Source organism: Apodemus sylvaticus, chromosome 3 (genome assembly GCF_947179515.1).
Source record: "Apodemus sylvaticus chromosome 3, mApoSyl1.1, whole genome shotgun sequence".
NCBI lineage: Eukaryota > Metazoa > Chordata > Mammalia > Rodentia > Muridae > Apodemus > Apodemus sylvaticus.
This window is the reverse complement of record NC_067474.1, coordinates 63,494,864-63,566,952: the sequence shown is the minus strand read 5'-3', so window position 1 is coordinate 63,566,952 and position 72,089 is coordinate 63,494,864.

The following is a 72,089-nucleotide window of genomic DNA, read 5'->3' as shown; positions in this document are numbered from 1 at the left end:
GTTTAGTGGCAGGTGGTTGGTTCAGAAAGCTAAGAGACAGTTTGCACAAAGACAGTATTACAGAGACAGGTAGCAAAGAGCACAAACTAGACACAAGTGAAAATGAAAACGGAAATAGTCAGACATTGAGAAGGAGTTAAGTTAGATTGAGGCTAAGCAGAGCAATTCAGTGAGAAGATGAGAGAAACCAAATTGAATCACTCAGCTTGGAGAGGCATTTGAGCTAGAACAGCTGAATTAAACCAGCCAACCAGAGTTTAGAAAGAACCAAAAAGGGTGAGCTTATTCAGCAGTAAACATCCTATTCAGCAGTAAACATCCTAAAGAGAAATTACTTTTACAAAGGGTGAATGGGAGAAGGGGAAAGGGAGGGCTTGAGATGTGGAGGGAGGATAAGCTATGATGGGGATATGAAATAAATGAGTAACTTAATCAACTAAGAAAGAAAGAAATTAGAGAGATATCATACTACCAACTTAACTGCACACGTAAAAGTTCTAGACAAAAAGAAGTAAACACATCAAGTAGACTGCAGGAAATAATCAAATACAGGGCTATAATTAATAAACTGTGAACAAAGAAAATGATACAAAAAAATCAAGGGAAAAAAGAGCCCGTTCTTTGAGCACATCAACAAGATAGACAAACCTTTGGCCAAACTAAACAAAAGGCAGAGAAAGAATACCCAAATTAACAAAACAAGAAAAGCAGATATAACTATTGAGGTCCAGGAATAACCCCCTAAATCAAATGAACACAGATCTCAGTTAAACAGGGATGGTTATTGAATGCACACCTCAAGACCGATTGACCAGGGCAACAGCTCAAAGATGTGTGCTGTATTTTTCTCAGGATAGCCTTATAACGGCTAAAACCATAAAAGCTACAATCAGTTCATTTATACATGCTGTAAGTACTTCCCAGTGCTCAGGCCTGATATAAGAAATTTTAGACACAACAATTCATTTGACTTTTAATTTGATAAGTCCTACATGAAGCTTATACTTGTAGAAATTCTTATGATTAACATAAGCCTCATAACATACAGAACATAATAGGGTATGTGTTCAGCATGAACCTGCTCTGAGCCAAGTTATTTTTCTGTGTCAATCACTGGCAGGCATATTACAGCAACAATATGAAATAGCTGGCAGGCATGGAAACAAGTGGCTAAATCTATGCTGGGGGAAAATGACAGGCTTGAATAATAACATGAGACACCTATGAAATCCAAAGAATCCTTAGGTCATACTTCAAAAATCTGTACACAACAACATTGAAAAACCTGAAAGAAATGGACAATTTTCTTTTTAGATACCACTTAAAATGTTAAATCAAGATCAGATGAATAATTTAAACAGACCTATAACCAATAAGGAAATAGAAGCAGTCATTAAAAGTCTCTCAAATAAGGGGGAAAAAGTCTAGGGCCAGGTGGTTTTAGGTCAAAATTCTACCAGAGTTTCAAAATAGAGCTAATGCAAATATTCCACAAAATAGAAACAGAAGGAATACTGCCAACTTTATTTCATGCAGCCATAGTCACCCTGATATTTAAATCACACAAAGACTTAACAAAGATTAAAAAAAAAAACCTTCAGCCCAATTTCCCTTATGAACATTGATCCAAAACATTCAAGAAAATACTCACAAACCAAATCCAAGGACACATCAAAAAGTTTATCCATCGTAATCAAGTAGGTTTCATCCCAGAGAGGCAGAGATAGTCCAGCATATGAAAATCTATAAATGTAATCCACCATATAAACAAACTAAACAAACAAGCAAAAGAACCAAGTCAAAACAAAACAAAATGATCATCTCATTAGATGCTAAAAAGTTTTCACAAAATTTAAAACTTCTTCAAGATAAATGTCTTGGATTATCAGGGATATAAGGGACATATATAAACATACTAAGACAATTTGCAGCAAGCCTACAGACAATATCAAATAAATGTAGAGAAAAATCAAAGCAATTCCACTAAAAACGAGACCAAGAACAAGATAAGGCTGTCCACTCTTTCCATATCTATTTCCAAGTATATCTAAACTACTTGCTGTAGGGACATCCTAGCATCACAGGGTTTCCTAGGGAAGGGAACAATGGTTGTCAGTTGCAGTGGCAAAAAAAAAAAAAATGTGTTGGCAAAAGATGCAGTTATAAAGGTGAAAATAGCTTGGTTTTGGTAAACTTTCTCTTTCCTTAACTCTTTGCGATTCTATGGTCAAAAGCCAGGGACTTTTAGTGACTAACTTCTGCTATTCAGCAGTAGAGGATTAAGAAAGAAAGGCTTAAGGCACAAACTGCATAACAAATGACTCCCATGAAGAAGTATGGAGAGGGTCCTGATCCTGGAAAGGATTGATCTAGCATGGGAAGGGAATATAAGGACAGAGAAAAAGGAGGGAGGTGATTGGAGAAGGGATGGAGAGAACAAGGTTTATGGGACATATCGGGAGGGGGGAATCCGGGAAAGGGGAAATCATTTGGAATGTAAACAAAGAATATAGAAAATAAAAATATTAAAAAAAAAAAAAAAGAAAGAAAGAAAGAAAGGCTCAATTGCTAAGGCTCTTTTCTCTCTAGGTCAGCATACTCTCAGGGCCAGTCCACAGGCTTGAACTTGGTTAACTCATTGTGAGCCAGAGAGAAAAAAAGGAGAAAAATAAAGAAGAATCACACAGGCAGAAAACACACACACACACACACACACACATTGGTTGTAGCAGAAACAGATACAACAAATCTTTTATTGATTTCAGGGTTTTATAGCTTTCAGACAAAAAGTTCTCTATATAAGAAGAGTTACTTCATGGATAAAATGTTACATAAAAGGGGTGTTGCAGAAAGATGTAGGTAGTAAATACAAAGCAATGTTTTATTCTAAGCTCTTTATAAGTTCAAAGCAATAGTTTCATATGGCCATGCTTTATCACAGTGCACATCTGTGACTTCATCCTTGGACCTGATCTATAATAAATGTTTTTCCTTGAGTCTTTTGGCTGCCATTTATACCAGCCAGGAAGCACCACAGCCTTCTGTTCACAGCCTGCCAGGAGAGAGTGATCCCCCATCAGCACTTTTACTTCTGACCACTGAAGTGAGATCTCTCTGGAGGGGAACAACTAGAAGCACACAGGGAAAACTATAAGTAGATCAGCTGGGACAGAAGGCTTCTGGCCCCCATTTACACCAGTGAGACAGGCAGATCAACAGCCTTCTGTGCACAGATCCTGCTAGAAAAGAGTTGGTCTCTGAGAGTAGCAACACAGGCTTACTGGCCCACAGTAGGGACAAGCTCCATCCAGAGACAACAAAGCCATCTAACACCAGAGATAACCAGATGTTGAAAGGCAAGCACAAGAACTATACCAATAGAAACCATGGCTACTTGACAACATCAGAACCAAGTTCTCAGCAAGTTCCGGATACCCTAACACACCAGTAAAGCAAGAATTCAATTTAAAATCACATCTCATGATGCTGATAGAGGACTTCAAGAAGGACATAAATAACTCCCTTAAAGAAATACAGAAGAACATGGATCAACAGATAAAAGCCCTTTAAGAGAAAACACAAAAATCCCTTAAGGAAATACAGGAGAACATGGATCAGCAGGTAGAACAGGTTTAAGGTTTCTTCTTAAAGAAGAAACACAAAAATCCCCTAAAAATTACAGGAAAACAGAATCAAGTGAAGGAACTGAACAGAACCATCCAGGGTCTAAAAGTGGAAGTAGAAACAATTAAGAAATCAGAAAGTGAGAAAACTCTGGAGATAGAAAAACCTTGGAAAGAAATCAGGAATCAACCAAGCTTCAGCAATAGAATACAAGACATAGAAGAATCTCAGGTACTGAAGATATCATAGAAAACATTGACTCCACAGTCAAAGAAAATGCAAAATGCAAAAAGCTTATAACCCAAAACATCCAGGAAATCCAGGACACAATGAGAAGACCAAACCTAAGGATTATAGGTATAGAAGGGAGCAAAGACTTACAACTTAAAGGGTCAGTAAATATCTTCAACAAGATTATATAAGAAAACTTTCCTAACCTAAAGAAAGAGATGTCCATGAACATAAAAGAAGTCTACAGAACTCCAAACATACTGGACCAGAACAGAAAGTCCTCCCAGCACATAAAAATCAAGACACCAAATGCACTAAATAACAAAAGAATATTAAAAGTAGTAAGGGGAAAAGGCCAAGTAACTTAAAAAGGTAGATCTATCAGAATTACACCAGAGATGATGAAAGCTAGAAGATTCTAGGCAGATCTCATTCAGACCCTAAGAGAACACAAATGCCAGCCCAGACTCCTATACCCAGCAATACTCTAAATCACCATAGATGGAGAAACCAAGATATTTCATGATAAAACCAAATTTACACAATATCTTCCCACAAATCCAGCCCTACAAAGGATAATAGATGTAAAATGCCAACACAAGGAGGGAAACTACACCCTAGAAAAAGCAAGAAAGTAATCTTCTTCCAACAAAACCAAAAGAAGGTAATCACACAAGCATAACATCAAACATAACATCAAGTAACATCAAAAATAACAGGAAGCAACAATCACTATTCCTTAATATCTCTTAACATCAATAGACTCAATTCCCCAATAAAAAGACATAGACTAACAGAAATATTTTATATGAATCTTCAGTTTTATCAGAAAATATATGTACTTCCTCTTTCAATTAATTTAGTAAAGATTTTATGTCTACCATTTTATCTACATTATTTTTATGAAAATAGTCAGTTTTAACATGTTTTCTATGTATTTCTTCTATTTTATCATAAATATTTTTCATGTAAATCTCTAATTTTATAACAAAATGTTTTTAATTCCACCTTCAATTAATTTAGAGAGGTTTTTTATGTCTACCATGTTATCTGTATAATTTTCCATGAAATAGTCAATTTTAATATATTTATATATATAGTTCTTGAATTTTATCAGAAATATTTTCCATGTAAATCTTCAATTTTACCTGAAAATGTTTTTAATTCCACTCTCAACCAACTTAGAGCTATTTCTATGCCTACCATTTTCTGTATAATTTTCCATGATAACTTTCAATTGTAATGTTTTTCTATATATTTCTTGAATTTTATCAAAAATATTTTCCATGTAAATCTTCAGTTTTTTCAGAAAATATTTATAATTCCACTTTCAATCAACTAAGAAATACTTTTATGCCTACCACTATACCTATATATAATTTTCCATGATAATCTTCAATTTTAACATATTTTTGTACATTTTTCTACAATTTTATCTGAAATATTTTCCATGCAAATCTTCAATTCTATCATAAAATGTTTCTACTTCCTTTTTCAACTAATTTAGCAATGTTTTTATGTTTACCATTTTACTCCTTAATTTTCCATGAAAATTGTCAATTTTAACATGTTTTTCTATATATCTCCTCTATTTTATCAGAAATGTTTTTCATGTAAGTTTTCAATTTTGTCATAAAATGTTTTTACTTCCTTTTTCAAGAAAAGAACATGCTTATCAAAAAATGTTTTTTCTTGATCACAAATATGTTCTGAGCCCATTTCTCCTTCTAGTATAATTTTTAAAGCTCATTGTTTTCCTTATTATGCAGCCTTTTTTTTAACCATTCTATGAAGAAGGATGGTAACAATCTATTCATGATTTTAACTCTATTATGTCTTTCTGGGTAAACAACAAAAAACATTTCCTTAAACTTTTTTTCTTAAAATTATTTGAATCAAATAAGGAATACTATCAATTCATTAATTTATCTAAGCATCATTAATTTATGAAAGTTCATGTTCACGATGATCTGTAGGAAATGTGCTCAATAAGGTGCACTGATGCCCAGGAATTATTAGACTATATAACAGTAACATAAAAGGCATATCCACAGCAAGAAGCAATCCTGGAATGAAGTCTCTAAGTACCCTGAATTCTTAGAGCTCACCTATAGCTGCATATGCAACATAGTGGGCCATCTCTAAAAAATTCACTTGCATGACTTAGTCCTTCCTAGATAGCATGTGACAACTTAAGGTCCTAGATAGAGAAATAAGACAACTAAGGGAGTTCATGGAATCTTTGAATTTAAATGGAAAATGAAGAAATCAAAGTATTGCTATTTTCAGAGAATATGATAGTGTACATAATCAATCCCAAACACTCTACAACTGGAACTTCTATAGCTGATAATCAACTCCAGGTAATTTACTGAATAAAAGATTAACTGAGAGAGAGAGAGAGAGAGAGAGAGAGAGAGAGAGAGAGAGAGAGAGAGAGAGAGAGAGAGAAACTAGTAGCTCTCCTATATTCGAATGATAAATTTACTGAAAAAGAAATCAGAAAAACAACATCCTTCACAATATCCACAAATATTAAAAAAATATCTTGGTGTAACTATAGCTAACCAAGTTAATGATCTGTATGATAGAAAAAAAATGCAAGTTTTTCAAGAAGGAAATTGAAGAAGATAGTACAAGATGGAAATATCTCCCATGGTTATGGATTAGCAGTATTTATATAGTAAATATGGTCATTCTGACAAAGTAATCTACAGATTCAAAACAATCCCCATTACAATTCAAACAAAATTATTTATAGACCTTAAAAGAACAATACTCAACCTCACATAAAAAACAAACAAACAAACAGGATAGCTAAAACAATCCTATACAATTAAAGAGTTTTCAGGTATCACCATCCCTGTTTTCAAGTTGTACCACAAAGCTGTAGTAATTAAAAATGCTTAGTATTAGCATAAAAACAGACATTTTCATGGATGGAATCAAACTGAAGACCCAGATATAAATGCACACATGTGTGGACACATGATTTTTGATAAAGAAACCAGAAATATATAATGGAAAAAAGAAAGTATCTTCAACAAATGGTGCTGGACTAACAAGATATTGGCCTGTAGAACCCATGTAAATCCGTATATATCACCCTTCACAAAACTCAAGCCTACGTGGATCAAGTATCTCAATATGACTAGAAACACTGAATGTAATAGAAGAGAAATTGGAAAATACACTTTAATGCATTGGCACAGGGGACAACTTCCTGAACTGAACACAATAGTGTAGACACTAAAATTAGCAATTAATAAATGAACTCAGGAGACATCAGGCATTGGTGAGGATGTGGAGAAAGAGGAACACTCCTCCACTGCTTGTAGGATTGCAAGCTGGTACAACCACTATGGAAATCAGTCTGGTGGTTCCTCAGAAAACTGGGCATGACACTCCGGAGGACCCTGCTATACCACTCCTGGGCATATACCCAAAGGATTCCCTAGCATGTAATAAGGATATATGCTCCACAATGTTCATAGCAGCCCTATTTATTATAGCCAGAAGCTGGAAAGAACCCAGGTATCCCTCAACAGAAGAATGGATGCAAAAAATGTGGTATATATAAACAATGGACTACTATTCAGCCATTAGAAACAATGAATTCATGAAATTTGTAGACAAATGAATGGAGCTGGAGAACATCATCCTAAGTGAGGTAACCCAGTCTCAAAAGAATTTTGCAGTCTAGTGAATGGAAATAGAAAAAAATAATTCTGAGTGAGATAACCCAGAACCGGAAGGACAAACATGCATGTACTCCCTTATAAGTGATTATTAGCTGTAAAGTAAAAGACAATCATGCTCCAATCCATAGACTTGGGAAGCTAAGTAACAAGGAGGATCTTTAAAAAGTATGCAAGGATCTCCCTGGGAAAGGGAAATTGAATAATTTCCCTAGTGGACTTAGAGTGGATGCTTTTAGAAAGAGGGAAAATGCTGGGAGAAACTACTGGAATTGTTGTGCATTTCCCAGGCAAGAAAAAATTTAGTGCAATGGAAATTCCATGGAATACATGAGAGAAAACCTAGCAGAGACTCCTAGTGATAGGGGACATGGAGCCTGAACCAGCCATTTTCTGTAAACAGGTAAGGCCTGAAGTGGAAGGATTATGAGAACCCAGCCATAAAACCTTTGATCTACAGTTTGTACTCCTTGTACTCTGTTTTCGGATTGGAAGGTAGCAAGATGGTCATCAGAGAGTCCAGAGAGACTTCAGCCAGCAACTGAAGGAGCAGATGCAGAGTCTCATAGCCAAATATTAGGTGAAATTTGAGGAATCCTAGGGAGGAGTGGGAGGAAGGATCAGAGGAACTAGAGAAGTCAAGGGACACCGCAAGAACATGGCCTACAGACTATAACCAATCAAGCAGAACTATTGGGGGTTTACAGATACCAAGGAACCTGTAGGGGACTTACCTAAATCCTCAGCATATATGTTACTGCAGAGCAGATTAGCATTCTTATGGGATTCTTAACAGTGGGAATAAGGGCTGTTTCTGACTTTTCCCTGCTTGTGGGATCATTTTCCTCCTAATGAGTTGAGTTGTCTAGCCTTGATGTGATGCTATGTGGCTGGTCTTAGTGTAGCTTGTTAGTCAGTGTTTAGTTGATATCCCTAGAGAGCCATGCTCTTTTCAGAGGGGAGATGGAAAGAGGTTGAATCTGGGAGAGAGTGGATCTGAAAATTCTGACTGGGTTAGGGGAGGTAGAGAAAACTGCTCTGCAGATGTAATATATGATAGAAGAATTTTTTAAAAAATGTTTAAAAATGAAAAAAACCTTTTATCAACCAGTAACAACTTTGGAAAGTCACAAGAATATCAAGAATTATCAAAAATATACTCGCAAATTCAGAGTAGACACCATATAGTATCAAAATAGAGTAGAATTTCTATTACTTGACTAATGTGGACATAAAAGCATAATATAATGCTATAATATAATATTAATATTTACAGGAAAGGGTAAATCAAGCCAAGTAAATAATATCAAATAAATTGTTAGCAACTCTTTTCTTACTCTTACTTCTATTCTTATTGTCATTAATTTAAAAAGAAAAAAATCACACTTAACATATAGGGTTTAATGGTGTTATCAAATTATGGATAAAGATGCTTGAGACTTGAAATAATGAAGGGAAACTATATAAACTCAGTGTCTGCCACCATAACATGGAGCATGGCCCAAACACATCCTTCTTTTCTAGCTGTTAGCACATTGAACAGCATTGGCCAGTAGGTTATATATCCTAGAAGCATCACAAAATTAGAAGTTCATTTGGTCCTACTTTACTCTAATATATTAAGAAAAGATCCTCACTCCTATCTGGGATGGGAATAGCACTATGCACTAAGCCTTAGAACAAACAGAACAGAATGATCACACACAGAATGGTAATAAATATGAGATTTTTTAAAATGTAGTTGAGGTGCCTACTCTGCTAGCCTGAGATGAGAAATGCATGCAGTTTTATTCGATTTCATGCACTGCTATCACAACATTATCACAAGTAGAGGAAGGTAACAGGCACAAACTCAGAATAAAATTGCAGTATGAAGAACCCATCAGATCATTGCTAGCTTTGAAGATGAAAGACCATGATCTTGTGCAGAAGGTCAGAAGTCTTAAGAAATTGACACAGACAAGAAAATGGAAGGCATCCCATAGAGAAGAACACAGTTGTTCAGATGCCTTGAAATTTCTGACTTCCAGGACAAGTAAACAGTGAGTATGTGCTGGAGTTTGTTATAGCAGCCATTAGTCAATTATACTGTGTGTTTAGATTTTGATTTACATATCCTAACACAATCTTGGACCACAGTTGAACATCAGTACTTAATAGTCTCAAGTTTTTGTTAATCTACCTAACTCTCATCAGTCACCTAGTCTCCATTTGAACATCTCATTCAGTGTTTCTCAATTGTTGGTGTTACTTTTTTTATTGAGTTTCATTTATTTTATTTTCTTGCCTAGAAACTGTAATTCAAGTTTCTATCTGTAATTCCAAAAAATGTCCCTCCAATTAAATCTAACCTGAAGTATTCAGTAGAATGATTGTATAGCCAGTCACCTGATTTGTTTCAACTTACCAAGAAATGCTGTTAAGAAGTATTGGGAGTAAATTTTATAAACTAAGGCTATAGTTTATCAACAAAGTATCAAAGAGATAATATATCTGAGCAGTTTTAGTTTCATTCTATATTGCTTGGAAGAGAGATATGAAGTAGTAATTCTAACAACAAAGGAAATAAATCTGCCATCTACTGGTGTCCATTGAAAATTACAAGCATGAAGACTTAGAATCATATTGGACAATACATAGTTGTAGTAGAACTTTTAATTAAAAAGCAAACTCTCCATCCTTTCCTCTACATTGAAAATAATAACATCTCTTTATTCAACTTGGTCAGACTCTTCTAAGTCATTTTGCTTATATCAAGGTTGTTGAATATTAAATTTGATAACAGGAATTTAACACATTAGAGACATAAAATTAAATTACATTGTAGTCCCATCAAAAAGAAAAGTTTCTTCAGATGTTTTGTATTTTTGTTCTTTGAATTAATATTTGCCAGAATATTTGAAATAAAATCTTCCTGTGTTTACCCACTGATAGAACAAGGTTCCAAAACTCCCATCCTCATATTCCCAAAACACAGGGAATTATCTTTCTTCTGTACATAACAAGGTGTCCTAAATCAAACCACAAATCTGCTGACTTAAAGTGTAAAGGACATCTTGAGCATTATTGGATAATAAAGTTCAGCCTCTGGTAAATAAATTACATTCTAATGGGGAAAATCAATCCAGGTTTTGACATTTATGTATATTTAGTCTTCACTGTCATCTCAGGAATTTGATGCACTGTGGTTATATTTGTAATAATTTAATTCTTCAAGTGTCTTTTATTAATCTTTTATTTTCTGAATTTCTGTATAAATTCCTTCTCTGAAAAGTAATTCCGTTTCTATCACCAAGCATGTGATTTTAGTGCCAATAAAGGGTGTGGATTCTATTATAACTTGCTGTCTGTGCTGTCTTTACACCAACTAACTAGAATTTAGTGATATATTAGTTGATGAGTTCTATATCATATGTTGATTAGTAGGGGACAAATCATTCACTATACAAAGAGCACACTGCAGTAAGAGGAATTAATGCCTCCAACAATCAAGAAGCAACAGGTCAAACCACGAGACTCTGTTATACTTTCTAAAAGATTATCTGACAATATTGGCAAAAAAGGATCATAAGAAATTGTTAACTGGTATTGGGAACCATTTTTTTTCCTGGATCAAGAACATAGTTGTCAAAGGTGTTGCCCAGTTGCAGACAAAACTATAAATCAGAACTACAATATGGAGTTTTATTTTGTCTAGCAGGAGTTCTCAGGTATAACTGAGGGATAATAAAAAGTCAAATGGTATTCAGAGTTATTATAGTGAAATATTAAGACTATAGTTTGATATAATGATTGCCCATACTCAAAATTTTACAGAATATTGTATCATCTTACTGGTGGTGATTACCAGAAACCTTTTAAAAACTAAAACAATTCTATCCTTTTGTCTCTCTCTCCTTCTATATTCTGAAGGTTTTTTTTTTCTTCTTTGTATGTGATTATTCTATATTGAAATAAGGAACTAACACCCAGTATTGCAGAAATGTAAGGTACAGCAGAAATGACTTCTTGGGTCATGAGCAGTAAAACAGAGCCTTGGGAAACATAAAGGTCCTAATATTTATTTGAATGTTAGATATGGGCAAAAGTAGCCTGTATCTCTAGCCATGTTACAAAAAGAGAAAAGAGGTGAGCAGAAAGTGGGCATAATATATAGCATAAAGATTCCAATCTGAAGTAACTAGAGAGACAGCCAAGTAATTAATGTACTGGACTTTGTACATACACTGCTTTCAGAGGACTGGACTTCAATTCTCAGTTTAACACTTGGTCCAGCAATTCTTTCTCTAGGCATAGTCAAAATAATACAAGTAAAAAAGTATCCAAATTTATAGATCAGAAGGTCAGAGGGGTATTGCTAATAGTAGTGCATTCTCTCTAGCAACTACAACAATCAGAACAAGAAGCAATAATATCATACCTCTTGAAATCATAATCACAATGTATGGGTGTGGGGAAATATATGAATGCATATATATGAAGCAATTTAGACATGAGCACATGTGGTATAACTGCTATGCCGGGTATTCAAAGTTTCTAGGCTAATATCCACTTATCAGTGAGTGCATACCATGATTGATCTTTTGAGACTGGGTTACCTCACTTAGTATGATGTTCTCCAGCTCCATTCATTTGTCTAAGAATTTCATGAATTCATTGTTTCTAATGGCTGAATAGTACTCCATTGTGTAAATATACCACATTTTTTTTGTATCCATTCCTCCGTTGAAGGACACCTAGGTTCTTTCCAGCTTCTGGCTACTACAAATAGGGCTGCTATGAACATAGTGGAGCATGTGTCCTTATTGCATGCTGAAGAACTCTGGATATATGCCCAGGAGTGGTATAGCAGGGTCCTCAGGAAGTGTCATGCCCAGATTTCTGAGGCACTGCCAGACTGATTTCCAAAGTGGTTGCACCATCTTGCAATCCCATCAGCAGTGGAGGAGTGTTCCTCTTTCTCCACATCCTCGCCAACACCTGCTGTCTCCTGATTTTTTGACCTTAGCCATTCTGACTGGTGTGAGGTGAAATCTCAGGGTTGTTTTGATTTGCATTTCCCTAATGATTAATGATGTTGAATATTAATTAAATGATGTCCAAAAAGAATGGAGGAGTGGCCCCTGGTTCTGGAAAGACTCAGTGCAAGAGTATAGGGGAATTCCAGAACAGGGAAGTAGGAAGGGGTGGATGGAAGAACAGGGGGACGGAAGAGGAGGGCTTTTGGGACTTGCGGGGAGTGGGGACCAAGAAAAGGGGAAATCATTTGAAATGTAAATAAAAATATATCAATAAAAAATGGGAAAAAAAGTGCTATGCCGGAGTAACCAAACCTAAACATTATTTGAGGAAGTCTATATAACTTATAATTCAAACAAAAAGACCAAGCATGTTTAATCATATAATTTAGGCGAGTCGTTACATCATTTAGAGAGGAAATGGATGAAATAGATAAAGAAGGCTCTGATGGAGCTCCTAGGGTCTAACTTATACTATGTCTTTTCATGAGGATTTTTGTAATAGTTATTGTGTGCTCATGACTTCTATGCAAACTTTTTACACATGTTCTTTTAACTTCTTTTAAAAATATAAAACTGAACAAGGAAGGACAAGTGATTTATTTATATTTAATGGTGTACTGTAAACTCTGAAAAGGGGATTTATATCTATTCTGCTCACTGATGTCATCTGTAAAATGGATCTGAGTTTGAACAAACAATCTTAGCTAGTGTTTGACTCCAACATGGAAGAATAAAAGTTAAAATATGCATGCTAACAAATTGGTTTTAGTTGTTTGGCTTTATAATCAAAATCAATGGTGGTTATAAGATTTAATACTGAGTAAGCGTTTACTGTGTGCTAGGGAATTTGGCAACATGACTAATCCCATGCTACTTATGCTAACAGTAAGGTAATTAGTCTAATATCCTCAAGAGAACCAGCTACAAAGTGACTGAACCAGGACTCAGATCTTTTCCTACTTCACACAAGGTTTTCTGAATAAGTTTTACAAACAAAACACTAGCTGAATTAATTAATATGACTGATTGCTTCATTTTCTTAGATAGGTTTTTCAAGTTCATGGGTTCAGGGTTTTAGTGGATAAAATATTTCCTCCATGAACTCATCTTCTCTAATGAGGATAACTTTTCCATTAGGAAAAGATAGTCCCTAGTATCACCAATAAGCATTTCCTAATATTCTACTATCTGACTGCTCCATGCCTTTCTGTATTGCTGTAGAAATCAAATGAGCCATAGCTCCAGCAGAGATTATTGACATCTACCACCACACTGAAGTCTCCATTTATCAAATAATATCGATTTTACAATATTAAAACAGAAAGTACATTCACAAAAAGAGACAGCATTGTCATGAACTTTTATTTATCATAAATAAACCGTTTCTCAACTTGGTATGTCCTGGAAGAATGCAATTGTATAAAAAGGTACCAGAGCTACTTGCACCTCCCTGAATCCCCAGGTAGCCAATCAGCAAAGAAATTACAATGGATTATAATAAATAATAGTGTTTAATTACTGGAGGAAAAATATTTCTTTACAACTGGATTCCAGGTGATAAATATACAAAATAAAATGAAAAGAAAAAAATTACCATTGCCTTGAAAAAGTAGGGGGGAAATGATGGATAGAAGATTTTATTTATATAATCTTAAATACCCTCTCATAGTAATTCAATACAAAGAGAAATACAGTGAAGTTACTATCAAAGCACTGAGGCATATTACCTTAACCAAGAGAAAAAAATCTGACATCCTAGTATTAGGACAATTCAGCATCAAGGGCTAATGGGATTGGATTCTCTGAAGATGAAATAGCACTAGGTAGCCTGAAAAACCTTCATAACTACCATCAGGAAACAGACACACATACCTCTATTCTGCAAAGATGTCAAGATCATCAAAGACAGTAGACTAAGCAACTGTTTGTGGCTAAAAAAGACTAAAGAAGTCAGATAATTAGATTCATTTTTGCTCTAGATACCAAATAAGCCAAACCATTCTTATGTAAACAGTACAATACAATGAAACAATCCTTACAATTACTTTAATTGGCATTACAGCAATAGCTGGCAGAACCTGAACCTGACTTCAGAATAGATATCTCTTTTTTATGACTAGTATCATGCCTTTTTGAGCATTGTATTGAAATTATGTCAGAAAATGTTCCTGCTCCTAAAATGGCTGTAGAAAATACTTCTTAAAAGTTATAAGGTGAAATCTGCTACAGAAAAAAGATGCAGAAGTATTACAAGGATTTTAGCAGTTATGTTAGACAAATGATCAAGATCTATGTAAATAATAGAAAATAACCAAACTGGAGAAATGGCTCAGAGGGTAAGAGCACTGTCTGCTCTTCCAGAGTCCTGAGTTCAACTCCCAGAAACAACATGGTAGCCCATACCAAAATCTGGTGCCCTCTTCTGGGCTGCAGGCATACATGCAGGCAAAATGCCGTATACATGATAAATATGTCCTTAAAAAAATAGCCCAATATGCAACAGTCAGAGAGATATTTATGCTTTTTATAGTTTAAATGGGGATTTGATTAAATTACAGCACATTACAACAAAAGAAAAATCCCAATATTAAATCCCAAATGAAAAAAGTGGCCTAATTTTTTAAATTATTTTAAAATAAAAATATAATTATAACATTTTTCCTTCATATATTTCTTCCCATATAACCTCCTTGCTGTCTTTCAAAATCATAGCTTCTTTTCATGTGTGCGTGTGTGTGTGTGTGTGTGTGTGTGTATGTGTGGATAGAGAGAGAGAGCCTGACCATAGAATTTTAATTGTGTGCTTATATTTATATAACTTTATGGATGATCCATTGATATTAGATAACTAATTGGGTCTTTTTTCCTGATAAAGACTATTTCTCTTTTTTATTTATTGTCTAGGATTTTTTACCACAGTGAGAAAGGAGCAGAGTTTTAAAACTTCTTACTCTGTACTTAGAGATATATTCCTTCAAGATGTTAGCTATTAACCAAGGATGAAGGTATTAGCTAAATAATTAACTGATTATATATATTCATATTTAATTTATTAATTAATAAGTATATAAGAACAAGATAATCTTTCTGAAGTTGAAAGACTAATGAAAGATGAATATAGGAAGGATAATGGCAAAAGCAGTAACAGAAAATACGTCATCCAGCAGGTGTTGGTGAGGATGTGGAGAAAGAGAAACACTCTTCCACTGCTGGTGGGGTTGCAAATTGGTACAACCACTCTGGAAATCAGTCTGGCAGTTCCTCAGAAAACTGGGCTCCTCACTTCCAGAAGATCCTGCTATACCACTCCTGGGCATATACCCAGAGGATTCCCCAGCATGTAATAAGGATACATGCTCCACTATGTTCATAGCAGCCCTATTTATAATAGCCAGAAGCTGGAAAGAACCCAGGTATCCCTCAACAAAAGAGTGGATGCAAAAAATGTGGTATATCTACACAATTGGAGTACTATTCAGCCATTAGAAACAATAAATTCATGAAATTCTTAGGCAAATTGATTGATCTGGAGAACATCATACTAAGTGAGGTAATCCAGACTCAAAAGATCAATCATGGTATGCACTCACTAATAAGTGGATATTAAACTAGAAAACTCGAATACCCAAAACATAATCCACACATCAAATGAGGTACAAGAAGAACAGAGGAGTGGCCCCTTGTTCTGGAAAGACTCAGTGAAGCATTATAGGGAAAAACCAGAACAGGGAAGTAGGAAGGGGTGAGTGAGAGAACAGGGGGATGGAAGGGGGCTTATGAGACTTTTGGGGAGTGGGGGGCTAGAAAAGGGGAAATCATTTGAAATGTAAATAAAAAATATATCGAATAAAAAACATGTACAAAACACACACAAAAAAAGAAAATACGTCATCTTGAATTATGAGACAATTTGAGTAAATATATTTTATGTGTGATTTTCAACATTATATTAAGAGACATTGGAGTCTGACACACTTAGGAAAAAAATAACGCGTTATCACCCATGCAAAACTAATTAAAAACAAGTTAGGACATACTCATGCAATGTTAAGAGAAAGTGATGATTTTGAATATACACAAATAGAACAGTCAGTCCATCATCTACATGTTCCCTTCCTGTAAGAACAGTAGAATAGCCTCATCCCCTTTTCCTCCCTTCCTCTCCTCCTCCCTTTCTCTCCTTTCTTCTTTTATCCTTGGTTTTCTCTCCTTAGTTTTGTCTAATCAAATATTTACATGCAACTGCCACTGGTCACTGTGATGGCAGAAACCTTACAGAGGAGAAAATTCCGATCATTCCTAGTAACACTAATTAGTGTTTATATGGGCTTAGCTGTGTCACGTCGGCCCAGGAGAGGGCACAGCTGGTAGTACTAATTACAGTTAAGGACTAAGCAATTAAAATAAAATGATCTGCCTTATAGAGGCCAAAGCACAAGGAAAGCTGGCAATGTATATGTGACACACTCAGAAGGTGTTTCCTAGGAAGAGGAGAGAAAGGATAGAAGAGCGCTTCTCTTGAGGGCACAGCAAAGTGGAAGAAGTATTCTTATCAGATTTCTGGACTTGTCAGAGGTTCCAGCTTCTAGATAAAGGGATACAACTTCTTCCAAAATATAAATCATTACATGTTTTTATAAGTTGCCTGTTGATATAATTGTGCCACTTCATATTTGATCTATTAGCTTGGACAAAACACTGCATTAAAATTTGAATAATTATTTACACTGAATGTCACTATTAAGAATTAAACAATTAAAGTTAGAATTTATCTTTAAATGATTGCTTATGCCCTTTCTAAAATTCTATCCAAGTAACAAAACACAACTTACAAAAATCTTTTTCTCTGATTTCTAGATTTTTGGCTCAGTTCTATAATGGACTAAACAAAACTCATTTTATCTTCACAACCTAAAAGTATGTATTTTTTTAGTGATAGAGGCCAATAAAAATAATATGAGAAGCAATATAAAAGTCAATGTGCCCTAGAACATGCTCCCAGCCTTTTCTATATATTTTTTTCTCTGGAAATCTAGAATGCCTGATATAGCTGGGAGGTCTCTCATATGCAGATAAGCATACATTGATCAAAATATAATAAAGATATATAATGCATTAAATTTCTAACTGGAGCAGCTGAGGTGATGGTTCAGTGTTTACTATGTAAGAGCGAGGACCAGAGGTTTGATCCTGACAATCCACATAGATACCTGGTAGATTTAGTGGTAGTCTGTCATCTCAGGGCTTCAGAGGGAGGGACAAGTGGCCTAGGAGCAAAGTAGCTAACAAGACTAGCTAAATCTGTGTTCTCCATGTTCAGAAGACCTTGCCTTAATTTATAAGCAAGGGAGAGATCAAAGAATATACCTGATATCAACTGCTGGACTCCAAACTCACACATATATACTCACGCACAAATACACATGCATCCACACACATATCATATGAGTACGGACACACACAAACACACACATACACACACACACACCACATACACACACACACCACATACACATGCAAAAATTATTTTATTACACACTTAGACTGAACAAGGTACTTCACTGGATGGTTTCCATGCATTATCAATAATTCTGGTGACATGAAATAAGATTTGTGCTAATACTTCTTGGGTGTTAAAAGAAGCCAAGAAACTTGATTTTATAAGTCCCATGTTAAGACTCTATCACCTTACAAATTATCTCCCAGTGACTTATTTGTTAGCCTTATTGCTATAAAATGGCTGTAATTGAATGAATGTGTGAATGAATGAATTCTGTGCTGTATCCCCCAACAGTAACTAAGGGAAAGAAAAGTCAGAAACAGTGACTTCTAAGTCATAGCTGGGAAGAGAGGGAAGGTCAGATCCAAGGGATTAGCTTAAAAATGAGAGTTAATTGCATTTCTAATTGCGTTTGTCAATAACTCTGACTTTTTCCTTCATTGTTTGTGCACCCTTGGGTAAAAGGCTTATGATCAGAGTACACTTGGAGGAAGTCAAGCCTTTATCAATGATAGCTAGTAGGGGCAACAGTCTAGAAGTAAAAGAAATGCCACCCCAAGTCATAGCTCAATATTTGGAAACCACTGCATCTAACTTCAGGTAGATCCAATCTGGGTAGAAATGGTTCAATACAGAGAAAGTCAATTAAAATGGAGTTAGGAAGGAGGGTAAAAACCCAAGCCTTAGTGGATTTCAGCACATAAATTACACTGCTGCTAAGCTACTGAAGCAACGAGCTGCCTATACTAAAGAGATAGTAATGGAGGAAAAGCGTTTTTCCTCTTAGGTATATATGACCTACAAGATGGGGGTAGAGGGCATTTTGCTGCCATGGACTGTGTGGTTTAAATCATATCCCAAGGGAAGACAACATCTCTTTCAAAGCTCAGCTCAGGTAAACACTTCTGCTTCTTGTTGCACTAATCAATCCTCCAAGTTAGCATCCATATATCATTATAATAGAGCTATTCTAGGCTGAATTCAATATGGTGACATGTTTATGACTCTTTTATTTACTTTAAAGAACATTATGGAAGGAGCGTTTATTTTCTAATGCTATTAGCAAACTGTACTGCCACAAATCTTAAGGTAATTCCTTCCAATTAAGACAAGCGATGCAAAAGCTGTAAAAGGAGGAACTGTACAAGTTTGCTAATACATTTGGTACTATGTAAAATCTACCACAAATCAAATAAAAATTATTAAAAGTGCAAAGGAGGTGCTTGTAAGACATGGTACCAGGTAAAAGATTAATGAATGAGAACTTTATTTTTGAAATGAAATATGTTATCAAAAATGAATAAAGCATTAAAACAAGTCACTCTTTGAAGGAGCAAAGTAATTGGTAAGTAGACATATTAAAGGAACTTCAACCATAGTACTGGCCAAGGCATACAAATTAAGATAACAGTGAGAAAGTGTGGTTTACCCATTAAGCGATTTTGACCAATAAATATGGTAAAAGCAATAGAGGCTCTTACTACTGGTAACCCCAGGAGGATGCAGAGATTGGAGCTGAGTATGTTTAAGTACTTAGCCACTAAAGAAAATGTGCTTTCTCCTGGTGGCCTTCCAGACCAAGACACATGCAAGCTGAGTAAGTTAAATGACCCTAGCCAGGCACACCAGAAAAAAATTGCCTAGCCAAACACTGTCTAAATTTTTGAGTCAAGAAACTATGATTGCCAATATTCCTATTCTGCTTTTAAGTGGTTTGCAAGAAAAAAAATAACCAAAAGATGCCAACTGCTAAATTCTGGTAACTGAAGTGTCCTAAAATATGTAAATTAAGAATGTTTTCTTAAAGAAAGGCCATCCAGAGGCTGCCCCACCAAGGGGTCCATCCCATCTGCAGACACCAAACTCAGATGCTATTATTGATGACAAGAAGCTCTTGCTGACAGATGTCTGGTATAGCTATCCCCTGAGAAGCTGTGGGAGAGCCTGGCCAATACAGATCCAAATGTACTTAAGTGTGGGGACCCCAATGGAGGAGTTGGAGGAAGGACTGAAGAAGCTGAAGGGGATTGCATCCCTACAGGAAAAACAATATCAACCAACCAATTTCCCCCCAAAGTTTCCAGGGACTAAACAAACAACCAGAGTACACATGGAGGGACCCATGGCTCCAGCTGCATAAGTATCAGAGGATTATCTTAATGGGAGGGGAGCACCTTAGTACTGTGGAGACTTGATGACCCAGGATAGGGGAATGCTAGGGTGCTGAGGTGGAAGGGGATGGGTGGGTAGGGGGACACCCTCATAGAAACAAGGGGACAGAGGAGGGGAAAGGGTATTTAACTTACAAGTGGGTTAACATTTGAAATGCAAATAAATAACCAATAACATTTTTAAAAAGTAAAAAAAAAAAAATGAAAGTCTTAATAATATGGAGTAAAATAGAAAAAAGAGGAGAGAGAGAAATCTAGAATAAATGGTGTAAATGTTAAAAAAAAAAAAGAAGAAGAGTTAGAAGACAAAAGAGGCTAACAGAATAGCACCAAATGGTATGAGGCGGAGTTTGTTCTTTCGTTTGTATTGACAATATTTATGAGAACAGGTTGGGGAGTGGGATAGTATGTAGAAAGATGAGAGGTGAATGAAGCATGATAACATTCCCAATCGTACCCTTATGTATTCACAACACAGAAAATTTCTGCATTCAAAATACACACAGTCATGAATCAATCACTGAAATAAAGAACAGGGTACTAAGGCTAGAGAATGAGGTAGACTAAACGTAGTACATCCTCCCCTCTTCCTCAGCTCCTCCAAATCCCTCACTTTCAAGCTCAGCCCTACAGCAGCACACCTGATGCAGGCTCTTGTAGCCAGCCCTGTCCCTATCTCAAATAGACCACACTGATCTTTACCTCCTAATTTCCCTCATCTCCTTGATATACTCATTTTATACCAGTCCCTAGTCCAGCAAGCTCTCTCTGGGAAACACACAGGGTACTACTCTGGCTAGGGAAATGGGTAGACCACCTGAAGATCTTTACCTATCCCTCCTCTCCTCCACATCCAATCCCCTAGCCTCATGCCTACCTCTGCAGGAGAGCACCTGTTGTGCCTCTCCTCACTCATTAGCCCCAATTCTAGGGAACTCAGCAGATTCTGGTGGAACTCCCTTCTTTCCACCCTCATGTGGACCCTATGAGCACCACCCTTTCTTTTGTCCATTCCCATTCCTAAAGTTAACTCTAAATACCTAAAATCATTTTACCTGGAACCCCAGTGTACACACCTGTCAGGATCCCTTAAAATTTATTCTAAGACCCAGAAAGAATAAAGAAACTAAGAAACAAAACCTCCAAACAACAAAAACAAGACCAGATATCATCACCTAAAATGACAATCTTCCAAACCAAATGCCTAGACACCAGCTTAAAAACTCAATCGATAACAGTCAGGACAGCATGTGTCTACTAAGCAGAAGTTAGCAACCCTACCACAGTAGACCCTGAGTATTCCAACATAGCTGAACCACAATATAGCCATCTAAAAAGCTTATATGAATATGATTGAGCTCCTTAAAGAGGAAATGGAGAAATCCCTTAAGAAATTTATGAAAATGCTAACAGCAGAAGGAAATGAACAAAATGGTTCAATATTTGAAAATGGAAATAAAGTAATAAAGGAATACCAGACTGAGGGAAACTTTGAAATAAAGAACTACAAGAACTCGAACAGGAACCTCAGAGGTAAGTCTTACCAACAAAATACAAGAGTTAGAAGATAGAACCTGAAGCACTGAAGACAAGATAGAAGACAAGAATGCCTCAGAAAAAGAAAATGCTAAACCTAAATCATTCTAGCACAAAACATCCAGGAAATCTGGGACATTATAAAATGTTCAAATCTTAAAATAGTAAGACTAGAAGAAGAAGAAACCAAGGTCAAAACTATTGTCCCAAAATTATTTTCCACAAAAATAATGCAACTTCCAAAAGCTAAAGACAAAATGCCTATCAAAGTACACGAAGCATACAGAACACCAAAAGATGAACTAGAAAAGAACATATTCTCAGCATCTAGTATTCAAAACACTAAATGTAAAGAACAATAATAACAAATATTAAAAGCTGTAAGGGAAAAAGACAAAGTAGCATATAAAAGCAGACATATTAGAGTAAAACCAGACTTCTAATAGAAACTGTAATTGATTTTCTACATTTTCTATAAGACCAACTATGCCATCTCATACTACTATATCAAGCAAAACTTTCAATAATAATGGATGGAAAAAATTAAACATTCCATAATAAAACTAAATTTAGACAATTTCTACAAAGTCAACCCTGCAGAATGCACTAAAGGAAAAGCTCCAACCTAACCAGATTAACCAAACATAAGAAAACACAATGAATATACAATCCCAGACCATAAAATCAAAAAATGGGAAACACATGCACCACCATCACCACCACTACCACCACCACCACCACCACATCCACTACCACCACCACCACCACCACCACCACATCTACCACCACCACCTCAAGAACAAAATAAGAAGAAATGACAAACACTACTCATTGATATCTATCAACACCAATGTTCTCAATTCCCCAATAATACACAGACTAACAAAATGAATGTGAAAATAGGATCCATTCTTATGCTACATCCAAGGAATAGACCTTAACATCAAAGATTGACATAGCCTCAGGGTAAAGGAATAAAGAAAGATATTCCAAGAGAATGAACTTAAGAGGCAAGCTGGTTTGGCCAATTTAATATCTGAGAAAATAGACTTCAAAGCAAAAACTAATCAGAAAATAAAGGAGAAAATTATATATTAATCAAAGAAAAAAATCTACCAGGGGGACATTGTAATTATCCACATCTGAGCACCAAACACAAAGGAAGGAACTCAAGTCCATAAAAGAAACACTACTACAGATTATTATTGAGTATCTAATTTTACACAATGATATGAAGAGACTTCTGTACCCTACTCTCACCAATAGAGACAAAAATTAAACAGAGAACTGCTGAAGCTAACTAAAGTTATAAGTCAAATTCAGAATATTTCACCCAAACACACAAAAAAGTATAAGAAAACCAAATGATACACTATATCTTATCTGAGGACCATGAATTACCATGAATACCATCAACAAGAGAAACAACAGAAAGCTTACAAATCAGGGAAAAAGAACAACAGTCTACTGAGTAAAAAAATAAACGAGTCAAGACAGAAATTAAGAAGGAAGCTAAAGACTTTCTAGAACTGAATGAAAAGAAAACACACTACATATCCAAATTCATGTAACAGACTGAAGACAGTTTTAAAAGACAAGTTCATAGCATTAAGTGCTTATATAAAATAATTGGAGATATCTCATACCAGTCACTTAACAGCTCACCTGAAAGCTTTAGGAAAAAATAAAAAATCAAATCCAAAAGGTAGATGGCAAGAGGTAATCAAACCTGGTCTGAAAATGTTAAAAAAATAAAAGTAAAAAGAAGTAAGAAAAGAAAAGATAGATACAAAGATAGATAGATAGATAGATAGATAGATAGATAGATAGATAGAAACAGAGAAACAAAGAAATGTAAAGAATCAGTGAAACAAAGAATTAGTTCTTTTAGATAATCCAAAAGATCCTTCTTCAAATTAACGACAAAGTAAAAGAAGAATACTCAAATTAACAAAATTAGAAATGAATAGGAGATATAACAACAAACACCAACAAAATTCAGAGAATTTAAATTAAAAACATGTACTTCACTAAATTGGAAACTCTAAAGAAAAAAAAAACTGGTAATTTTCCTGACACATACTACTTACCAAAGTTGAATGAAAATCAAATAAGCAATTTAAACAGACTTATAATTCCTAATAAAATAATAGCAGCCATTAAACAAAAACAACAACACAAAAAAAACTAACTTGTGATGGTTTTAGGGCAGAATTCTAGTAGACTTTCAAAGAAGATTTAATGTAACTACTCCTAAAATTTTTGCAAAATAAAGAACATGAAGAACATTACCCAATTCATTTCTTTTTTTAAAATTTCGATATATTTTTTATTTACATTTCAAATGATTTCCCCTTTTCTAGACCCCCACTCCCCGAAAGTCCCATCAGCCCCCTTCCCTCCCCCTGTTTTCTCACCCAACCCTTCCCACTTCCCTGTCCTGGTTTTGCCCTATACTGCTTCACTGAGTCTTTCCAGAACAAGGGGCCAATCCTCCGTTCTTCTTGTACCTCATTTGATGTGTGGATTATGTTTTGGGTATTCCAGTTTTCTAGGTTAACACCCACTTATTAGTGAGTGCGTACCATGATTCTTCTTTTGAGTCTGGGTTACCTCACTTAGTGTGATGTTCTCCAGCTCCATCCATTTGCCTAAGAATTTCATGAATTCATTGCTTCTAATGGCTCCATTGTGTAGATATACCACATTTTTTTGCATCCATTCTTCTGTTGAGGGATATCTGGGTTCTTTCCAGCTTCTGGAAATTATAAATAGGGCTGCTAAGAACATAGTGGAACATGAATCCTTATTACATGCTGGGGAATCTTCTGGGTATATGCCCAGGAGTGGTATAGCAGGATCTTCTGGAAGTGAGGTGCCCAGTTTTCGAAGGAACCGCCAGACTGATTTCCAGAGTGGTTGTACCAATTTGCAGCCCCACCAGCAGTGGAAGAGTGTTCCTCTTTCTCCACATCCTGGCCAACATCTGCTGTCTCCTGAATTTTTAATCTTAGCCATTCTGACTGGTATAAGGTGAAATCTCAGAAATCAGAGACTTTTTAGAATTTAATGAAAATGAAGGCACAACATACCCAAATCTTTGGGACACAATGAAAGCAGTGCTAAGAGGAAAACTCAAAGCCCTGAGTGCCTCCAAAAAGTAAATTGAGAGAGCATACACTAGCAGCTTAAAGACACACCTGAAAGCCCTGGAACAAAAAGAAGCTATTTCACCGAGGAGGAGTAGAAGACAGGAAATCATCAAACTCAGGGCTGAAATCAATCAAGTGGAAACAAAGAGAACCATACAAAGAATCAACGAGTCCAGGAGCTGGTTCTTTCAGAAAATCAACAAGATAAATAAACCCTTAGCCAGACTGACCAAAGAGCACAGAGAAAGTATCCAAATTAACAAAATTAGAATGAAAAGGGAGATATTACAACAGAAACTGAGGAAATCCAAAAAAACATCAGATTCTACTACAAAAGCCTATACTCAACACAACTGGAGAATCTGGAGGAAATGGACAATTTCCTTGACAGATACCAAATACCAAAATTAAATCAGGACCAAATAAATGATCTAAACAGTCCCATAACCCCTTAAGAAATAGAAGGGGTTATAGAAAGCCTTTCAACCAAAAAAAGCACAGGACCAGATGGTTTCAGTGCAGAATTCTATCAGACCTTCAAAGAAGACCTAATACCAATACTCTTCAAACTATTCCACAAAATAGAAACAGAAGGAACACTACCCAATTCCTTCTTTTTTTAAATTTTTTCAAATATTTTTATTTTCTATATTCTTTGTTTATATTCCAAATGATTTCCCCTTTCCTGGATCCCCCCTCCCCATATGTCCCATAAACCTTCTTCTCCTTCTATGAAGCCACAATTACACTGATACCAAAACCACACAAAGATCCAACAAAGAAAGAGAACTTCAGACCAATTTCCCTTATGAACATCCATGCAAAAATACTCAACAAAATTCTTGCCAACCGAATCCAAGAAAACATCAAAACAATCATCCACCATGATCATGTAGTCTTTATCCCAGGAATGCAGGGTTGGTTCAATTTACGGAAATCCATCAATGCAATCCACTACATAAACAAATTCAAAGAACAAAACCACATGGTCATTTCATAGGATGCTGAAAAAGCATTTGACAAAATTCAGCATCCTTTCATGCTTAAAGTCTTGGAAAGAACAGGAATTCAAGGCCCATACCTAAACATAGTAAAAGCAAAGTACAGCAAACCCATAGCCAGCATCAAACTAAATGGAGAGAAACTTGAAGCAATCCCACTAAAATCAGGGACTAGACAGGGCTGCCCACTTTCTCCTTATCTTTTCAATATTGTACTTGAGGTACTAGCTCGGGCAATTAGACAACATAAGGAGGTCAAAGGGATACAAATTGGAAAGGAAGAAGTCAAACTATCATTATTTGCAGATGATATGATAGTCTACCTAAGTGACCCAAAAAACTCCACTAGAGAACTCCTACAGCTGATAAACAACTTCGGCAAAGTGGCAGGTTATAAAATCAACGCAAGCAAATCAGTAGCCTTCCTATACTCAAAGGATAAGCAGGCTGAGAAAGAAATTAGGGAAATGACCCCCTTCACAATGGCCACAAACAGTATAAAGTACCTTGGGGTGACTCTTACCAAACATGTGAAAGATCTGTATGACAAGAACTTCAAGACTATGAAGAAGGAAATGGAGAAAGACCTCAAAAAATGGAAAAACCTCCCATGCTCATGGATCGGCAGGATTAATATAGTTAAAATCGCCATTTTGCCCAATTCATTTCATGAAGCCATATTTACTCTGGTACCCATACCATATAAAGATTCAACAAAGAAAGAGATTTGCTGGGCAGTTTCCTTTGTGTGAAAACCATCTTAGAACATATCAAAAACATTATCCACTATGGATGTTCGTCTCAGAGATGCAGGGATATTTCAACAGAAGTAAACTTGTAAATGTAAATCCCAAATTAAATAAACTTAAAGAAAAACATCCACATAATCATGTCTTTAGATATAGAAAAAGAGTTTAAGAAAATCGCACATCCCTTTATTTTAATAGTACTAGAGAAATTAGGGATATAAGGGATATACCTCAACATAATAAAGACAGTTTACAGCAAGCTGATAGCAGACATCAACTTAAATGGAGAGAAACTCTGACCAAAATTTCACCAAAATCAGGAACGAAGCAAGACTCTTTATTATGCTAGGACAGGGAAGCTGGAGTGGGTGGGTTGGTAAGCACGGGGAGATGGGATGGGATGGGGGGGTTTAGGAGGGGAAACCAGGAAAGGGAATAACATTTGAAATGTAAATAAAGAAAATATCTAATAAAAAAAGAAAAAAGAAGAAATAAAACAGGATTGCTAAAACAATTCTGAGCAATAAATAACTGCTAGATATCCCAATATTACTGATTTCAAGTTGTACTACAGAGCTACAGAAATAAACACCAAATGGTATTGGCACAAAAACAAACACATTGATCAATGAATTGAACTGAGCATTCAGATATAAGTCCACATACCGATAGACATTCTTATACTTATATTTTTTGATAAAGTTGGAATACACACTGAGGAAAAGCAAACATCTGTGAAGCTTTCTCCTGCAGCAGTCGTGACCAAATACAGAGACCCACAGCCAGACACTAGGAAGAGAGTGAGAAACCTTGGAATTCTCAGCACTAAACTGAGTATCTCCATTCAATCCCTCCCATTAGGGATCAGGAAACCCGGTGGAATAGGCTCAGAAAGAGTATAAAATCCAGAGGGGGTGGGGGACACTAAAAACACAAGGTCCTCTAAATCAATATGACCAAAGCACATTAAACTCACAGACTGAGGCAGTAAGAACAGAGCCCATGAGTGCGTTTTACGCATTCTAGTTTGGTGTTTTCGTGGGAATCCTGAGTGTGTGAACATGTTTCTTTTGTCTTTTAGGAGCATTCCTTTCTGCTTGTTATTTTCTAATTCCAATGTGTTAGATTTTGTTTTTCTCATTATATTTGTTGTATTTTATGATTATAAAGAAAATAGAAAACTTTTCTAGTATCTTCATGAATTTTATATTTGATATAAAAATTGTACACATTTGTGAGGTGCAGGATAATAGTTTGATGCATGTATACAATATATGCTAATGAAGTGAAGCAATTAGTATTTTTAGTTCCTTAAACATTTGCCATATTTGGGAGAGAAACTTTAAACTTGTCTTTCTTAGTATTTTATAGATGCTCTTTTGGTTAGGGATTCAACCTGTGAAGAGACAACAAGAACAAGGTAACTTTTATAAAGAACAACATTTAATTAGGGCCGGCATACAATTTCAGAAGTTTAGTGTATTATCATCATGGTGGGAAGCATGGCAGAGTCCAGGAAGACATGATACTAGAAGGGCTGAGAGTCCTACAGCTTGTTCTGAAGGCAGACAGAAGATTATCTTCTGCAGGTATACAGGAGGAGGGTCTTGATCACACTGGCCAGACCGAGCATATATAAAAAACCTTAAAGTCCCACCTCCAGAGTGACACACTTCCTCTAACAAGCCTACACTTCCTTTTCATAAGGCCATACCACCTAATAGTGCCATTTCCCAGGGGCCAGACATATTCAAACCTCCACAGATGCCATGATAAATTGATGACAAAGAAAAAAGAAAGAAGATGAAATAAAGCATGAGCAACTCAAAGGTCACTGGCAGAACAGATTTATTAAATATAGCCACATATATTGTGCTGTACAAATTCCAGGCATGTGAGAAAGTCTCAGAAGATTGCTTAATTATTCATCTGTGTCTATGGTTTCCACATCTGGGGATTTAGTTTATTATGAATCAAATGTCTTTGAAAAGCCATATATAGCATCTCACACCTAAAATCCCAGAACTTGATATACCAACAAAGGAGGATTTCCATGAGTTTGAAACCACCCTATAATGCATAGTAAATTTCAGGGTTCTAAAGCTACGGAATAAAACCATATCTATGAACAACAACAACAAAATCAGTGAATCTCAACTGAATTTAAGGAGAATTATATGAGAAATAAGGCAAACCACACATCTATTTTTTCTTGTGGTTATTCTCTAAAGAGTAGTAAGGTAATTATTTCAGAATACTTACATATCCTGAGGATTATAGGAAATCTAGATGTGGTATAAAATATATTGGAGGATGTGACAGATTGAATATAGATGCTACAGAGTTTTCTACAAAGATTTTGAGGTATTTCAGATTTAACTGTCTTTCATGAATATAAAAGGTATCATCAACTTATTAAAATAAAAATAAAATGAAGTATATCATATATATGTATACATATATATACGTATAAAATAGATGAGTGGATGCATATATATATATATATATATATATATATATATATATGTGTGTGTGTGTGTGTGTGTGTGTGTGTGTGTGTGTGTGTGTGTGATGAAAGATGACAGAATTCTCTGTAGTGATCATCTCTTTGTTCAATGCATTCATGTCATTAATGCTTTGCTATCTGCAGAGAGGCATGTTAGTGAACCAGAGATTCATTTACAAGGTGAGAGCCTCTCATAGTGTATCCAGCTATTGAAGCAGTAACTGTAGAGGAGGTCAAATTTCAGAAGGCAGAGGTTAGGAGGCTACTTTTATCCATATTTTCTATTATCTATATATATTCTTTTTTTTTTACTTTAAAAACAGATTTTTTCCCCTGAGATTTGAAAATAACTTATACCTTCTTGGTGGAAATAAAATCCAACAATTATCACTTCTTTTTCCAAATAAAAGACCAGAAAGGAGTTTCAAATACTATTAGAGAATATGCAAGCTGGGTGGCTACTTTCTGGGGAGTGTATGGCATAACACTGGGAGAAATCCTGACAGTTACACCACCAGAATGAAGCAGCCCTAGGCTACACAATAGCAGGTCAAACTTCACAAAGCCAAGGCAAACAGAATATTGAACTAGCATCTACAGTTTTTCACAGAAAACTGTAAGATTGTCTTTGTGAGAAAATGAGGATTTATGAAATTGCACTTGACTGTGAAACTTATACTAAGGGCACATGACTGTCCCAGGGTGGGATCTAAATGTGTTGGAATGCAAATGTGAATGGACTATACAGTGGTCAGAATCTTGTTCTGTGTAGTGTGGTTGTGCCTAACTGCATAGATTGATCTATTTGAGAACTGGAGTTCCCTGAACCTTAGGTCTGTGACTGTCTTGATAATGCATATTATCTGCATTATTTGAAGCAAAATAAAACATCAAGCTGTATCTTTTTTTGAACCAATCTCTTGAGAACAGAGAAGTATAAGATGATCTTCCCCAAGACTCAGTGTAGCAGTGTAGGGCAAAACTAGAACAGGGAAGTGGGAAGGGGTGGATGGGAGAACAGGGGGAGGGAAGGGGGCTTATGTGGAGTGGGGGGCCTGAAAAGGGGAAATCATTTGAAATGTAAATAAAAAATATATCGAATTTAAAAAAAAGAAAAAAAGAAAAAAAAAAGATGATCTTCCCCTTTACTGGCAACAGCATGCAATGACTAAGGTCCTTTAGTCATTAGTAGCCTATGTGAGAATCAGTGAGAATTCATTAGTCAAAACTTAATAAAGATCTCATAGAAAAAGGAGAAATAGCTTAATCTGAACATGTCTCAACATATCTTTCCACCTACAGCAAGATTCCTTGAGTCAGCTCAGCCTTCTTGGAAGTCCAGGTTAGCTAGAGCCACTAAGACACCACCTCTGGTATTTCATTAAGCTTCCGTTACACTTACCTGAAGTGAAGGAGCGTGAAAATTGCAAAGCTTTTGCTCAGACTTGAAGTCAGAGTCTGGCCCATGTCTCTGTCTTTTGGTTAGGTGTGTAATAAACTTTGAACTGCCACTATTCTCTGAAAAGCTTAAAAGCCTCATTGCCCTGCCCCAGAAAACACATCTAAACAACTAAATCTCTTAGCGGGTTTAATGTACCAGTTTTACTTGAACGTTTTAAGATGGGATGTGTCCTGAAGATTAAAATGTAATCCTAGATTTATGATGTGGGAGTGAGATAAAGTGCACAATTTACACAAAAAGAAAACAGGCTATCCTGGATACGCTCTAATCAGGATTATGCCCTTCGGGCAACATGGAAATTTAGTGTGGTAAAAACTATTTTTTTTCTCCCAGAGTTAAAATGTTTATGTCTTATTTTTTTTAAACGATGATTGAGAAGCTGTTCTAAAGAAAATAGTAAAATAACTTTCTTGAACACCATAGACTTAAGAATGCTAACTCTAGAATTAAGAAATATCCTACTAAGAAACGTCTTATCCCAATGTTTTTTTATTACCTTTGCATCTCACTTTAAAGCTTTTTAAAATATTTTCTAAATCTTGACATTGAACCCCATGTCCTGTCTTTTACAACACTGTATCACCACATGTCAGTGAGCCAGTTATCAATCTACTACCTTTCTGTTCTATATGTGCGTTCTAACACGTACTCTTTAATAAGCAATGTACTTGATCATGTTTTTAAACAAGTTGATATAATTGAACTTGAAATAAGTTCATGTAAAGGGTACTCAAGGGACATAAGAGAAGGAAATGTTTTCCTCAGGTTTTACAATGTGGATGAAGGGTATAGATGTCAGGGTATCCTGTGGAACATCACCTAGCCAGAGACCCAAATGAGCCCCTCTACAATTTTGCATCCTCTACCTTATGATAAAATAGAGAAAGGAAAGTCTCAAACAGCAGACCTAACCACAGGACCTCTTGATTTTACTAACACTGCGTTACTACTACATGGCCTACAAGATATGAAGACCACTAGACCCATTGATCACCCTTATAACCACATATGTTCCAAAGTATTGATTAGTGTTTTCCCAGCAACTCTAAATTAGCGTGTAAAATTCAGTCATTTACTAACTGGTAGAGGTAACCATACTCTTAACAATGATAGCCTGAATTGCTTCCACATTTGTACATCCTTAGGAACTTATGCCCAGTCCTAGTGTACCATAGAGTCTCTTTGTGGGCCATGTTACTCTTTTGTCATTGTTAGTAATTATTCATATTGTCTATCCCTTATTTAACACATTGTAGGACTCATTTCTTTAGCTGCACCAAGACTACTGTGTGAACAGCATCTACAACTTTGTACTCTATGTAACTGGCCCTAGCATAGGAATCCTATATACCCACTCTTGTTTTGTTCTTAGCCATATTTTGTATCAAATCTAAGACTGAATGACTATCTCTGTTCTGTCAACCATTCTGTGACTAGGAAGTCTGTGACATAGGAAGTAAGTTACTAGAAAAAAAATGTTATTTTAAACATGCAAATTGTCATATCCCATGGAGCTTGGAACTTGACTAGGTGTGGCAAGAGGATAAAGAAAAGACAGACCCAAGGACAGTGAAGCTTGAGTCAGATGGTGCACTGTTACAACCTAGAACCTCGGGTATTTATTAGCTACAACCCATGGGAGGAGTTAGCTAGTCTCTGTAGGAACTTTCCATAGGGAACAGCCTCAGGGTGTAAACACACAGAAGGAAGAAGCCTCAGATGCAAATCTATGAACAAGATGAATCATTCATAAATCTTCATATTTGGATTCTCTAGGAGAGTATTGCTAGCATCCTTGATGTGGCTCTGCTCTTGTCAACAATTCGCATTCAATCAGGACTTCACTGCCTGAAGCTCCCTATAACAAATGCTAGTTAATATTGAAACCACATCTAGGAAGCACTGTCCCAAATGTTCTAAGGATATCATCAATACTTCCTAAATTTGGAAAAGTGAGGGCTTGAAAGCAGCATCACATAGTTATTAATTAATGGCAATGGGTCCACACACATTTGATCACAGGGCTGTGTTCACTTGTACTGTGTGAATTTTGTTCATGTCCTATTTCTCCCAGGGCCCAAGGCAGTTGCCATATGATCATGAAAATGTTCTCTCTCCTGACAGTGTTTTCAGTGGATATTTAATAGTGCTCAGCAATTTTCCTTGAACTATATGTACTGTGTTTCTTGAATTCTAATATAACATTTAAAATTGTATTCATCCTTAGGAACCATCCTTCCCATCTGAGCTCCTTGAATAGTATTATCTTTCTACAGGGAAACACATAAATAGAGATCCATGGAAGCTAACAACAAAGATGATGTATACTGCATTAATAATTTCTTCAAACACATTAATAATTAAAGTCTCAGAAAGGAAGATGAAATGATTATGCTAGTCCTGTGGCTGCTGTGAGGAAATACTTTAGTTTTTCTGAATATTGTATACATATCTACATCTATAGATATTAGCATGTTATAATTGATATAATTATCATAAATAATGAAATACTGATCCTGCTTTTTCATTATTAAACTACGGTATAAATAAGATTTCTATTTGTTTCCCAAACAGTATAATCCATGAATCTGCTACAATATCCAGAATATGTTTTCTGCAACAAATATAAACATATGAAAATATTTTTTAAAATCAATGAGACAAACATTTACAGTGAGAGTTGAGTAACATTCCAAATGAAGTTTTTAGTCAAGATGGGAAAATAAAATTATTTTAAAATTATATTTCTTATAACTATGAAATTAAACCTATAGCACCTGCTTAAGTTGTTCACTGCCTAAGTTGATGTGCAGCCTGCTGGTAATTGGTTCTAGAATAGGTTGGGTTTGTTTGTTTGTTTGTTTGTTTTTTAAATCTCTGAAGCTATGAAATGCCCAACACTGAATTTATATTTTATAATGAAAGGGCACAGAAATAGTAAAATTAACAAATATAAAATGTCAGAGTCTGGAACATGAGTCAATAAACAAGAATGTCTTCAATTGTTTTGTGCTGCTACAACAGATTGTCACAGAATGGAGTAATTTACAAGCAATAGAAATTCCTTTCCCAAAGCCCTAGAACCTAAAATGTTCTGTATCTAGAAGTTGGCCTTTAAATAAAGTTCTGTCTGCTGAATTATTTCACAGTAAAATAAAAATAAATAAATAAAAGTAAAGTAGGACAAAGAGACAAGGAAGAACTAGTTAAAGAAGGAGAGAAAACAAAAACCATATCAAGCTCACTGTCTTAACCAACGTTCTACTGCTGTGAAGATACACCATGGATATCACACACTGTCTTAACCAATGTTCTACTGCTGTGAAGATACACCACGGATATCACACACTGTCTTAACCAATGTTCTACTGCTGTGAAGATACACCACGGGTATCACTCACTGTCTTAACTAATGTTCTACTGCTGTGAAGATACACCACGGATATCACAAGTTTTTTTTAAGATTTATTTATTTATTATATGTAAGTACACTGTAGCTGTCTTCAAATAGTCCAGAAAAGGGAGTCAGATCTCATTATAGATGGTTGTGATCCATCATATAGTTGCTGGGATTTGAACTCAGGACCTTCAGAAGAGCAGTCGGTGCTCTTAACCACTGAGTAATCTCTCCAGCCCAACTATCACAACTCTTACAAAGGATAACATTTAACTGTGGCTTGCTTATAGTTTCAGAGATTTAGTCTTGTATCAGAATAATAGGAGCTGAGAGTTCTATATCCAAATCCACAAGCAGCAGGAGAGAGGAAATCTCTGACCCAGCTTAGCTTTGGTTTCTACAACCATCAATCCCACCTCCACTGACATACTTTCTCCAACAAGGCTCCTTCTACTAATCCTTTCAAATAGCACTAGTCCCTAAGCATTCAAATCTACAAGCCTCTGGAGGCCATACTTATCCAAACCACCACATTCCTCTTTTATAAGGATGCCATTTCTACAGTAAAAAATTACACATCCTTGATAACAGTATTAATTCACACATGAAGGTCATTTCCCTGATGCATATGATTACTAGTTGACCTTGCGTGCCAGCCCCACGAGTTTCATGTTGCAGCTTATAAACTAGAATGCATCCACATTGCATCGGACAATGAAGCCAAACAGAATCTGAGTGTGTCCTCTGCTCACTGATTTGTGATAGCATTTACATAATGGTAAAAAGAAAGAGAATGAAAGAAGAACCCTGTGGCCTACTCAAATTCAGGGGGTTGAGCATAGAATGTAGAAAGATAAGGCAACTAGAGGTCACTTGGCACATTTGGAAATAAAAACCACATACAGAAATTTCCAGATCTTCAGAGAATTCCCAACAAATCTTGAAAAGCAGCAATGAAAAGATCAAATTGTTTCCAGTCAATTAATTCTCTTAGAATGACAACCAATAATGATTTCAGGAATAGAAATCTGGATAAGACATCATCTAGCAAAGGTAAAATCACAATTTTACCTAGCTAGCATTCAAAGATAGATTACCAGATATGCAAAACCCAGATTTCTGAGATGTGTATAGCACTAAAGACAAAATAGCTTTTTCAAAAGAAGAAATAAATCCATCTGAATATACAAAAGCTTTAAAACTAAAATGAATCTAAAAGGAATAAAAAGATTTTTTTAAAAAATCAAAGAAAAGTTATAATGATTATAGATAAGTTAATATATGTGTGTGTGATGACAAAGATATTTAAAGAAATAATGGCCAAAATCTTTTAAACTTTCCTGAAGACTGTATATTCAAGATTTTCAGCAAGTACAAAGTACAAAATCTTTTAAACGTTCCTGAAGTCTGTATATTCAAGATTATCAGCAAGTACAAAGTACAATAAATGATAAGAATATTATAAGCAGCTTCACTACAACTTAAGTTACCAAAATAAGTAAAAAAGGCATAAAGTCATTAAAATATATAGTTGTTCAAATTCTATACAGAGGAATAATGAGAAAAACAGCAAAAGATAGTAAAGTGGAAACATATAAATTACTCAGGAAAATATCTTTTTAAGAAAATGAAGGTAATATACTTTTCCAGACACACAAAATTTAAAGAATACATCCCAAAAGAGCTACTGTTTCACAGGAACAGTTTTTAAAGTCCTACAAGGTTAAAAAAAGATACAGGACCTAAATATAAAGTATAAAGCAATGGAAAGAAATTGCACATTTAGAGAGAGAAAGTAAACATATAACTTTTATATAAATATATAGATATGTACCATGTAGTTTCTACTTCCCGCTTTGAGCTTTGGGTAGACTGTGCTACCAGCCCCTGTCCAGGAGCCACCTCTGATCCACAGATGAAGCACACACATGCATTAACTTATTTTAATATGTTTTAGCTCAATTGGCTGGGCTCTACTAAGTGTTCCTTTGCTAGTAGGCCTGTATTTTCACTCCCAGCTCAACACCTCTAAATCTGCTCTCAACTTTAGTTGCTCAGACACCTTCAGTCCTAGATTACCACACTAAATCTGCCCTCTAAACTCTGGCCTGCTACCCCAGGGCTAGTTGGGGAAGCAGCGAATGGCTGCTCCAACTGATATCTCACATGGCTGGTGGCTCTTTCCCCCTCCAAAGCATAGTGAATCCCTTTCTCCTCTCCTGCATCTCTAGCCTGCCTATAGGAAACTGTAAGTCCCACCTATTCCACACAGCCATTAGCATCTTTACTGAGCAATCAAGAACAATAGGACTGGGGAACAGGACCTCAGCATTCTTTTCTGATTATAGCATCAGAACCACCCCTTACATTTCACCTTTTCTGTCACAAAAACAAAAACAAACAAACAAACAAAAAACCAAAAAACCAACCTCTCATATGTAAATTGATCAATGTAAATTACAAAGAATTATATACAATTAACATCCAGTCCATCATATTTGTCAATTAGATAAAGTACTCTACCATCATTCTTAACTTAAAGAAATATCCCTGGATTATGTTTAGATTTTAGACTGTAACAGAATCTGAAATCCTGTCTTCCACTCTATAACCTCTCTCTCAATGCTAAACAACTTGAGTTTGATTATGAGACTACAACTGGTCTTCAACCCTGTCAGAAATCTGAGAACAATTTAAATATTGCCTTATATTAATATATAACATCATATATTATGTTAATATATGATGTTATATATTAATATATGATAACATATGATATATATTAATATAGGAAGCACCAACCATAGCTTCCAAAACTTTAATAGTTAGAGAGACAGCTGACTACCTGGACATCTGCTGGTTTCTCATAACATAGAGCATCTATCTTCAGCCTTCCAGCCCAGAACCACCTGGCAGATCTTTCGTGAAGTAGGAAATATAAAGGACCAGCTTACACTGTATTGGCAGAGCTAGAACTATCCCACCTGTTTGTCCCTTTGGACAGTATATTGTCTGGAGATGATATAAGCAATTTTTGTCCAGTGGCTACCTTGACACAATAAGCAAACTCTTCTGGAGGTAAAGGTGTTCAATTCTTCTTTGAAGGGGAATGGGATGCTGTCAAGGGTACACATGCCTCATGGTCAAAAGATCCTTAATAATAAAATAACATTAAAGTCACATTCCATGGATTTCTGATGTTTTGGAAGACTATCTCAGTTAAGTATCTCTGAAATGTTAAACCCTTAACTACTCTTAGCCATTTCCTTTTTTTTCTTTGTTTTTTTTTTTGTTTTTTTTTTTTTGTTGTTGTTGTTTTTTTGTTTTTTTCTCGAGACAGGGTTTCTCTGTGTAGTCCTGGCTGTCCTGGAACTCACTCTCTAGACCAGGCTGGCCTCGAACTCAGAAATCCACCTGCCTCTGCCTCCCAGAGTGCTGGGATTACAGGCATGTGCCACCACCGCCCGGCTCTCTTAGACATTTCTATTTGAGTAAACTAAAAACACTTTTTATAACTAAATATAACATAACCACGAGTTTGTTATCTGGCTCTTAATTTGTTTTACTTGATCAACTTAAATGGTTTGTAATGCAGCTATTAGAAGGACTGGGTCTAAGCCTCCTATTCTCAAGTGAGTTGTATAGGCACAATCCCTATCAAGGAGGAACAATATTAATCTGTCATTTTGTATCAATATAGAAATTTATACAAATGAAAACCTTAAATATCTATCAATATAAATTCTATACCAATGTAAGAAATTTTAACTTCAATTTGTATCAATTGTAAAGATTTCTAACAATTAAGATTATGGCTACACAATGCTTTGTTCAAGAATAAAATTTAGTAATCCATCCCATCTTTTTCCTCCCCCTTCAAAATTAAGACCGTTTCCAAATTATCCCTTAATATGACAGTATATCTATAATTTGTAAACTAATCATTACCAGATATCCAAATCCAGGGAATTGGACTGACAACTCCCCATAGCTTCTTCCTGCTGAAGAGGTGCAGGAAAATTAGAAAAACTGGTTGGACTTAAGAAAGCTAGCTTTAGCATCTGTTATCAAGTTTCTGTATGCTCAGAAGGCTCAGAGCTTACCTGAAGTTCTGAATGGATCCCTCTGAAAAGTTGGAATCAGTAGCAATTCTAAGGTAGTTCCAGAAGTAATTCTCTGGACAGCATCAGAAAGCAGGGGGCTGGAACAGTAGGTCAGTTCAGTGTCCCAGCTGATGAATCTTGACAGAGCTGTACATTCTGCAATACATGAACCTCAAGACCAAAATTTTAGTACCATTAAATTTTCATATGGATTATACAGGTTGCCCAGATTTGTTAAGGATGAAATTCTGCTCCTTTTTGAGCAGATGAAAGATAGCTGTACTTTTTATGAGTTAGTTTTATCAATAACCTAATGTAATGAATGTTCGCTTATGCTATGTGAAGGATGGCATGATGAATATTTACCCATCCTGTTTGATATTCTTGAACTTTTATAGTTCTTCAAGTGGGTCTCCCCCTGTAATATCTAATCCATATCATTATGGAAGGGGTCCAGAGCCTATTCTCCTTTGGTATCAACACAAATGCAGAACCTTTCTCCCAAAATAGCATGTCATTGGTCCAGTAATCAGAATTAGTGGAATGTTTAGCTTGACGTCTCTCTTAAAGAAATTTTAATATAACCACCAAACTCGTTTTGCTAAATAAAACAATTCAAAGCAAATAAAGCAATCTAAACAAATATTAACCAATGAAACAGTGCTTTTGCTGTCCCTTGTACTAACCTTTACAAGATCAAGGCCTAAATTATTTAAATAATATAAATTTAAATTTCTTTATGCTTACTGAATAAGCCTGTTTATAAGCTCCAATTTTTATCATACTACATTGACAATTACCATAAATCCCATCTCAACCACATTCAAAGATCCCAAGAGATTGTCCTGGCATGAGTTTTACATGATTTTAATCACATTTTTATTAGATATATTCTTTATTTACGTTTCAAATGCTGTCCCATTTCCTTATTTCCCCACCCTGAAAATCACATAAGCCATCTCCCCTCCCATTGTTCCCCAATCAACACTCTCCATCTTCCCTGTCCTGATATTCCTCTACACAGTGGCATCAAGCCTTTCCAGGACCAAGGGCCTCTCCTCCCTTTAATGTATAACAAGGTCAGCCTCTGCTGCCATTGTGTCTGGGGCCATGGGTAACTCCATGTGTACTCTATGGTTGATGATTTTGTCCCTGGGAGCTCTGGGAGTACTGGGTGGCTCATATTGTTGTTCCTCCTATGGCGCTGCAAATGTCTTCAGCTCCTTGAGTCCTTTTTCTAATTTCTCCATTGGAGACCCTGTACTCAGTTCAATGGCTGGAGGAGAGTGTCCCCTTCTATATTTGTTATGCACTAGCAGAGCCTCTCAGGTGACATTGATAACCAGCTCCAGTCAGCAAGCAATTGTGGGCATCAATAATAGTGTCTGGGTTTTTGTAACTGTATATAAGATGGATACCTAGGTGGGGTAGTCTCTGGATGGTCTTTCCCCAAAGACTCTGCTCCACACTTTGTCTCTGTATCTCCTTCTGTTTTGTTTACCCCTTCAAAGAAGGACCAGACTATCCATACTTTGTTCTATCTTTTCTTGGGTATCATTTGATATGTGAAATGTGTCTTGGGTATTCCAAGCTTATCCACTTGTCAGTGAGTGCATACCATGGGTGTTCTTTTGTGATTGGGTTACTCATTCAGGATGGTATTTTCTAGTTCCACCCATTTGCCTAAGAATTTTATGAATTCATTGTTTTTAATAGCCTTACTAGTATTCCATTGTGTAAATATAACACATTTTCTGTATCCATTTCCCCATTGAGGGATATCTGGGTTCTTTCAGAACCATATAAAAAACCAACAAAACCAGGAGCTGGTTCTTTGAGAAAATCAACAAAATAGATAAATCCTTAGCCAGACTAATCAGAGGGTACAGAGACAGTACCCACATTAACTAAATCAGAAATGAAAAGGGAGATATAACAACACAAACTAAGGAAATTCAAAAAAATCATCAGGTCCTACTACAGAAGCCTATTCACAACACAACTGGAAAATCTGGATGAAATGGATCATTTCCTAGACAAATACCAAATACCAAAGTTAACAGGATCAGATAGACTATCTAAACAGTCCCATAACCCCTAAAGTAATAGAAGCAGTCATTGAAAGTATCATAACCAAAAAAAACAAAAACAAAAACAAAACAAAACAAAACAAAACAAAAATAAACAAGACCAGATGGTTTTAGTGCAGAATTCTATCAGATCTTTCTTCAAAGAAGATCTAACACCAATCCTCTTCAAACTATTCCACAAAATAGAAACAAAAGGAATACTACCCAATTCGTTCTATGAAGCCACTATTATGCTGATACCAAAACCACACAAAGATCCAAAAAAGAAACAGAACTTCAGGTCAATTTCCCTTATGAATATCGATGCAAAAATACTCAATAAAATTCTTGCCAACTGAATCTCAGGACACATCAAAAGCATCATTCACCATGATCAAGTAGGTTTCATCCCAGGGATGCAGGAATGGTTCATATACAGAAATCCATCAATGTAATACACTACATAAAGAAACTCAAAGAAAAAATACATGGTCATTTCATTAGATGCTGAAAAAGCATTTGACAAAATTCAGTATCATTTCATGTTAAAAGTCTTGGAAAGGTCAGGAATTCAAGGCTTATACCTAACCATAGTAAAAGCAATATACAGCAAACCAGTAGCCAGTATCGAACTAAATGGAGAGAAACTTGAAGCAATCCCACTAGAATCAGGGACTAGACAAGGCTGCCCTCTCTCTCCATCTATTCAATATAGTACCTGAAGTTCTAGGTAGAGAAATTAGACAACAAAAGCAGGTCAAAAAGATACAAATTGGAAAGGAAAAAGTCAAATTATCATTATTTGCAGATGATATGATAGTATACTTAAGGGACCCAAAAAACTCCACCAGCAAACTCTTACAGCGAATAAACAAATTCAGCAAAGTGGCCAGATATAAAATTACCTCAAGCAAATCAGTAGCCTTCCTATACTCAAGGGATAAACAGGCTGAGAAAGAAATTAGGGAAATGACACCCTTCACAACAGTCTCAAAAATTATAAAGTATCATGGCGTGACTCTAACCAAATAAGTGAAATATCTATATGACTTCAAGTTTCTGAAGAAAGAAATCAAGAAGACCTCACAAGATGGAAAGATATCCCATGCTCACGGATTGGCAGGATTAATATAGTAAAAATGGTCATCTTGCCAAAAGCAATATGCAGATTCAATGAAATCCCCATCAAAATTCCAACTCAATTCTTCATAGAGTTAGTAAGAACAATTCTCAAATTCATCTGTAATAACAAAAAACCCAAGATAGCTAAAACTATTCTCAACAGCAAAAGAACTTCTGGGGGAATAAGTATCTCAGACCTCAAGCAATACTACAGAGAAATAGTGCTAAAAACTGCATGGTACTGGTACAGTAACAGGCAGGTAGATCAATGGAATAGAATTGAAGACCCAGAAATGAACCCACACACCTATGGTCACTTGATCTTTGACAAAGAAGCTAAAAGCATATAGTGGAAAAAAGATAGCCTTTTCTACAAATGATGCTGGTTCAACTGGAGGTCAGCATACAAAAGAATGCAAATCAATCCACTCTTTATCTCCTTATACTAAGCTCAAGTCCAAGTGGATCAAGGGCCTCCACATAAAACCAGACACATTGAAACTAATAGAAAAGAAACCGGGAAGACCCTTGAGCACATGGGCATTGGAGAAAATTTCCTGAACAGAACAGCAATAGCTTATGCTCTAAAATCAAGCTATTGGGACCTCATAAAATTACAAAGTTTCTGTAAGGCAAAGGACACTGTCAATAGGACAAAATGTCAACCAACAAGTTGGGAAAAGATCTTTACCAATCCTGCATCGGACAGAGGGCTAATATCCAATATATACAAAGAACTTAAGAAGTTAGACTCCAGAAAACCAAATAACACTATTTAAAAATGGGATATAGAGCTAAACAAAGAATTTTCACCTGAGAAATATCTAATGGCTGAGAAGCACCTAAAGAAATGTTGATCATCCTTTGTTTGTCATCAGGGAAATGCAAATCCAAACAACACTGAGATTTCACCTCATACCAGTCAGAATGGCTAAGATCAAAAACTCAGGGACAGCAGGTGCTGTAGAGGTTGTGGAGAAAAAGGTACACTCTTCCACTCCTGGTGGGATTGCAAGCTGATACAGCCACTCTGGAAATCAGTTTGGACGTTCCTCAGAAAACTGGGCATGATGCTACCAGAGGACCCTGCTATATCACTCTTGGGCATATACCCAGAGGATTCTCCAGCATGTAATAAGGACACACGTTCTACTATGTTATAGCAGCCATATTTATAATAGGCAGAATCTGAAAAGAACCCAGATTTTAATCATTTGTTTATATGCTGTGTCTAGTGTTTGACACTAGACACAGCATCTCACGCTCTTTATATCATTTTCGAACCACAAGAAGAAATTCCCATGTGGCTCAGACAAAATCTGTATATTCTCTTCTACCCTTTAAAACAATTAAATTTGTTTTAAACAATTAAAACAGATTGTAACTGTCTATCCTTTATTATCTGGTGGCTGCTGGCAGGCAGGTTTTTTTTTTTCTCTTATATTTTTATTAGGCATTTTCTTTATTTATATTTCAAATGCTATCCCCTTTTCTGGTTTCCCCTCTGAAAAACTCCCTCTCTCTGTCCCCCTGTTTTCTAGTTCACCCACTCCTGCTTCCTAGTCCTAGCATTCCCCTATACTGGGTTAATAAGCCTTTACAGGTCTAATGGCCTCTCCACTCATCAATATCCAACCAGGCCATCCTCTGCTGTATATGCTTCTGGAGCCATGTGTTTCTCCATGTGCACTCTTTGGTTGGTGGTTAAGTCGCTGGGAACTCTGGGGGTACTGGTTGGTTCATATTGTTGGTTCATATTGTTCCTCCTATGGGACTGCAAACCCCTTGGGGCCTTTCTCTAGATCCTCCATTGGGGACCCTTTGGAGTCTAATGGTTGGCTGAAAGCACCCACCTCTTTATCAGGCACTGGCAGAGCCTCACAGGAGACAGCAATATCAGGCTCCTGTTTGCAAGCACTTGTTGGTATCTGTAATAGTGTCTGGTTTTTGTTTGGCCTTTCCCTCAGTCTCTGCTTCCCACTTTGTCTCTGGATCTCCTCCCATGGGTATTTTGTTCCCCTTTCTCAGAAGGTCTGAAGTATCCCTACTTTGGTCTTCCTTCTTCTTGAGCCTTCCTTCTTCATGTAATCTGTCAATTATATCTTGGGCAGGCAGCATTTTTGTTTGCTTCTATGACTCCTAGCAAGTGGTTTAGGGTAAATCCCTGTGTTCCTTGGTTCCAGTTTCACAGGCTGGAGTAACGTGGAGAAACCAGTTCTCCCCCTATAAAACTATAACATTGTGTGTGTGTGTGTGTGTGTGTGTGTGTAACCCATTTGAGAGTTTCTTAAATAGTGGATTCTCACCTTCCATGTGGCAAGCCATCTGTATAAATTTGTGTAAATATTTAATATTGTATAAATATTTAATTTTGTACAAATATTTAAATAAGTCTCTAAAGATATTACCTAAATATTATTTTAATAAAAATAATAACTATTAATTTAGAGATTGTGGCATATGGTAGTGATGAATGAAAGAGATGGTATTAAGTCAGAGAAAGGATTTACAGCAACATAAGACTTCCATTGAAGGTAAAATTTTACACTATCATTCAAAGCTAGTACCTCAAACAACCAATGAAATAGAAAAACAGAGTTATATAGGAGTATAATTTAAACCTCAAGTATATTTAGAAGATAAAATCATACAAATAAAAAAAGAAAAATAGAAAAAGATCAAATATGACATTAATAACAGGATTATAATACAAAACACATTAATAGAGATAACCATATTAAATGTAAAAGTTATAATCACCTAAGTAAAAGGCAAAGATTGTCAACTTTTCTTAAAAATCAAAGACCCAGTTAACTACTTTTTGTGGTTGGCAACAATAAAAATGTCCTCTCCAAAGAGGTCCCGCCCTGATTGTTATAGCTGATACACACAATGAAATATCACTTGTATTCTTTTGTCATTATTCTACATGGCATACAGTAAGAAAGATAAAGGTATTGTTAAAATGGATATAGTCTAATCACAAGTAGGCTTAAAATCAGTAATCATTTTATAACTTCTGGAAAAACAGGAATTCTCTGAGGTTAAAGTATGAGAAAACCTGTTAGGTCATTAGTTTGAGATGAAGATAGTTACTATGTAAATATTTTAGAAACCCCACGCAGCTAATGACCTTACAGACTTGGTAGGCAGTAAGAAACAAGGACCTCAGATGTTCCAATCACAAAGAATGAGAACCAGCAAACACATATGAAACAAAGTATTCCTCTGAAAATCCAAGCAAAAATAAGCCTAGACAACATCTTGACTAATTATATAAAACATATTGCAGGGGATACAGTCCAGCCTGAATAGACTGATGCCTTATAAAATTGCAAAATAATAAATGCATGTTTCCTTTCGCTTGCTTCTTTGTTTTTGAAACAGGACCTTACCATGTATCTGTGGCTTCCCTGGAACTCACTGTGTAGATCAGACTGGACTTGAACTCACAGAGATTGGCCTGCTTCTGCTTTGGAGTGCTAGGATTAAAGTAATACACAAGAATGCCTTCTTAAGACACTGTAATAATTCTTTATGTAAAAATAAAACAATAAATAACAATATTTTAATGAAATATAGTTTAAATACATATTAAACATAGATATTAAAACTCCAAAAATAGAAAAAAATACACCAAGGAAAAACCAGACAATGTAGATTCAATAGTAAAAATAGACTGTGGTGTAGTCATTTCACAATGAAAAGGACATCCACTTATCAGGGAAAAAATATCAATCTTAAGCACTGCATACCTAATACAAGGTTTGAAAGTATGTGAAACATATGTTAAAAACAGAATAAGTAAAGGCACAATTGTAATATGGTGATGCCCCCTTTCCCAACAATTTTACACACACACAGACACACACACACACACACACACACACACAGTTCAGGCCACATTTGCCTATGGATAGTATCTCCCACTATCTTCCGGGACCTTCTACATCAGTTAGCAGAAGAATATGCTCACAAACATGTTCACAAGTCAATCCAATGAAGGCAATTTCTCAATCAAGGTTGTCAGTGCTTAGGTCTGTTAAGTTGCCAACTGAAGCTAACCAAGACAAAAAGACAAAGTGTATAAGATATATATATATATCCCCAAAACAGTAAAAAACAAGAATATTTTAGAAAAAATACTGAGCGCACAGTCATAATAAATAATGGTTGAATCCATGGGTCAATAAGAAGAGAAAAAGGCCTCATCATCATCATCATTATTATTAATTATCTTATTTAATTTACACCCTGATTATAGCTTCCCCTCCTAAATATTCGCTGAGTCCCTTCCTCTCTTCTCCTCTCCCCACTGTTCCTCTTTTTAAATTTATCTGAGAATATTAAAGGAAGTTTAAAATTATATAACTGATGTTAATAAAATCACTTTTTAAAAATCATATGGAAATAAATATTTAAAGCAGTTGTCAAAATGTACCTAGGAAACATGAAAATCATTTAATGTACTTACAACACCAGAAGTAAGAGCAAAAATCAAGAGTTTAACATCTCAATAATTAAAGAAAAGCATTTAATAACATTCAACTACTACTGCTAATTTTTAAAATATCAAACTTGGAGCAAGGTAAGAATGAAAGTGATAATTATAAAGCTTATTAAAACCTTTTTCAAAATCTCAAGGCTAATATGACATTGAGTTGTGAAAAGTTAACTTGTTTTCCTCTACAAGACAGTGGTGAGTTAAAAGTAGCTATTCTGACTGTTTGCTGTCAACACTGTGCTTGGGTCCCAGTTAATCATACAACAAAAACAATAGCAAGAAAGAAAAGAAGAAGAAGAAGAAGAAGAAGAAGAAGAAGAAGAAGAAGAAGAAGAAGAAGAAGAAGAAGAAGAAGAGGAAGAGGAAGAGGAAGAGGAAGAGGAAGAGGAAGAGGAAGAGGAGGAGGAGGAGGAGGAGGAGGAGGAGGAGGACGAAGAAGAAGAAATAGAAGAAGAAGAAGAAGAAGAAGAAGAAGAAGAAGAAGAAGAAGAAGAAGAAGAAGAAGAAGAAGAAGAAGAAGAAGAAGAAGGCAAAACAAAATCAGCAACTGTATTCAAAAACGACACAATGATCTCATGGATTAAAAACATGACTTTTCGGGTAGGGGTGGAACATGCCTTTAATCACAGCATGTATGAGGGGGAGGGGGGACAGAGGAACGGGAGGGAGGGACAGAGGGAGGGAGGGGAGGAGGGAGGAGAGGAGGGAGAGAGAAAGAGAGAGAGAGAGAGAGAGAGAGAGAGAATATAACTTAAATTAATAAGTGGGGGTTATAGAGATTTCATCCTATAAATTTCAAAATGTAGGAAAATAATATATTTTTTATAATAAACATTTTAAAAGAAGTAGAATACTTTATCCTAGTTTACTTCTCTAAATGTGGTGACAAAACACTAACCAAACCCAACTTGGAGGATGAAATGGATTATCTGACTGACAGATATGGTCTACCATCAAGGTAAGGCAGAAGCTGAGGACAAGAACCTGTAAGCAACCAAAGCAGAGACTGTAGAAGAATGCTGCTGACTTGTCTGCTCACTGCCTCTCCTTCAGCTACTATTCACGTACAGTTCAGGCTTCATGCTTACAGATGGTGCTTCCCACTGTATTCTGAGATCTCCTATATCAGTTAGCAGAGAAGAATTTGACCAGCACACCTGTACAGTAGTCAATCCCATAAAGATAATTTCTCAATTGAGGTTTTTGTTCTTAAGTCTGTTAAGATGACAACTGAAGCTAACCTCGACAGCCTGCATGATAAAAAAAAAATACAAAATGGTGCAGGAAAAATTGGCTAAAATGAATGGAAATACATTCATTAGGAATAATTGAATATATTAAGGCATCAGTTCTCCCTGAATTGACCTTTCACATCATCAAACAATTTAAAAATATGATATAAGATAAATGATAGATAGATAAATGATAGATAGATAGATAGATAGATAGATGATAGATAGATGGATGGATAGATAGATAGATAGATAGATAGATAGATAGACAGTATAGAAAGATGGATGGACAGATGGACTCCAAGTAAAGCTTAGCAAGGATTTTAAAAATGTACTGATGATTATAAAAACCACACACAAGCCAGGTGTGGTGGCACACGACTGTAATCCTAGCAATTGGGAGGCAGAGGCAGGTGGATTTCTGAGTTCAAGGCCAGCCTGGTCTACAGAGTGAGTTCCAGGACAGCCAGGGCTACCCAGAGAAACCCTGTCTCAAAAAACCAAACACACACACACACACACACACACACACACACACACACACACACAAACCTGTAGAATATTCTAAATGATTTTGAAAAGAATAAAGCTAGATACAAATGCTGTGACCCAAATTTTTATTGCAAAAGTACAATAATCAAGATGAGGCATGAACAAAAATGGAAAAGAAAAAAGATAAATGAAACATAATTTAGCAGAAATAATACTGCAAGATATTGAACCTAATTTTCAGCAAGACACAGAGGTAATTTACTACAGAGAAGTCAATCTTTTTCCATAAATGTTGCTGGAACAGTTGGCTATTCTCAAGCAAATAGCAGAACTTTATGTTTAGCTCATATCACAAAACAAATTAACTCAAAGTAGAACATAGGCTTAAAAAATATAAACATTAACTTTCCAGGAAAAAAAATATAGAGGAAAAAAATATGTGTGGATGGTTTGATAACTATGTCATAGATACAACAACAAAATCACAATTTTTTAAAAGTAAGTCATCCAGATAATTTGTGTTTATCTAAATAAAATCTTTTTTTTATGTATATCAACTGTATATCAATAATCTTAAATTAGAAAGGGAACCTACCGTTATCAACTTTCAGTTTTATCAAATGAAGCTATTGAAAATAAAATGTTATACTGTTATTCTAGTTATACTATTATTTCATAAAGAAATTATAAAGCAAAAAATCACATAATAAAAACTAATCCCTCAAAATTAATTAACATATTTCATATTCAATTACCTTATTGTATTCTATTTACATTTATGGATTTTTCACTTTTTCTTTTATTGAAAATAGATTTTTTATTCACGAAATATATTTTTATTATATGTCTTTGAGATACCCAGGCTCTAGTTCTTAGATACCCAATCAGTAGACGGCATGAGTTCCTTTTCATGGAGTGAGCTTTAAGTCATATCAGACACATTGATTACTCACAAAAGTTCTGTGCCACCATTACCCTAGCATATTTTTCAGGCATGACAGATTATAGGTCAAAGTTTGCTGGTTGGGTTGGTATCCATGTTTTTCCTTGGAAGCTGGCAGAGTACCAAAGAAAGCAAAACATAGGGGTGAAAGGTCTATGTAGGCACCAGTTTGAATTCTCAGTGTTCAATGAGTTGGATGGGTATTGTCCTCAGTGGAGGAGACATCACTGTCTGTTTGTGAAGAGTAACTCTGTCTCTGCAACAACATAGGTTGATTGGGACATTCCATAGGATCCTCTTGGCTAACAACTCAAATGAATGGAACCCAGTTCCACCACTTGAAGCTTTGACTGACAATAGGAGATGGCCAGTTGAAAATCAGCATCCCATATTACTGGGAGTTCTCATTAGAATCAGTTCCATACATTCTAGGCAATTTCTACTGCACTAGGTTTCCATTACACCTCCCAAATGCTTCCCAACTGTAGCATTCTCTCCTGAAGACTTTCCTTCCACCAATTCCCCCGCCCCCACCTGAGTACTCTCTCATCTCTACCTGCCTCCATCTACCCATAAAACTTATTCTATTTCGCCTTCCAGGGATATCCATGCGACACCCCTAGATCCCTGCTCTTTGCCTAACCTTAATTTCAACAAATGTAGCAGAGGTTAGTCTTTTCAGACATCAATGAGAGGAGATGCCATTGGTCCTGTGAAGGCTAGATGCCCCAGTGTAGGGGAATGCCTGTCTGGAAAGTGGGAGGGGGTGGGTTGATGAGCAGGGGGAGGGGTAAGGGCATATGGGGTTTTCAGAGGGTAAACAAAGAATGGGGATAATGTTTGAAATGTAAATTGAGCAAATATCTAATAAAAAAGAAAATGTTTTTCTAGATTATTACTTCATAAACAAAATACATGAAGCAAAATGTCTTGTAATGAAAACTAGATCTTCAAATTTATGTATCCTATTTATATATTTATTTGAACCTTAATGCATTCTATTTCCTTTTTCAGACATTTTAAGTGTTTCACTAAATGTTAACTTTTCTGAAATATGATTGGTTAATTGCCTTCAGATATAGTATAGATTAGCATACTATCTATACTATATATATATATATTTATATATATATATATACTATCAATATAGATTAGCAAGATGACTCTATATCTGCTTTTGTTAATCATTGTAAGTAAAACATAAGGAGGGGGAGAGGGAGGTCAGAGTGGTAGGAGAGCACACTCATCCAGGGCCCTCCTCAGTTAATCTTTTTTGGAACTGCTTCCCAGACACACCCAAATATGTGCTTCATCAATCTGTTGACTCTCAATCTAATCAAGTTAACATACAAGATTAAACACATTGGATGATGTAAAACAATAATTTAAACAATGACTGGGAAAATCTGAGTGTATGCTTGTGTGCTCACTAGACACTAATATTTTTAATTGTTCTAGTACTGCTTTGAATTAGTATAGATATCTTATCCTTAAGAAAGTATGTTTAATGTGGTCCCTAGGGAAAACACATAAGAACCATGATAGAACTGAGGGCTGCTAATCTTACAGCTGAGAGCAGACAGCTTTATTAGTGGCAGAGTTGTGTCACCTCACAGGAACCAGAAATGTTTCTTCCATAGATGTAAAACACAAAAAGGAATGGAGCAGAAGCCAGAGTCAACTTACAATTTTGAAAGTACCAAAAAGGGTGACGCTGAGAATCAGTAATGAATATTTCAAGCTCTGCAAAGTTAAGTTCCCCAATTTATGCATACGGGGAGTAGAATAACAGCTACACATAAGTTATTAATAGTCTCAAACTCTGACTTTATTCCTTCAGAAGACTAGAGATGATGAAATTCTAATTAAGATTGGAGAAATTAAATAATAAAATATTTTCCCAGATTTAGTCGATTCCCAAAGGACATAAAAGCACACTATGGACTGAAGCATAGCTAATTAAAAGGTAAGTGAAATCCATTCTAAAAATAAGCCCAGTTCTACACTCTCACACAGCCAAGTTTCAAGTTTATAAATATGAACAGAGACTGAGAGAAGGTATTTAAAGGTATTCAAAGTCTCTTTCCTTTACGGTCACCCTACTCCTCACATAACTAATAATGCATTCGGGAGACCACTATCTATAAGCTTAGGGATATGTATATGAGCACCCATTCAATAGTTTCTTTAAAAAACTCAGTTAACTCCCAGATCTCCCATTTTGTTTCTTTCTCTGTCACTGACACTAAAAAATGTTACTTGAACTGTTGAGCCAACTCTAACATTTGTGATTGGCACTTGCAATACAGAAAAGCAATAAGGACTGCAGAATTAATGTATACATAAAGAAGAACTCCTGCATGTACATATTTAAATGTATATAACATTGATAATGGTCAATCTACACGCCAAGAAAGCAATTCTGATCTTGAAGGGAAAAATATAAAGTCCTAACTTGATAGTCCTACTTTTGTGTGCTTCTTCAAAACTACAATTTAAAGATTTACATTATAAAAACATAATATACTAAATGTTTTATCAAAGATTCATTCTTATTCTATTAAAGAGAGGATATAGTGGTTACACACTAATATCCTTATTTTTTCCTGTGGAGAGGAAGTAAGTGAAGAAGATTTTTTTTTAAAAAAAAAAGCATCTATGTAATAAGTTAGAGAGAATACACTATTTAGGTAATTTACAAAATGTTTTGCATTAGATACATTTTCAATTATGATAGAAGCTAATATATATGAAAATCGGATAATGGTTGTCAGACATGTATATACATGTTTCTGAAGTAAAAATACTTTAGAATCAAAGACATGGAGGCTTTTCGACAATAAACAGGTAACCCATCTACGAAAGACACACATTAGAAGTTAGTAACAATTAGTTTTATTATAACATATAAAGTTATTTGAAGCTCCAATAAGATACTAGAGTGTGGAAATCCCAAGAGTGATTTTTTTTATTTTTGTGTTTATATTTTATGTTTTATTTTGTTTTATGACTTTGATAGTGTCATATTTGTATAAATAATTAAGTAATAGTGTAGTATGTCCTAATCTGTTATCACTATCATAAACATCATTTTGATGATTTCACCTAATTATAACTACAAATGTTTACAACCATATACTTACATCCAAACTGAAAAATAAAACACTAATTACAAATAATATCATTGAAGCTTAAAACCCATTTTCAGCCTTTGGATTCATTAACTTTTGTTACCAATAGTAGATATAAATACAAAAATGTAAGACATGTAAATAAGTATAAAATATAATAAAAATTACAAGTGTTAAAACAGAAATAAACCATTTTTAATTTCATAATAACTAGAGGGAATAGAAATTTTAATGTATGCAGGGCCTTCTAAAAGCTTTGCTATGGAGAAACAAACTGTCTTTTACATTTCCACACTTAGACTCAGGGACAAAGTAGGGATCAAGGCAAAGCTTATACCCTGTCACAGTCAACTCACAGTCAATTGGCAGTGGAAAAGTTTTACCTTCTGACAGGTCTCTTGACAGGACCCCATTTCTACTTAAATGTACTCTCTGCTTTAAAACCACCAAACTCCACTCTCTACAGTAATTACTAGTCATTATAGACTAAGGCAGCCAAAGCACTGTTACTGAGGTTGTTGAAAAAATTTCTGGGTAGACTTGCTAGATGTAGATGCCTGAAACCAATTTTTCTCCAGAAAGGAAAAAATAGCTAAAATTAAAGTCTACAAAATCAACAAAGAGTAATATTAATAATTAATAATAAATATCCTAAACCCATGGAATACATTTTTGATATATTGTGATTTTTCCAATTTATGATCTATTAAAATCCCTTGTTTTCTGCTATGCAAATTATAACCTGGATTCTGAATTTTTCTACTGAAAGATTTTGAGATTTGCTCTAATGAAGACATTAGGTCTGACTAGAGCAGAAGGTTTGGGTTAGAGAACAGAAGACACTAATTTTGTAAAGACATACAGCAAACAGAAATATTAAGAAATTAAGAAATTCCTAAAATAATTTGAAAGATAGACTAAAAATTAGCAAACTGGAAGAATAACTGTACTAGTATAATTAGTGGGATGTATAAGTGACTGAAGAGATGGCATTGGGCGTATTGATATTCATGCAACTCCCAGGCATGATTCAACAGCACTTGAAGAATGACTGACAGTGGTGATAGAGCACACAGGGGAGCCAGAAATTACTCCTAGGTTTCTACTGTGAATCTTTTTAACATCATTTCAATAACTTTTGAATGATCTTCTATTGAACTGAGAGAAGAGAACATCATTAGCAGATATTTGAAGCAAATAATATGCTTGCAATCCATGCACAAAATCCATAAAGAGAGTTTAGTCATACATTAGGCAAAATGAATATTTATTTGATTTCAAACTGAAATGTTTTGAGAGGAAAATGAGGCACTCTTCATCCATGCCAGGAAAATAGATTTATAAACAGAATATGTCTCGAAAACGGAAGCATCAGGGACCCTCACTCTGGTAGGATTAGGATGTTTATCTGATTCAAGCAAAACTAGAAAAGCCTCAGTCCTCAAAACTCTACCTTTATACAGTTACTAAGCCCTGGGAAAAGCAGGGAAAATGGAAACAGACTCTGAAATGTAGGGGAAGACAACAGACTGCATAGCCACTGCAGGATGTAAGGAAATCAAATGACATAGAGCCTGTGCCCTTCCTTACTAATTTACATCTATTTGCCACAGAGAACTTTGTCAGGATAACTTCTCCTGTGCTTGGTGTTTGGTGCTGGGAACTGATAACCTGTAAGAAGAAAAGAATAATTTATAATAAATTTTAAGGGATTTCTGGACTCAACAGGAGGGTCTAGGGAAAGAGAAGCTAGCAGAATACATATTTATATAACTAGAGTGGGTAGAAAATATAATGTATGCATGAAAAAAGCAGTGTTCTACCTGTGTGACCATGAATCTTATAAATTTTATCCTCCTGCCTTACAGTAAAGATTTGAAGCCCACTCTGATTCCTCCACCAATCCTCTGAGCAGAGAACTAGTCTTCCACCCAATTTGTGGAATAATAAAGATGTGTTCTCACTCCCCAGCTAAGTGATCTCATACCAATCGAGACCAGAGTACCTTGAACCCACCTGTAAAATAATATGTAAGAAATATTAGAACATGGGTATAATCATTATTGTGCTTAAACTTGCCACTACCATATGATCTGTTTAAGAAAGACACTAGACAAAAAAAGAAAAATGTCACTAGAAAACTTGAGAGAGGATGTTTCAACATGGAATTGTTGACAAAGAATGGAAAATTGAGAATGAAAATACTATGCCTATAGATAGTAATATGAATGGAAGACAAGGGAAGGAAACACTGGAGAGCAAAACTGCTCACTCCAAAATGTCAGACAAAGATAAAAATCCAGAACAAACAAATAAACAAACAAAGCTCACTCTTGCTGTTGGGAACTCATGCCTACAACACAGGCACCAAGTGCCCACTAACAAGCAGGAGGAACATCCAAGGTGCTGGCCAATGAGATTCATCTGCAGAGTGTATTTGGACAAAGCAACTGGTCTTTAATATCTGTCTAATGCTGAAGAGAGAATGGGAAATAAAACAAGAAAGGGAAAGAGAAGTGAAAGATTCTGACAATGGATGTCTCACTTTCTGCAGAATACAGAGAACTGCACTGGTCTGATTAACATTTCTTTCAGATTATATCTTCTTAATGGTTGCTGATGGCTGACTCTCTGATTGCACTTTCTACAGAGGGAAAAAATGAGTAAAATTAGACTCTTGGGAAAGCCCTAATGGTACTTCTGAACTGCACTTTAACGTTCCAATAATTAGGAGTAATTATTTCTGTATAGTTTTGGCCTGAGAACCCGGCCTCTTAGACTGTCAAGAGGCAGCAGTGAGAGAAGCTCTGTTCTGTAGTGTGGGTGGCAAAGGAATCTTGGTGATGGAACAGGGTTTCATCATAAGGAGCATCAGTCTCATGGAGGGACCCCAGACTCTCCTCTCCAGCCACTCCACCAGGATCAGCCAGATTTAGTCTATTCCACTTTCTGGTTAATGATGAGGTATTTGTATCCATTTCTTTCATCCTTATATTGCATTTCTTTGTGGCACAGAATCCTTGTGGGGTGGGATGTAGCCCCCATTAACTGGAGCATACCAAACTGAGTGAAGGGATGTGTTATCTCACTTTATTCTTTAGGAAAGTTTTAACACTCCACAATTTCTTTTTTTTTAATTTTCTATATTCTTTGTTTATATTCCAAATAATTTCCCCTTTCCCTGTTTACCCCTCCACGTAAGCCCCATAAGCCCACTTCCCTCATAAGCACATTCCCCAGTCAACCCCCTGGCACTTCTCTGGTACTCCCCTACAATGCTGGAACGAGCCTTTCCAGGAGCAGGGCCCTCTCCTTCCTTCTTCTTGGGAATCATTTGATATGTGAATTGTGTCTTGGGTATTCAGAGCTTCTGGGCTAATATCCACTTATCAGTGACTGCATTCCATGTGTGTTCTTTTGTGACTGGGTTACCTCACTTAGGATGATATTTTCCAGATCCAACTATTTGCCTAAGAATTTCATGAATTCATTGTTTTTAATTGCTGAGTAGTATTCTATTGTGTAAATACACCACATTTTCTGTATCCATTCCTTCATTGAGGGACATCTGTTTTTTTTCCAGCTTCTGGCTATTATAAATAAGGCTGCTATGAACATAGTAGAGCATGTGTCCTTATTGCATGCCAGGGAATCCTCTGGGTATATGCTCAGGAGTGATATAGCAGGGTCCACTAAAAATGTTCTTGACCAGTTTTCTGAGAAACCAACTGCCAGACTGATATCCAGAGTGGTTGTTCCAGCTTGCAATCCCACCAGCAGTGGAGGAGTGTTCCTCTTTCTCCCTGAGATTTTAATCTTAGTCATTCTGACTGGTGTGAGGTGAAATCTCAGGGTTGTTTTGATTTGCATTTCCCTAATGATTAAAGATGTTTAACATTTCTTAAGGTGCTTCTAAGTCATTTGAAATTCTTCAGGTGAAAATTCTTTGTTTAGTTCTGTACCCCATTTTTAAAATGGTTATTTGGCTAACTGGAGTCTAACTTCTTGAGTTTTTTGTATATATTGGATAATAGCCCTCTGGGGAATCAGTATCCCAGACCTCAAGCGGTACTACAAAGCAATAGTGTTAAAAACTGCATGGTATTGGTACAGTGACAGGGAGGTAGATCAATGGAATAGAATTGAAGAGCCATTTTTTGAGGTCTTCTTCCATTTCCTTCTTCAGAGTCTTGAAGTTCTTGTCATACAGATCTTTCACATGTTTGGTAAGAGTCACCCCAAGATACTTTATACTGTTTGTGGCTATTGTGAAGGGGGTCATTTCCCTAATTTCTTTCTCATCCTGCTTATCCTTTGAGTATAGGAAGGCCACTGATTTGCTTGAGTTGATTTTATAACCTGCCACTTTGCTGAAGTTGTTTATCAGCTGTAGGAGCTCTCTAGTGGAGTTTTTTGGGTCACTTAGGTAGACTATCATGTCGTCTGAAAATAATGATAGTTTGACTTCTTCCTTTCCAACTTGTATCCCTTTGACCTCCTTATATTGTCGAATTGCCCGAGCTAGTACCTCAAGTACAATATTGAAAAGATAAGTAGAAAGGGGGCAGCCTTGTCTGGTCCCTGATTTCAGTGGGATTGCTTCAAGTTTCTCTCCATTTAGTAGAATCAATATAGTTAAAATGGCCGTTTTGCCAAAAGCAATATACAGATTCAATGCAATACCCATCAAAATCCCAACTCAATTCTTCACAGAGTTAGAAAGAGCAATTATCAAATTCATCTGGAACATCAAAAAACCCAGGATAGCTAAAAGTATTCTCAGCAACAAAAGAAAGTCTGGGGGAATCAGTATCCCTGACCTCAAGCAATACTACAGAGCAATAGTGTTAAAAACTGCATGGTATTGGTACAGTGACAGGCAGGAGGATCAATGGAACAGGATTGAAGATCCAGAAATGAACCCACACACCTATGGCCACTTGATCCTCGACAAAGAGGCTGAAAACATCCAATGGAAAAAAGATAGCCTTTTCAACAAATGGTGCTGGTTCAACTGGAGGTCAGCATGCAGAAGAATGCGAATTGATCCATCCTTGTCTCCTTGTACTAAGCTCAAATCCAAATGGATCAAGGACCTCCACATAAAGCCAGACACTCTGAAGCTAATAGAAGAGAAACTGGGGAAGACCCTTGAGGACATCGGTACAGGGAGAAAGTTTATGAACAGAACACCAATAGCGTATGCTCTAAGAGCAAGAATTGACAAATGGGACCTCATAAAATTACAAAGTTTCTGTAAGGCAAAGGACACCATCAAGAGGACAAATCGGCAACCAACACATTGGGAAAAGATCTTCACCAATCCTACATCAGATAGAGGGCTAATAGCCAATATATATAAAGAACTCAAGAAGTTAGACTCCAGAAAACCGAACAACCCTATTAAAAAATGGGGTACAGAGTTCAACAAAGAATTCTCACCTGAAGAACTTCGGATGGCGGAGAAGCATCTTAAAAAATGCTCAACTTCATTAGTCATTAGGGAAATGCAAATCAAAACAACCCTAAGATTTCATCTTACACCAGTCAGAATGGCTAAGATTAAAAATTCAGGAGACAGCAGGTGTTGGAGAGGGTGTGGAGAAAGAGGAACACTCCTCCACTGCTGGTGGAGTTGCAAATTGGTACAACCATTCTGGAAATCAGTCTGGCGGTTCCTCTAAAAACTGGGCACCTCACTTCCAGAAGACCCTGCTATACCACTCCTGGGCATATACCCAGAGGATTCCCCACCATGTAACAAGGATACATGCTCTACTATGTTCATAGCAGCCCTATTTATAATTGCCAGATGCTGGAAAGAACCCAGGTAACCCTCAACAGAAGAGTGGATGCAAATAATGTGGTATATCTACACAATGGAGTACTATTCAGCCATTAGAAACAATGAATTCATGAAATTCTTAGGCAAATGGATGGAGCTAGAGAACATCATACTAAGTGAGGTAACCCAGACTCAAAAGGTGAATCATGGTATGCACTCACTAATAAGTGGATATTGACCTAGAAAACTGGAATACCCAAAACATAATCCACACATCAAATGAGGTACAAGAAGAAAGGAGGAGTGGCCCCTGGTTCTGGAAAGACTCAGTGAAGCAGTATTCAGCAAAACCAGAACAGGGAAGTGGGAAGGGGTGGGTGGGAGGACAGGGGAAGAGAAGAGGGCTTACGAAACTTTCGGGGAGTGGGGGGCTAGAAAAGGGGAAATCATTTCAAATGTAAATAAATTATATCGAATTAAAAAAATTAAAAAAAAAAAAAAGAATTGAAGACCCAGAAAGGAATTAACACATCTGTGTCACTTGATCTTCAACAAAGAAGCTAAAACCATCCAGTGGAAAAAAGATAGCCTTTTCAACAAATGGTGCTGTTTCAACTGGAAGTCAGCATGCAGAAGAATGCAAATCAATCCATTCTTATCTCCTTGTACTAGATCAAATCCAAGTGGATCAAGGACCTCCACATAAAACCAGACACACTAAAACCAATAGAAAATAAACTGGGAAAGAACATTGAACACATGGGCACAGGGGAAAATTTCCTGAACAGAATACCAATAGCTTGTATTCTAAGATCAAGAATTGACAAATGGGACCTCATAAAATTACAAAGTTTCTGTAAGGCAAAGAACATTGTCATTCTGACAAAATGGCAACCAACAAATTGAAAACAGATCTTCACCAACCCTACATCCAACAGAGGACTAATATCCAATATACACAATTTCATACTAAGTAATATTGTACTTTAATAACTCTTTCTTTTCAAACTGTATTACCCAGTGATAATGTGGGCATATTTATTTTTATAAAGATTTATAACGTTTGAATATTCCTTTCAATTTTTTAAGGATTTTGCAATTTTGATAGTTGCTTCATCTAATGGTGCTAGAGCTTTTTGTAAAAAAAAAAATGGTTCAGATTATATATTCCCTTGGTGTCGAACCTATAGGAAAATGATTCTGTGAGACTTCAAAAGTCAAAGTTTTTTAAGGCTATAAGAACAGAGTTAGGGGAATAATTCTCAAGAGGGAGAGAAAGTATATGGGGGTGTATGTGTGTGTTTATACAAATCATATATACATAGGAATATATATATATATATATATATACACACACACACACACACACACATATACAGTCAGAATTCTTGTTTAGTCTCTAGCTTGTATGATGTTTCCACTCACTATCAATCAAGAGAAAATTTGATATTGGAAATACAGGTGAAATTAAAATCCTTGAAACCTTTTAAGTGATTATTTTGCTTGCTAATTATATAGTTTGTGGTCAAGACTTAGCTTCTTGGGAGCAGTTTGGTTGATGTACTCCATGTAATTCTGACTGGAGCTCAGTGCTCTTAAGAGAAAAGTAAAACCTTGAAATCTACTACATGCTGCCAATTATATTAATCTTTCTTCTCTCAAGATTCATGGTATGTGTACCAAAAACCACCTAGAAACCTAAAGCTTAATATAAATGATAAGCACCTTTTTACAATGGACTAAGAGCAGATAGGTGAAGCCTTGTAAACTGTAGGACTGAGGATATACAAAGAAGGAAGAAGCCTGAATGTGAAGACAGGAAGCTTCCTCCATAGGGTGGAGTCTCACATTTCACTGAAGCAAATGCCTAGGATGTTCTAGTCAGAGTCAGCAAGCCAAAATAAAGCAAAGAAGTATGCTCTGAGGTACTGACAACATTTTCTATGAAATACTCCCTAGGGTTTCTGTTGAATTTCTAGTAGAGTTATAAGCTGGACCAGAGAAGAAAGTATCAACAAGAAAATCATCAAAATACCAATGCTGGAATTTTTCTAAGAAGCAAGCTGGAGCAGAGTACCCTTGAAGTACATCTTTGAGAGACCTGGCATGGTGCTACGGCAATGATTCCGAAATCCCTAGAGCTACATGATTAAATTATCAAAACTGATCACCCCTTGATGTCCTTGAAGCCAGCCTTCGAAGCCAGTACCCACCGAAGAAGGTGAGAACAAAGCTCTCCAGATCTGGCAGATGAACCCTTTCTTCCATCAGTGGCACCTTAGTATTATTCAGTTACCACTGTGCCATCCACACAGGAAACCCTGTGGCGATATTTTATATGAGGCAATGAGGGATCAATTTGGAATAGAAAAGCTGAAAATATATAACTCTGACTAACTCACAGTTAAGAACGCAAATGAATAAACTAATAATATGCTTTCCTTCATGAAGTTTCAATGCTATTCAATTATGTACTATCTGAAAAAATATGATTGTCACAGAGTGATTGTATGTGCATTATGCAGCATGAAAATGACATTTTCCACAACAAAATGCTAGTATTTCACATCGGGTTAAAATACAGGATAAACATCAGGTGCCTTCCTTTCCAAGCAGACTACCATCCTTAAAACCACTGTAGTTTCACATGAACACCATGTTACAAATCATAAACTATTCTTAAATACGTTTATTCAACTATAACCTCTCCAGTTATCTAGTAATAAATCAGCATTTTCTGAACAGGTCCTTTGAGACAGTAAGTTGATAGCAAAGCCAGAGTAAGGCTGAAGTCCACTAAGCCTAGATCATTTTGCTACAGCATATGCAAGGGGGGAATCTTTAATCATGGCATGAAATGCACTAAGTTATACAGTTACATTATGATAAGAGTTTCTGGGTCATTCACACCATCTCAGCTTCCCATATGAATAATAGTAATATTCATATCTCATATCCACTCTTGGCAATCCTTTTGTGAGTGTAGATAAATCTTTTGCTAGGAGGGCAATTATTCCTCCTACCCAGACATAGTGGAAATAGCCTAGTTGACTAATGGACTACAATAAATTATAGCTGATGCTATATTAGAAAAATTGAGCCGGGCAGTGGTGGCACACGCCTGTAATCCCAGCACTCTGGGAGGCAGAGGCAGGCAGATTTCTGAGTTCGAGGCAAGCCTGGTCTACAGAGTGAGTTCCAGGACAGCCAGGGCTATACAGAGAAACCCTGCCTCAAAAAACCAAATCCAAAAAAACAGAAAAATTGGGTGTATATGATCTTCTATATGTCTATCAAAGCTTTCTGATGTAAAAGAAGTATTCCCCTTTATAGAGGGAAGTGGTTGGATGTTGTATCTGCATTCAGTGGTGATGTCTTGCATATCCTTTTAAATAATGTTGCTATGCCACACCTTGTCTTAAAACAAACTGGGTTTATCAGCATTGGCATTTGTACCCTGAAAATTCTGTAACAATCTAATCCTGTATAACTGTCACTATAGACATGGCATACTTAGGTTAAGGTATAATTGATACTTCACACATAATTGATAATAATGATGATGATGATGATGATGATGATGATGATGATGATGATGATGATAAATATTTCAAATATAGAGTCACATGGAAACAGTTGCATAAGACTTAAAAAAAAGAAAAGAAAAAAGAAAAAAAGACATTAAAAAAAACTCAAACCAGATAAAATACTAACTTGTAGGAGGGGCATGAACTTTCACTACTAGCTAAGGAACTACTCACATTCAATAGCCTGTGGGATGGGGAAAATAAGTTTTCTTTAATGATATCACCCCTAATAGGTTGATCACATTCCAGGGAAGTCGTAATTTCCAAGAGTGTTGCACAACAGAAACTAGACTCATAGGAAAAACAGAAGAGTACAATGTTATGTTGGAAGTGAGATGGAGGCAGTTATGAGAGGAATTGGGGTGAATATGATCAAAGTACATTGAAATGGTCAAATAATTAATAAAATATTATTATTACTGTTTAAAGGAGCCTCAGAAATCTTCCATTTGGTACTTGCTTCTCTCTCTTGCTTGAGATTTTTCTAGATTTGACAACTATTAACAGAATTCTACATCCAATTGTTCTGCCTCTAATATTTCCAAGCCACTGAGCTTTTGTCATTTTTATAATGAAACTCAAATGATGAAATGTCTTGTCTCTGAGCTGCATTTTTCTTTTTCATGAAAAGTCAAATATTGAGAACAGTTTACAACAAATGATACTTACATTTCCCATCTCAATTCTTCACCTATTGTACGCAAGTACTATCATTTCAGCTCCCTGTTGAATATCTGAGGAGTTCATTGGATTTTTCTAGGTTTTTGTGACAGATCATCCCTCCCAATCAATGCAGCTTTAGTTCATTCTGCACAGAATTATGGCTGTCATTGTGAGGAGATTGTTTCTTAAAGCTGGGCTTACAGATGTTTAATACAAAGTATGATGAGGAGTGAATTCAGAGAATTTATCAATATTACCTCATTTTAGTAACACTGAAATAATGATATTTATCTCCCTTTAAAATAGTGATGTAGCCTAAGATTTTGTTCCAGGCTCAAATGATAATTAGATTTAGATTTCAACGGATTAATCAATTGTAATATTGACTGTAATTAGACCTGTTCCACATGCTTGTTTCTAAAATGACTAACTATGAAACCCATTGGTGAGACAGAATGTAATGCCACTCTATTTATCTGTCCCTTTAAGATATTATGACAGGCTCTGAAAAGAGAGCAGTGAACATCTATAGCCATTACTGTTCTAGTGGGTGGTGTGAACCTTGGCGAGCAGAGCCTAAAAATGAGATGGACTAAAGTTGTGTGCAATAGCCAACTTCACTTAGAGCATCAGACAAGTTATATTCTGCAGGTTAAGCAAAATCTTAAGCAAAATTCATTTGATTTAAGGCTGGAGACAGACACAAAGACACACCTGGAAACATGTTTGAATAACAAAAGTAAAAACAATGGGTAATCTTGGATGTGCAAGAAAGCCCATTCAAAGAACAACCCATGAAGAAAAGATGTTACAAGGAAGGCTATTGCTTTGTTTCCTTGGAGTTATCTCACAAGGTCTCAAAATTCTCTTCACTCAGCTTCATTCATGGACTGTACTCTAACAAAGGTCTACTTCTAGGGACACCTTTCCCAAACATGTGCACATAAACACACACATACACACACACCACCACCACCACCACCACAACCACTACCAGAGAGGAAGTATTGACATCAAAGAAAGGGCACATGGCCAAAGTGCATTAATGTGTTCTGAGGATGATGGCTGAAGAGTGGACTCAATACCACTCAATGTCAACATTAAAATCAAACTAACTGGACTGTAGTCCCCAAAGTAGCATAGGCCTGAGAGACAGTAAAATTACCTTCATCTTAGTTCCATCATCCATCTTAGGAACTATAGTGAGCTCAGTATGTCTACTTTTTCCCATTCTGTCCAGTAAGTAAACCCTTCCAGATTTTTACTTTCTAAGGCTTATTAAATTTGCTTAAACCATGAGGGCATAAGCTAGAGAAAGTTGAAACCATATCTTTATAAAAAAATGTGAACCCACAAGTCAATACCAGCACATTTCAAACAGTTCCTTTAAATGAAGTTCTAATTGTAACAGTCCTCCATTTAATTAAATTATGATAGTGTTCACTCTAGAGAATACAAATGAATCCTGAAAGTTTAAAATTTCAAAATATACATTCAAAGATAATCATTAGTATAGACATTTATTATTTTTAGAACTATTCCTAAAATAGTTGTGAAACCCTTAATTCATGACTCTTTTATTGGAAAGGGAGTCACTCAAAACACATTCTAAAATTTCTATCCTATAGTGTAAGAAGAAAAGAATGATTAATTGGTAGGGTTGTTAACTATTGACTCTTTTCAGTAGGAACACAATTTTATTTAGTATGTGTGGCTTGCTCTCCTTTGTCATTAGGCTTAGGTATGAGAGAAAGATGAAGAGAACCAGCAAAATGAAACGAAGTCTTTAGTTTGCATTAGATCATTCTAATGCTACCTTAGCTTCCAACTTTTCTGATCATGAGCTGTATAAAGTTTCATAACTCCAGCTTTATAGCTGAAAAATCAAAATGATATTCTGAATATTTCAAAGATTTTGAATGATGCTTAGCAAAGAATCTGTAACACACAGAATATTTAAAATCTGAGTTAATATAATTACTATATAAATCAGCAATTTTCTCACTAGATCTCAGGTGGCTCATATAGCCCATCCATTTCTTATAACATTGTTGTATCCAAAATCCTGGAATTTAATGAAAATGGTGACACATAATACCCAAATACATGGGACATGTGCTAAGAGGAAAATTGATATCACTAAGGACCCTGGTAAAGAAACTGAAGAGATCTTACACTAGGAACTTAACAGCACACCTGAGAGCTCTGGAACAAAAAGAAAACACACACCCAAGAGGCATAGAAGGCAGAAAATAGTCAAACTCAGGGCCAAAGTCAACCAAATAAAAACAAAGAGAACAACACAAAGAATTAACAAAACCAAAAGCTGGTTCTCTGAGAGAATCAACAAGATAGAAAAACCACAATCCAAACTAACTAAAGGGCTCAGAGGCATTATACAAAGTATCTAAATCAGAAATGAAAAAGGAGACATAACAGAAACGGAGGAAATTCAAAAAATCATCAGATCCTACTACAAAAGCCTATACTCAAAAGTACTGGAAAAGCTAAATAAAATGGATGGTTTTCTAGAAGGATACCACATATCAAGTTAAATCAAGAGCAGGTAAACTATCTAAACAGGCCTATATCCCATAAGGAAATAGAAATCATTAAAAACCTTGCAACCCCCCCAAAAAATAAAAAAAAAGCCCAGGGAAAGATGGATTTAGTGTAGAATTCTACCAGACCTTCAGAGAAGAACTGATATCGATATTCCTCAAACTACTCCATAAAACAGAAACAGAAGGCACACTACCTAATAATTCATTATATGAAGCCACAATTACTCTGACACCTAAAGCACACAAGGATCCAACCAAAAAGAGAGAACTTCAGACAAATTTCACTTATGAATATCCATACAAAATTACTCAATAAAATTCTAGCAAACCGAATCCAAGAACACATCAAAAACAACTTTCACCATGATCAAGTAGGCTTCATCCCAAGGATGCAAGGTTGGTTTAATATAAGAAAATCCATTAACTTAATCCACCATACAAACAAATTCAAAGAAAAAAATATCACATGATCATTTCATTAGATGCTACAAAATCATTTGACAAAATATAACACCCCTTCATGTTCAAAGTATTGAAGAGATCAGTAATTAAAGGCCCATACCTAAACATAATAAAAGCAATTTACTGCAAACAAACAGCCAATATCAAATTAAACGGAGACATGCTTGAAGCAATCCCCCTAAAAGACAAGGATGCCCACTCTCCCCCATATCTATTCTATATAATACTCAAAGTGCTAGCTACAACAAGAAGATAACAAAAAGAAATCCAGATGATACAGATTTCCAAAGAAGAAATAAAGGTATCACTATTTCCAGATGATACAATAGTATACATAAGCTACCCCAAAAACTCTACCAGAGAATTTCTCCAGCTGATAAACAACTTCAGCAAAGAAGCTGGATACAAAATTAACTCAAAAAAATCAGTAGCCTTCCTTTAAACAAATGATAAAAAGGCTGAGAAAGAAATTAGGGAAACAACCCCCTTCACAATAGCAACAAATAATATAAAATATCTTGGGATAGCTCTAACCAAAAAAAGTGAAAGATCTGTCAACAACTACAAGTCTCTCAAGAAAGAAATCACAGAAGATCTCAGAAAATGAAGAGATCTCCCATGCTCGTGGATTGGCAGAATTAACAGCAAAAATGGTCATCCTACCAAAGGCAACCTGCAGATTCAATGCAATCTTTATCAAAATCCCAACACAACTCTTCAAAGATATGAAAAGAACAATTCTCATATTCATCTGGAAAGACAAAAATAGCGAAAACAATACTTAACAATGAAAGAATGGCTAAAGGAAACTTTACTACAGAGCAATAGTGCTAAAAACTGCATGGCATTGATACAGAGACAGACAGGTTGATCAATGGAATAGAATTGAAGACTCAGAAATAAAACCCCAAATTTATGTGTACTTGATCTTTGACACAGAAGCCAAACATATACAATGGAAGAAAAGAAAGCATCTTCAGCAAATGGTGCTGGTCTATCTGGCTGTCAATATGTAGAAAAATGAAAATAGACCCATATTTGTCACTTTTCACAAAGCTCAAGTCCAAGGGGATCAAGTATGTCAACATAAAATTTGATACACTTAATCTAATAGACGAGAAAGTGGTAAAGATCCTTGAACTCATTGATACAGGGCAAAATTTCCTAAACAGCACTCGAATGGCTCATGCTCTAAGATCAAGAATGGATAAAGGGGACCTCATGAAGCTGGATGTTTTCTGTAAGTCAAAGGACGTAGCTAATAGGACAAATTGGCAACCTGAGGAAAAAAATCTTCAGTAACCCTACATCTGATAGAGGGCTAATATCCAAAATATATAAAGAATTCAAGAAGCTAACAACCAAAAAAAAAAAAAAAACAACCCAATCAAAAGATGGGATTATAGAACTAAATGGAGAATTTCAAAAAGAGGAATATCGAATGGCTGAGAAACACCTAAAGAAATGTTTAAAGTCCTTAGTGATCAGAGAAATGCAAATCAAAGTGACATCTTACACCAATCAGATGGCTAAGATCAAAACCTTAAATGACAGCACAGTACATGTTGGGAAGGATGTAGAGAAAGAAGAACACTCCTCTCCTCCACTGCTGATGGGATTGCAAACTGGTACAACCACTCTGGAAATCAATCTGGAGTTTCCTCAGACAATTAGAAATAGATCTACCTGAATAACTAGCAATACCACTCTTGTGAATATATCCCAAAGATGCACCACCATTTCACAGGGGCACATATTTCACTATGTTTATAGTGGCCTTTTTTGTGATAACCAGATACTGGAAACAACCCAGATGTCCCATGACAGAAGAAGGGATACAGAAAATATGGTTCATTTACACAATGGACTACTACTCAACTATTGATAATGAGAATATCTTGAATTTTGTATGCAAATGGATGGAACTAGAAAATATCATCCTGAGGAAGGTACCTCAGACCCAAAAGATATGCATGGTATGTACTCACTAATATGTGGATATTAGCCAAAAAAAATAAAATAAAATAAAAGTGCTGATTACCCAAGATACACCCCGCAGAACTCAAAAAGACCAATAAGATGAGAGGTCCAACTGAGGACGTCTCAGTGCCACATGGGAGGGAGAATAAAATCACCACTGGTGAGAGGAAGGGACCTAGGAAGGAACAGGGATGGAGAGTGTGGCAGAGAGGAGAACATAATCTGGTATTGGGTTGGGAGAAAAAGAATGAAATCCCTGAGGACCAGCAGAAAGAATGGAAACATGCAACCTCAGGAGGTAGGAGGTTGGAGGAACCCTCCAGAATGTACCAGAGAACTGAGAGGTGAGAGACTCCCAGGACTCAAAGGGAGGGACCATAGTTGAAATGCCCTACAGTAGGGAGAGGAAACTTGAAGAACCCTCCTTCAACAGAAAGACAGAGCATCAAGTGAGGGATAGGGTTGCAATCCCATAGCCAAAATTCTGACCCATAATTGTTCCTGTCTGAAAAAAATACAAGGATAGAAATAGAGAGTAGCCTGAGAAAAATAAGGTTCAGCGACAGGCCCAAAGTGGGATCTAGCTCAAGGGGAGGTCCCAAGGCCTGACACTATTATTAAGGCTATGGAGCACTCACAAAAAGAGACCTATCATGACTGCTCTCTGAAAGACCCAACAAGCACCTGAAAAAGTTAGATGCAGATAGTTGTCCCCACTCAATGGACAGAAGATTCTGACTCCTGTGGTTGAATTAGGGAAAAGCTGAAAGAGGCTGAGGGAAGAGTGTGACCCATAGGAGGACCAGCAGTATCAACTAACATGGACCCCCGAGATCTCTCAGATATTGGCACACCAACCAGGCAGCATATACCAGCTGATATGAGGCTCCCAACGCATATAAGCAGAGGACTACCTGGTCTGGGTTCAGTCAGAGAAGGTGCACCTAACCCTCAAGAGACTGGAGACCCCAGGGTGTTTAGAGTTCTGGTGTGTGCCAGGGGAGCAGGAGACATCCTCCTGGAGATGGAGGGAGGGAAAAGATATGAGATGTGGAACAGTTGGAGGGTGGACCAGGAGGAGAATAAAATCTGGAATTTTAAATAAATAAAGAAACAAACAAACAAACATTAGAAAATATCTAAAACAAATAAAAATAAATAAATTAAAGAGTTAACAAATTTGAGTAAAAATTTGTTAACTCTTTAATTTATTACAAAATTTGTTACAAGTCAACAAAAACATATTTTGGTCTTTATCATTCATCAGAAAATACTAAAGTTTCTCAGGTGTATCTTCAAACCACCACATTTTTTAAAACAAACTTGTACGACCCAGTTTGTGTTAGGAAAGAAACCATCTGAAAATAAACTGAGTGCTTAATAGGAGTCTATTCCATTGATAAAGTTTATGTTCCAATCCTTCATAAGTGACAAAGAGAAAATGTCCTAGAGGAAAAAAAAAAAACATTGACCTCCTAGTAGCTTGTCACTTTTGATTTAGTGACTTTCCCCCAAGAAATAAAGCATTTTCTTTGGAACTCAGTGCATTGGTTTTTAGGCCAAATCCTAAAAAAACTCTTATAACTACTGAAATGACTGCTAGATGGATCAGACTCCCTCTGTGAGTCCAGATCAGTCTTGGCAGCACCACAAACTACCCACAGTCAAAAACTAATACGAACATATCCCTGATGGCTACTGGACACACAGACAGCTTCTTGGAGAAAACTAGATTGAGAGATTTTTCTTTAGAAAAATTTTTCTAAGATTTCCAAGATGTACACACTAAAGCCTCCAAAAACATTATCACCTATTCTTTATATTGATATAAAACATTACTTTTAATGTATATGCTTTATGTTCTTGTAACTAAAATATCTTCATTCTGCCTCATTATATACTATCTGTATGATTGGCTAAGGCTTTTTCAGAGAGATATATTCTATGTATCTGAGACTCATATTTCATCAAACATAGTCAAATCTTCAGAAAAAAAAATCACTTTCCAAAACTACCTAGTAATTCTTGTCTCACTGAGATTCCTAATTTGTTATTTGACAAGACAAATAGTGTCATATTTAGATATATTTTCATACCCAAGCCTTGATCTTGGTTACAGGCAAACTGTAGAGCTGATGAACCCTGAAAGAATAAAAAGAAGTAGTTTGTCTTTGATATAACTCACATTCCACTGTGTTCTCACACATGAGAAGAAAATGTAGTTATTCTTTTATTTAATATGAACCTATAGATCTGAGTCAAATGAGAAACAAAGTGTTTCTCATACAAGCATAAGGGAAAAGTTGTGCCTTATTACAGGAACATGGTATTTTTTTTATTTCAAGGACAAGGAAGCAGTTTGATTCACATAAGTTTCTTAGATTGACAGTTTACATTTTTGTTTTGTTTTGTTTTGTTTTAGTTACTACAGAAACTTAATCTATGAAAATTCGAAAGACTAGTAAAGCAACATGTTCATTTCTTATTCCTTCATAACTATTTTATATTAATATATCTCACAGAACAAAATTATATTTCTCCCACTGAGAATCTGGCAGCCAAAAGACAAAGTCTTGTCAGTGCCTATGGGTATCTCAGAGAAGCAGTCAAATACTCTGAGAATTATGGAGAAGTCACTGACATGTTTTAGAAAATCATTCTTGCAGCTCATCAAAAATTTGGTAAAAAATAATATGTTTTTAAATTCAAGACTTTATTTAAACTCAATTTTTGGAGACCAAAGGGGAAATCATATTTTAAATGTCATATAAATGAGGTCTGTGGTCCATTAAAATCTTTTAGGCCTTTTATAATTTTCTTAGTATAATACGTCATTGCTTATAAATATGTTTCATCTCATAGATTTTCAAATGAAAAAGCAGAAAAGAATAAAAGGGGAGAGGGAATTGACATTTATCAGGTAACCGATGCATTGCTAGGGAAATGATAACTCATTACTTGCATTATCTCCTTCCTTCTCCAACATGACCTTGAAAGACACATACATGCTATTTATAGTAGTTAGACATGAGCTTTGGACTCAACCTCTGTGTTCATACACACTCATAATCAAATCTCTCAGTTTATTATCAAGGATTCTATTTCCCTCCCTGTCATATAAAGTAGAGAAAAAATTGGTTTCAGCAACAAAATAAATGATAAAATTCTAAGCAGAATATAGTACTCATAACAAATATTCAGTGCATGAAAAAATAAAACATCAATACTATTTTTCAAGTTACATATAGAAAATGCAAACTTCAGAGGTAAGACAAATGACTAAGCTGCATTTGTGCAGGACCTGGGCTCAATTTCAAGTACCCACATGGCAGCTCATATCTGTCTGAAACTCCAGGTTTAGGGAAATCCAACACCTGCTTCTGATTTCCACAGGCATCGTTCACACACATGACACACATAAACAAAATCAAAATACACATCAAATTAAAATATGAAGGAAATGCAAATCTCAGATACCACAAGGGTAGATGAACTAGGGATAGTCTAAATGTTACTTCTTGAATCATAGGAACTATAGTCTACAATTAGTAGATTCCTTTGAAAATAAGTGGCTCAGCGTATTAATGAAGAGCAAATGTATGTAATGTTATTTAAGAAGAAACAAAACATTGTACAATTGTTAGTTGCTTATTTATGTAAGTCATGAATAATGCCAGTAAAGACTCTTATAATAATCTGTATTTCACAGGAATAAATGGACAATGTTCTATATTAATAAAGTCAAAAGGAATTATAATATAATAAAAAGATGTTTCCACAAGTAACAGGCTGCAGGGTGTATAGTTTTCTTCAGTCTGGGTATAGTCAGGACAAAACTGATAGAATTCTTCAGTTCACAGATGGTTAAAAGTTAGTGATTTACCCATGGTCACATGACTGTTAACCTACAATTTGTAAGGTGCCTACAATTTGTAAGGTATAATATAGCTTGTATTCTAAACTACACATTTGTAAATAATGTAAGATATATCTTTAGAACATTTCTAAAAATCACAGCACAAAGTATTTTTGTTTATATGTCACAAAAATCCACTAAAGGAAATCTATGTGATTTTATAAGATATAATCCTATTGTCATTTAAAAAAAAAACAAAAAAAAAGTGATGTTAGCCTGCACTGTTTTGAACGGTGTCAGATTAATGATTTCAGCACTTGAAACTTCTCTTATATTTTACTTTAAATGATAAATCTCAGACACAGTGACTGCAATTCCCTGCATCCCAGAACATATCACCATGTGTTATACTGCTTGCTTTTGCATACAGAAAGGGAGCAGCCTGAGTATCTTCTCTTTTGCCCTTCTTGACTCCCTGACAAATTAATCGTTCCTATGCTAATTCTTAGGTTAGACCTGCTTTCTTGGTTCAAAAACCTGGCATCACTAATTGTTTCATTCCCTGAACATTATCTGACCATGGAGCATAGTTATAATAAGGTTATCACAAAATCTTTTATTTAAATGTCTGTCATCACTGATGAAGAACTTCTAGAGCATAGACATGCATCTTACTTATTTTTCCAAATGCTTCTTTCTGTAGAGCATCTAACACATGAGAGGACATAGCAGTTGTTTTATGCTACCAAATTGCACAAACACCATGAAATTAACATTCAACTTTGCTTTTCTATTAATTACTAGTATTTTTCCTGTGATAAAATAACTGTCAGAAACAACACAAGGGAGAAAGGGACTATTTTATCTTATACTTGCATGTCATGCAATCCATCATGGAAGGGGAGCCATGACACCAGGTGCCTGGGGCAACTGATCACCATTGTGTCCACGGCCAGGACACAGAGAGTGATGGATACTGGTGCTCTGCGCCCTTCTCCTTTATTTAGTCAAGGAATCTAGGCCATGAGATGATGCCACTAACATGGGGGTGACAGTGGTCTTCTTATACTAATTAACTTAATTGAGAATATTTCTCAGAGACAACCTCTAGAAATTTGTTTTCATGCTGTTTCTAAACCCTGTCAAGCTGACAATCAAAATTAACCATCATAACCTACCTTGTGCAAACTAAGCATTAAAATATATCTCTTCTAAACTATGACCTTCTACTCTGTAATCCCACAGGACTGGGGCCATCTCATATTGCAAAATGCATTAAGCATAACTGCAAAATTCCACATAGCCTTTAAGAGTTCCAAAAATCATTTCAAAATCCAGAATATATACATCTCTTCTGAGATTCAAGGAAAATATAATGAACTATCAACCCCTATGAAGTCAAAAGCAAGTAACATATTTCCAACATACAATTAAACAGGATAAATAGTCCCATGAGGATATAGCAACTAATGTACAGATGACCACTAGTCTCATTTCTTGTAGAACTCAGAAAATAAAGGGAGAAAGGAGAAAAAATAGGGCGTGTGC